This window comes from Poromitra crassiceps (assembly GCF_964638095.1).
Source record: "Poromitra crassiceps genome assembly, chromosome: 20".
Classification (NCBI taxonomy): Eukaryota; Metazoa; Chordata; class Actinopteri; order Beryciformes; family Melamphaidae; genus Poromitra; species Poromitra crassiceps.
Window position 1 is genome coordinate 18,824,830 of NC_139637.1, and position 70,000 is coordinate 18,894,829.

General features: G+C 44.2%; 2 protein-coding genes and 1 pseudogene across 4 annotated transcripts in view; all 3 read left to right on the top strand.

Moving 5' to 3' along the window:
- LOC310794403 (partitioning defective 6 homolog beta-like) overlaps positions 1-2,735 on the top strand; it is a 25,859-nt pseudogene extending 23,124 nt beyond the window's left edge. The window contains exon 3 of the transcript XR_014553960.1: positions 1,608-2,735. The product of XR_014553960.1 is annotated as a partitioning defective 6 homolog beta-like (transcript). The remainder of the gene's footprint in view (positions 1-1,607) is intronic.
- A 5,509-nt stretch (positions 2,736-8,244) lies between these two features.
- Positions 8,245-55,857, top strand: arfgef2 (ADP-ribosylation factor guanine nucleotide-exchange factor 2 (brefeldin A-inhibited); the record flags this gene model as incomplete). The annotated part of the gene is made up of 39 exons (XM_083656954.1): positions 8,245-8,428; positions 12,411-12,441; positions 13,351-13,474; positions 14,476-14,622; positions 17,073-17,252; positions 18,334-18,643; positions 19,385-19,558; positions 19,670-19,857; positions 20,471-20,604; positions 22,410-22,644; positions 23,475-23,574; positions 24,010-24,149; positions 24,647-24,755; positions 25,078-25,267; positions 33,213-33,324; positions 33,830-34,035; positions 35,255-35,339; positions 36,481-36,652; positions 36,866-37,017; positions 37,967-38,095; positions 39,673-39,831; positions 40,249-40,399; positions 41,178-41,274; positions 41,455-41,495; positions 41,605-41,774; positions 41,926-42,077; positions 42,477-42,649; positions 43,069-43,229; positions 43,847-43,977; positions 44,591-44,720; positions 45,552-45,687; positions 46,166-46,304; positions 47,034-47,091; positions 47,673-47,781; positions 48,333-48,472; positions 48,968-49,145; positions 49,762-49,900; positions 51,880-51,997; positions 54,446-55,857. The coding sequence occupies 39 exons, from the start codon at positions 8,245-8,247 to the stop codon at positions 54,608-54,610; spliced, it is 5,649 nt and encodes a 1,882-aa protein (XP_083513080.1). The 3' UTR covers positions 54,611-55,857.
- A 2,162-nt stretch (positions 55,858-58,019) lies between these two features.
- Positions 58,020-70,000, top strand: part of bcl2l1 (BCL2 like 1) — a 42,654-nt gene continuing 30,673 nt past the window's right edge. The window contains exons 1-2 of one of the 2 annotated variants that reach the window (XM_083656347.1): positions 58,020-58,139; positions 63,002-63,760. In XM_083656347.1, the coding sequence (XP_083512473.1) occupies positions 63,197-63,760 (564 nt within the window). In that variant the 5' untranslated portion in view covers positions 58,020-58,139; positions 63,002-63,196. Of the gene's footprint in view, positions 58,140-59,040; positions 59,147-63,001; positions 63,761-70,000 lie in introns of those variants that run through there. The other variant, XM_083656348.1, reaches the window with a different exon arrangement.

The following is a 70,000-nucleotide window of genomic DNA, read 5'->3' on the forward strand; positions in this document are numbered from 1 at the left end:
AAATTTTTTTCGGCGGCGACCTTCGGTCGCCGCCGAAAAGGGGCGGCGACCTTCGGTCGCCGCACTAGCTTCCTCCCCTGCTTCCAAGGTCACCAGCCACCACTGCTGTCAACACCATACACCCTCGCCCAGTAGACCCAGCCGAGGCCGATTAAGACCCCGACCCGCGTCCCAGAAGCAGCCGCTCACGGATCAGCCTTCCTACTCTGTCTGCAACGTTGCCCGCGGAAGGGTTGATCATGCCCAATCCGCTGCAATAGAGTTAGTGCTACACCACAGTAACTCCAGGCCGGGCTCCTCCTTCGTCTCACCACACCCTCTCGGGAAAAAGGCAATCCTACCCTGCCATACCATGGGCAGAGAGGATGCCTCAAGAAGGCCTGTGCGCTGCACGTCATTCGCCTGCGCCGAGCACCTCGCTCTAGCCTGAAGGACCCCAGGCCGCGCTGATCTTTGCACAGATTTTCAGGAGGCTGATCCGTAGCGTTTGTGGATTTCTCCCTCACGAGATAGCCAGGCTGGGGTGCTAAACCCATCCGTACCGGATGCCGTCTCTTCGACCGTCAACTGTCTCTCCAGCTTGTCACCAAACTATACTTGGTTGTCACCTAGTCTATTCCTAAGTGCCACTGGCCAGGGGAGCCAGGATTCTATGTTTGAAATATACATACTACAGCATGCGCTGGGACGCGTCATCATCATTCCAATAATTCATATAATATAATATAATATAAGGACAGTTTGTGCACTTTGATCCTCTTAAGTACATTTTGCTGCCTGCCAGTACTTCTTCCACCATTGCATTTGGCAACAATAGTGTCTTAGCTGAGGGGAGTAATAGTGTCTTAGCTGAGGGGAGTAATAGTGTCTAAGCTGAGGGGAGTAATAGTGTCTTAGCTGAGGGGAGTAATAGTGTCTTAGCTGAGGGGAGTAATAGTGTCTTAGCTGAGGGGAGTAATAGTGTCTTAGCTGAGGGGAGTAATAGTGTCTAAGCTGAGGGGAGTAATAGTGTCTTAGCTGAGGGGAGTAATAGTGTCTTAGCTGAGGGGAGTAATAGTGTCTTAGCTGAGGGGAGTAATAGTGTCTAAGCTGAGGGGAGTAATAGTGTCTTAGCTGAGGGGAGTAATAGTGTCTAAGCTGAGGGGAGAATAGTGTCTAAGCTGAGGGGAGTAATAGTTGTCTTAGCTGAGGGGAGTAATAGTGTCTTGCTGAGGGGAGTAATAGTGTCCTAAGCTGAGGGAGTAATAGTGTCTAAGCTGAGGGGAGTAATAGTGTCTAAGCTGAGGGGAGTAATAGTGTCTTAGCTGAGGGGAGTTGTGGGAATGTGTGTTTCAGTCGGAACACATCCTGCAGCAACGACGCCTCAGGCTCACACTTGTTATTTTGCATATCATTATTATTCGTCGGTCTGAACAGCGACATGACGCAACCGAGTGTCAGCCTGAAAAACCACTTTATGTTAACGAGCACGTCAGCGTGACGCTTATTGGAAATGAACCAGCGTTTGATCACATACTTATGTCCTCTTTCTCTCCTCACTTCCTTTCTCGCCCTCTCTACTTCCTCCCTCCCTCCCTCTCTCTCTCTCTCTCTCTCTGTGTGTGCAGAGGGAGGCCGACTACTCTGCGTTCGGCACCGACTCGCTGACCCGGAAGAAGAACACGGTGCTGTCGGCGGTGCTGCTGCGGCCCGGCGACGCCAACCGCAAGAAGCCGCCGGTGATCATCAGCCTCCCGCGGGACTTCCGGCCCGTCTCCTCCATCATCGACGTGGACATCCTGCCGGAGACGCACCGGCGCGTCCGCCTCTACAAGCACGGCCAGGAGAAGCCGCTGGGCTTCTACATCCGCGACGCTCCAGCGTGCGCGTCACGCCGCAGGGCTGGAGAAGGTGCCGGGCATCTTCATCTCGCGCATGGTGCCCGGGGGCCTGGCGGAGAGCACGGGCCTGCTGGCGGTCAACGACGAAGTGCTGGAGGTGAACGGCATCGAGGTGGCCGGCAAGTCTCTGGACCAGGTGACGGACATGATGATCGCCAACAGCACAACCTCATCGTCACCGTCAAGCCGGCCAACCAGCGGAACAACGTTGTTCGCGGCGGAGGAGGAAGGTGGCGGTGGAGGAGGAGGAGGAGGCGCGGCGTCCGCAGCTCGGGGCGCTCGTCGGACAGCGGCGCCAGCTACTACGGCTACTCGTCGCCCGGCGGGATGGGCGCCGCGGTCCCGGCGCCGTCGCACATCATCCAGAACTTCCACCCGGAGGAGCTGGAGAGCGACGAGGACGACGAGGACCTGGTGATCGAGGCGGGCGGCGAGGCGGAGACCATCCCGCGCGCCTCGGCGCCCGCGGCCCCCGTGGCCTCGGCCTACGTCAGCTACAGCACGCCCTCGCTGCCGCGCTACGAGCCGCACCTCAACCTCCGCACCGCCGCCGCGCCGCCAGCCTCCTCCACTTCCTCCTCGGCCTTCTCCGTCAACGCCAACGGGACACTACCGGCCAGCGCCAGCAGCGGGTCGCTCGGCAACGCCGCCGCCGCGTCCACCACGCCGTCGCCGGACAGGGCGATGGAGAGGCGGAGTCTGGAGGAGGACGGCACTGTTATTACGCTGTAGACTGGGCATGCGCACACACACAAAACACTGGAAACCGGAGATACTAGGCATTACGCTCAAACTTAAATATTCACAAACACACGTACATCCACACTGGATACATGGACATAGACGATTAGACGCATCCAGTTTCAACAAGCACACATCATATTATACAATGACTGTACTTAGAAAGCACAACGTGGTGTACATATTTAATCTCAACACTACACCGATTACCCAAATGGCTCTAGATGCTGTCATATATACACCTAAAACAGCCCCGCCCCCCTCCACTAGACGCCAACGGCCATGCATGCGTGCCATAGCAGCGACACGACCCTCCAACTCTGACGTGACAGACGGACACAATACGAGTCACGTCGGAGGAAGGAAGTGTCAATTTGGTAAAGCCTCTCCCCAGTTCCCCCCCCCCTCCCTCCAGTATCAAAACCACTAGAAGCACTTGTTTTTTTTTAAATCCGGAGACTGTTATTCCCCTGATCTTCCACCAGAGGGCGGCGACCAGAGTAGAAATCCTGTGAAAGCATAATCGAGTGCACATTATCCTGGGAGGCTCTTCTGTTTTCTTTTGACAATCTGCGGTTGTTTTTGCCTTGTTGTCTCCCTGCACCAGATGATGACCCCCCCCCCCCCAGGTGACCACAGCATGTGATTGGTCAACAATCGCCATGCTTTCCATATGGACGCGGTACCACAGACAAGTGCTGAGATCTGCAATAATACTGTCGTTTTTATTTAAGGAGAAACGATGTAGAAACACGTCTGGGTTCCTTTGCTCGCGGCTCGGACGCTTTCAACCGCTGTTCCTCGTCGTGTTTCTCTCCTTAACTTACAATGTTGATGATTTGCTCAATTGATTTGATTCGTTGTTGAAGCAACCGCTGGGAGCAACTGGACTTTAAAATCCCTTTAACATTAGGCCTGTGTTTTATGCTTTTTCCTTTTTTGTTGGTTTGTTTTCAGTAGATTTTTTTTTTTAAGTTTTTATCGACCTCACGCGTGACCACGTGACCTGCTTCCCATCTGACCAATGGGATGTCGTCGTCGTCGTCGTCAGCCACTGATCCAGGAGGTTGCTGTCCTTGCCTGGAAGTGGAACATTTTCAAATCTGTTCACGGGGGGACGTCTCGTCCCCACCCCACTCCCCCCCCACCCCCCCCCCCCCCCCCCCCCCCCCCCCCCCCCACCCCTTCGGCCTTCGCGCTCCGTCTCTTCCACGACAAGGGCTATTTCTCCTGCTGCATGTACAAAGGTGATCCGATGTGGATTGTAAATGTGATCTTTCTTTTTCTTTTTCTAACTTTTCTACCCTCGTCCGCCTCCGGACCGTGACTCATTATCTCATCTCAGCGCTGTGTATTCATCTCTCTCTCTCTCTCTCTCTCTCTCTCTCTCTCTCTCTCTCTCTCTCTCTCTCTCTCTCTCTCTCTCTCTCTCTCTCTCCATCTCTCTCTCTCTCTCTCTCTCTCTCTCTCTCTCTCTCTCTCTCTCTCTCTTGTTTTTCTATCCCGCCCTGAGGTCGCTCGGATGTGTCCCGGGACGTTCGCATATGAAAAGTGTCCTCCAGTATTTTCCGCACGCATTTCCCTTTTCATCCCACACCGTGTCCGTACTCGCCCCCGAATCCAACTGATAAGACGCTACAAAAGAATGTAACACGACTTGCGGTATCGAGAGTGGATATTAAATATCGACTTTGAGCCTAGATTGCACATTGAATCGTTGGACTGTGACGTCTTAAGGCCATGTTCACATTACAGGCAAATCCGATTTGCTGATAAAGTCATTAATCATCATTATCTTGATTGGTTTCTCAAATCTGATTTGGGAGCGTGTCCGCACTGCCACGAATCTGATGCTCAAGTCGGATCCGTGTGTCCAGACCTAAATAGCCTATCTGCATGGGTTGCTATGGTAACGACGTGGGCGTCAGTAAATACGTATGTTGGTGATGTGGTTTTCCTGTGCGGAAGCATTTGATGATGAGTTGCGAGTTACGACGTTCAAATCAGATTTGGTGGATCTGCGGTGCGTCCGCACTGAAGACACATCAGTCAAAAGCACATTTGAAGCAAATTGGAAACTACCTCCATATGTGGTTTGGGACAAGTGACACAAATCAGACTTGGAGCGTCCAGACTCATAAAACCAATCTGGATAAAGTCATTAATAGGTCACTAAAGTTCACAAATCAGATTTGGCCTCCTAGTCTGAACATGGTCTTAAAGGACGCGACGACTGAAGTTAAGGCCCGGAAATGAAGGAAATGAATGGTACTACAGTCACACGAGGGGCCAACTTAGCCAAGAGATGAATTAGCTGGCTAGAATGAGTCATGTTAAAACACATGATACGCAGGTACTGTACACTAGGTACATAAGTGATTCAGTTTCTATATTTGGTAAAGGCGAGGCAAAATGTACCTTATGTGTGTGACTTGGCTTAGATTGTGTGTGTTGGTATGTCCGTCATAGCTGAGCTGTTTTGTTTCAACCTTTCCCACACTGCATCAAAACCCATAGCACATCAAAAAACTGTCACATGCACATTATATGAGGCTTAGTTCTTGGCTGAAAAGTCACTCGCTGGACTCTCCCAACATCATATCTTTGCTATCCTTTGGTAGAAAGTGATCACTGTGTTCACTTCACTCAGGTCACATGAATTGTGGGTAGTGAAGTTCACATTTTTCAAACGCTTCACCGTCACTAACACACGAAGACGCCTAGTGCAGCGTTATTTTCTCTTTTATTTTTCTGGGATTTTAAGGCTCGTTTCTGTTGGGAGCTCACTGCTGCTTTGTTCTTCTCGTGCCGTGAAATCAATCTGGGCACGGTTTTTAATTCCTGGTCAATGAAGCTGCTCCATAACATTTAGTGGAAAATGTATGGCCACTGCACTAAACTGCTGCTAACGGGCCTCCGCGGGCTCCACAGTAGATGGTCTGTATCATGTCTCCTATTGATTTTAGATATGCCCTTCCGCTGAGGCGCACCAACAGAGTGGTAGGACTGACATTCACTCCCTTACACTGTACCACTCTACACGCACACACCTTTATAGTGATCTTTACCGGCTTCACCTGTACAAAATGTTCAAATATTTTCACATCAAAGTAAATATCCATCATGACAAGAAGCAACTTCCAATCCAAGTCCACTATGACCAATGCACACATTCTGTGCATCCAGCATTGTAATCCAAGCTATACGCGCTGCTCCCCTCTCAGCCTGTTTTATGGTACGTACACACTACACAGGGTGCCGAGTGGGATCCTGTCCTCCCTCATTCCCAACATTCAATGTAGTAACGCATTGCAGCATTGTGAATGGAAGACTTTAAGAAATCAATGTTAATTTATTTTCTGTATCTGTAACTGTACTACATACAGGAGGACACTGGGATTGTAACCACACAGCGACGACGTTATTTATTCTCTAATCATGTGTCAGTGTATTTACTTCCTTTGTACACATTTTATGACTTTATTTTTTTATAACTGATTTGGTTTATTCTTGATTTTTTTTTTTCTTCTTTTAGAAATCATTCATGGTAGATCTTATTGCCCATAGTGATTTTATTATTTCTGGCTGAACAACAGGGGGTATCTGTGGGACTCATCATGACATGATACACTTAGTTTTTTTCTCATACTGTGAATATATATATATATATATTTCTTTTCTTTGAGAGACACACTTTATGTATTAGCGGATCCTCTCAACAGGCTACATTTTGTTGCTGTTTTTTTTTAAATGATCGAGCAATGATTTTTGCTTGCCAGATAAATCCTTTTAAGGTATAGATTTGTACTGAAGATTGTCAGTATTTTCTTATCAACGCTATATTATATGATGTACATTTTTATCACATTTAATGAAGATGTTTTAAGATGAAACCTGAGATGTATGAATAAATAGATTGCACACGTGTAATTGTTGATTCGACGAGCTGGATAAAATAAACTAATATGTAGCAATACTCACTGTATGATATGTCCTCTTACTATAGAATCAAGGAAACGCCGTCCATCCGCCCTTCTGGCCGAGAATGCTCAGTTGACATCAGTTATCTGTGACATGATCATCAGCAACTGTCACTGATGACATTACTTGGGCTGAGCATGCTCAGTTGAGCAATTGTGTGCCGATGATGTCACACTGTCAAGAGTGACGTCACTCAAGAGTGATGTCACTCGGGCAACTCGGTGTGTGTGTGTGTGTATATGTGTGTATGACATCATCATTGATGACATAACTGCTTTGCCCAGTTAGCATGGCCACTCATTCCCAAAGATGTGAATGAAAGCCTTCAGGATGATTGGGCAGCTGAAGGGCATGAATACCCACTGCAGGAGTATCAATGGCTAGTTTTGCACATGGAGATTCTTAACCTGGTACCCGATGTTGGGGAGAATTTCAGGCATGGACAACCTCAAAGACCTCAGCATGACCCCTCCTCCCAGGATGAACCCACCAGCCACAAAGAGGTCGGACTCCCTGGGGTCCAAGATGCCAGCCAAGAGGTTTAAAGCAGAGAGTGAGAACATGCCTTCATCATCTTCTACGCGATTGCCCATTGCCGACCTGTCAGCTGTGCCTGTCCTCCCTATCAACCCCATTCCACCTCCCCTTGCCTGTTTCCCTTGTCTCCCCCATTTCATTGAGAAAAAAAAAATATATATCTTAAAATAATTTTACAGATTTTGGGGTAACTTCAGCGCTGCAACTGGAAGATAATGTTTTACAATGATGTGGTGTTGCACATGCTTTCGGGTAACAATGTATTGTAAACTATAATTCATAACAGGGAAAAAAAACAAAAGCATTCCTATTCGATGATAATTGTTTTCTGGTTCTTGGTTTTGGTTTTTTGATGAAGGGCAGAGTGAGACAATTTTTACTTAATGTTGTCCTCAAGGCAATGACAAATAAGACAGAAGTACTAACAAATGAAAACACCCTACCCTTATTTCAGGATGTTTCCTTCAGAGACTTAACAAAGCGTACCAAAATGGTCCTCTGTGGGGACAAAATAGCCAAGACTGCAGTAATCATTAATGCTGTTTGCAGTTGTATTACAATTATGATATTAAAAAACTAATAGGCAGCATTGGATACCCTAGACTGCTTATTCAATTTGATTGTGGTGTTTCAGTGCCATCTGGTGGACATCTTTGCAACAGTTTCGTTTCAACGGGAGCGCTTGATTTCTTTTCGGTGTGCTGTTGAACAGCTTGCACTAGTCATCTTTTTTTTTAACCTCGTTTGGAAAGTCCCGCGGCCTTTTATGGTGTATTTGACCATCATAAACGCAAATATGTCCGAACAGTTTTTACGCCTTTTAAATAACGGAACTATGTGACCATTGAGCCCCCTTTGGGAGGCGTCTTTGCGTTGTGGTTGTCTCGAACATCAAAACAAACCCGGACAGCTGAGAATCACGTGACGTCGTGAGTGACGTGTAACCAACATGGCGGCGCTGTGCTGAGGTAGCAGCTCCCAACCAAACTCGGTGGCTACACAGCCTGACACGGATAGCCCGGGTGTCGTTAGCTTGTCTTGTCACCTGCATATTCGCAGGGCCAGGCCGAAGATGACGGCCTGAAAGAGTGGCGCCAACCGAGAGATGCAACAAGCACAACCGCAACAACATCGGCCATCACAGCTACAGCGGCAGTCGCAGTTGAAGACCGAAAACACTAAAACCAAGAGCATGTTTCTGTCCAGGGCGCTGGAGAAAATCCTCTCGGACAAGGAGGTGAAGCGGAGCCAGCACAACCAGCTGCGTAAAGCCTGTCAGGTGGCGCTTGGTACGTGGCTTTTGTTCTGACTCTGGGTCGTGGATTTATTTAGTGTTTCTGAAACATTTTGGTCCCGTCCAGGCTGAGGGAGAAAGAGGCGAGCTACCCAATTAGCCTTAGCATTAGCATCTGAATGGCCTTCCTCAGCTGTCAACGCTGGCTAACTTTAAGCTAGCTAACTAGCCACCGTTGACGTTTAGCTACAGGTAAAACTGTGTTAGCATCACTTCAACTCTTGCTGACACGTGTGTCTCTTTATGTTGTTTCTGCCCATACTGACGTGCTGAATTCACACCGACACCATCGCTATCGCCCCGGCGGCTTCGTAAAGTGAGCGAGGTGGCCAGCGTTAGCTCGTTTGGGCCATTGGGTTAGCGTTAGCTAGCTAGCTAAACAGACCAATCGCTGTGTTGTACGTAGCGCTGTCGCCTAGCCAGAGAGCACCCAGTCAGACAAGCAGGCAGGCAATCTAACTCCAGGATACTCTGACGTCCATGCTTTTCCATTCAACACAGTACCGGATAGTGTTACACACACCCACACCAATCCAGTTCAGTGCGTTTTTGTTGTTTATATTGGGCTTAGACTGCTCTGCCCATTGGTGCACCCACCTTCCTGGCATGTTGTTACTGTGAATGGGAGTGTATGTGACAGCTGAACAATGAAGCTGCACCAGTCTGATGGCAGAGAGCGCTGCTTTGTAACTCAAATAGTGGTACAGAGTGATCCTTCCAGCCACTTGCTTCCTGTGTCTCCCTCCCATTGTTGAGAAACAAGCTTGCTGCCAGAAGTACCCGTTTGTGTTCGGATACCTGTTGGTGGATTGTTTTGCACACAGGCCATTTACCAATAGGCAAACAAGCTGGCTTTTGGTTGCTCTACAATGTTCATTATGCTGCAAAGGCAGAACACATCATCATCATAACCCTTATCGAATAAAGTTCATTGTAAACTAATACAGGTCAGATCTTTGAGCCGCGTTGCCTGTTGTCTCTCTCTCTCTCTGTCTGTTGGTGACACTCTCTCATTATTCATGACACCAGTAAGGTAGTAGACAGACAGACAGCACTCCTCTTTCCCAGACACTGACTCAACACAGTGAATTTGTGCTTATTCTCTGCTGCATGCAGACACAGGAATATAACTGTTGATTACAGTTTGGGTTGCCTGTATCATGGGTATGCCAAGGGTTTTAAACTCATCCATACCACAAGAAAACAAAGTAGCCCTTTGCCTAGACTCACCAAAACACATTGACGTCACAGAAGTTGCACACGTTTTGGGTCCAGCGTTGAAGGAACGACTGGATATCAGTAATGAAATAGGCAGTTTGTAAAGCAACTCATTGTCCTTTTGCCCATCTAGTGTTTGTGTAAAGTGAGTACACTACTGCAGCAGCTCTGCTTTCCGTTACCACACACACACACACACACACACACACACACACACACACACACACACACACACACACACACACACGCACACCAAACTCATTCCGCTGATCAAATGACCAGGTTGTTTTGCTATGGATTGCAGGCTCCACCCCTTCATTTAATGCCTCCATGATTGAAGTATAAATGCAGTAGAGAAAGAGCTTTTATTGGCTGTTTTTATTGGAACCTTGAGAGCTTATTGGCTAATAGACCTTGACTATTTATACCTATCCCAACATTGGCTACCTACTGTATCATGGAGAGAAGACAATATGTCGCAGCACACAACAAAAGGCAATATTCCAGTGTTCGGACTCTGTCATTCCATGTAACTGTTATTTTGTCCGGCACCTTCACTTTACTTGAGATATGCGTGCCGTTATTCTACCCTGGAAAGAAAACATGTCACATTTTATTCTATGATGCATCGTATACACTGTTGATAGTTATTCAAATGTAACCACATTGTAACAGTGATTGTGACATTTTAAGTGAATATTGCACAAGGCAATTTCCTTAATGTAGCCTGTTGAGTGTTGACACAGCGATTTTAATTTAATCTTGAGTTAAACTCAATAGGCTTTGCTACCACCACTGAATCAGATCAGATCAGATCACATGTCTCTAGTTCATTTGCATTTCACCTTAGACAAGACAGGACGCTGCTTTCAAGTCTGAAATTTAGCTACCTTTGCTAGAAAGATGAACAACATTTCAGCTTTTCACCAACTAGGGCGCTGCTTGATGATGTCACACTAGGTTGACAGTACAGTAGTACAGTACAGTAGAGTACAGTAGTGGAGTACAGGTTAGATAAGTGTTGGTTGGTAGTAAGGATCTTGAACTCTAACAGGATCACAGCATGCTGTTGTGCTTCTGACTTGGATTGTGGTTGTTTTGATTCATCAAAATGTTCAAAATCCTTACTACTGTACTGTACAGTCAACCGTAGTGACATCATCTAGCAGCGCATTAGTTAGTGAAAAGTTAAAATGTTGTTCATCTTTCTAGCAAACCTAGGTAAATTTGAGACTTAAAAGCGGTGTCCTGTCTTGTCTGAGGCAAAATGCATATGAACTAGAGCCAAATGGTGAATGGCCTGCATTTATATAGCGCTTTCATCCAAAGCGCTTTACAATCGGTCGGTACATTCACCCATTCACACAGACATTCATGCGCTGATGGCGGCAGGCTCGCATGCAAAATGGTGTGTCAGCAGCACGCAATTTGGGGTTCAGTATCTTACCCAAGGACACTTCGACATGCAGACTGGCGGGGCCGGGGATCGAACCGCCGACCTCTTTTTATCCAAAGCGGTTAGTGGACGACCCACTCTACCCCCTGAGCTACAGCCGCCCCGTCACATGATCAAATGTGTCATGTCCTCTGTAATGCGCAACATTGCTCAATGTGTGTAGCCAAGGCCATAGCTGGCCCCTTCATTTCACAGCACAGCAAGTAGTGTGTGACTGTATGTACAGCTTTGGACAGTGTGTGACTGTATGTACAGCCTTGGACAGTGTGTGACTGTATGTACAGCTTTGGACAGTGTGTGACTGTATGTACAGCTTTGGACAGTGTGTGACTGTATGTACAGCTTTGGACAGATCAATGTGGGATAATAAAAAAAGAACAACAGATGGAAATTGATAGAGAGGTGGATGATGGCACTGCAGAGAACAGATGAGAATACTCTATGCGGGAGAGGGGAGCAAGAGGAAGGAAGCAACAGGTTAATGTGCTCTAGGTTTTATAGCCCACTCAATATTCTTTAGGATGCTTTTCAATAGACCTTATTCGATTGACGTCACTCACGTACGGGCACGCCCACCGCCGCCATATTGTTGACATAGCGCTGCAGCTCTTAAGCGACAACCTATGTGAGAGCAGCGTTTATAGGAAGCTAGCCGCCGTTAGCGTTACCTGTATCGTTCCTGTTGTGTTCGGATGGTGACCTGCGTTAGGCATGGCTGTAGTAATGACAGCAATAAAGTCCCCGTGGTTTGTTTCTATCTCTACCGTCCACAGACGTGAAGGGAGCGAGACTGGGGATACGTCAGCAGCACAGGAGAGGTGTGTGGATAGTTGGGAGAGAGACAGGTGAAACTTTCTGACAGCTCCTCACAGCAAAGTCTGTTCACCTCGTTTTTTCTTTTGTTTATTATTACAGGCATTAACGGCAGCATACAAACAACAACTCTGGGGTTTTTATTGCTGTCATCACTATTGCTATTTTGTAATGGAACAGAAACGACAATAAGGCCGTTACTATAGTCGTCAGCTGCAGGACGGTATGTCAACAATATGGCGCCGTCCGGGGTTAGCGAATAAGATCTATATAAACATCAGTCAGCCAAGTGAAATGCAAAGGAAGCATCAAAGCTAAATAAGGGAAGAACTGGATTTACCGCAGTCAGATTTGTATTTTGGACCCGTAACCCCCCAGATCCAGACAGTCACTTAACTTTGTTTCAGATTAGACACTGCTGCTGTGGGCTGTAAGGGTCAAAGTTCACACTTCACTAACAGCTGACCTCCTGTGTCTCCCTCCTCCATAGATGAAATCAAAGCCGAGCTTGAGAAACAAAAGTAAGTATGCCTGTCCAAACTCTTTTGCAAATCCATCTCTCCCTGAGTGAATGCATAGCATAGCGGGTAGATCATGTACGCGCTTGCTCTTGTGGTGTTCAGTGAGGCCGGCCGACACTGGAGCAAAGGTTTGCCCCAAAAGTACCGCTCGTCTTTTTGGCTGCAGTGAATAAATACTAGCTGCTCACTCCGATTGGTCTGAGGTGATTTTCTGTTTCTATAACTGCTTCTTCAGTATTAGTATATTATTAGTATTGGAGTATCAGCAGCACTCAGAACAGCCACTCACTTTCAGGCAAGCCGTTATCTTAACATATGTCATTATACATTTGTAAGGTTTAGATGTAAAGCTCTGAAGTCACACTTTAAACAGTTAAAGTTGAAAAACGCATGCTTGTATTATTTTAAAATAAATATAACATTTTAGTGACTACATTGTGTGCCAGGAGGCTTACACAAAAAAAAATCCACCCAATAAAACGTCACATAGTTTTGAACGTCCCACCCCGCTGCCCTTTCCCATAAATCTTCCTAACTTGACATCTCATTCGTTTACCCTCGTCACCTGCTTTATGTCCTGCTTTAATAACCTGTGTCATCAGGAGATACTGTATATTGCAAGATGCTCTCAAAATGTGGATTCGTTTGTGACTTTAATGACCTGTAAAGTGTTATACTATAGGAAATACTATAGGTCTATTTCGCAAACACGCACAGTAAACCATCTGGCACAGTCCTTGATTTATCATCACAATGTTGTTTAGCGTTGAGTTTTGTCATGAATTGAAATCTCTTCAGGCACTATTCAGAGTTTTTTTTTTTTTTTAAATATATATTATTATTAAATCATGTTTTCATAGCAAGCTGTCCTCATTGATGGTGCGTTTGCCTCGCTCTCCTTCCCTGCAGAGATGGCACCGTGGTCCCGCCCAGAGCCAACTACATCGAGGCTGACAAATATGTGTTGCCCTTCGAGCTGGCCTGTCAGTCCAAGTCCCCCCGGATAGTCAGCACCTCCCTGGACTGTCTGCAGGTCGGTATATTCATATAATTCATCATATTTTATTAATAACACTGCAGTGTCATCCTGCCACAAACACCCAGCCGGCTCGTGCAGGATCCAACCAGGCGCGCAGGCGCTAAGCTCACTTCACTCTCTGTCTCCCTCTCGTTCACTCTCTCTCCTCCTCAGTGGTACTAGGAAGTGTTTGTGTTGTTTGTATTCTCAACCTGTGGGTGGAGGTGTTTGAAATCCTGCAGCACCTGTTACACACGCCCGTACTGCTGGGACTAGGACAACGGCTTCCACATTCCACAGATGCACACACACACGTACACACACACATACACGCGCGCGCACACACACATACACGTACGTTCATTCATTCATTCAGGAAGGCAAACTAGGGCGAGACCTGCAATGAATCCTGGAGGAACCAGGAGGAACAGGAACACACACACACACACACACACACACACACACACACACACACACACACACAGAGTCACACACACACACACACACACACACACACACACACACACACACACACAGAGTCACACACACACACACACACACACAGAGTCACACACACCACCGAAAAATGAACCTTGAGTAACACATACACACACCGAAACACACCCTGAGTAACAGACACAAAGATATAATACAGTGCACTCGTCTTATAGGGATCACTTTGGGACGGGTCAAATTGATCACTATTTGTAAGTTAAAATAAAAATACTGTAATAAAACAAAATCCATTGTTCTTAAGTGTGACAAGGCCCAAAATGATAACCGTAAGCAGAGTATTGATCACTATAAGTGAATTATTTAAACAGCATGTGTATAGGAATGATTCGGGACCAAGCTTTTCGATCAATATAAGCGGTCGATGACTATAACCATGATCACTATAAGCGGATTCCACCTGTATGTCTCTGTGTCCGTTTGTTTTGGTGTATGGCATGCTATGCGCACACTCTCTCTGCTACTCTAACCTGTGTCCGTGTCTCTCTCTCTCTCCATGTTAGAAGCTGATAGCGTATGGCCACATCACGGGGAACGCCCCGGACAGCGGAGCCCCTGGTAAGAGGCTGATCGATCGGCTGGTGGAGACCATCTGTAACTGCTTCCAGGGCCCGCAGACCGACGAGGGAGTCCAGCTACAGATCATCAAGGTGCGCCCCGCGCCTCGCCTCTCCTTACAGCTGTCAGACAGGAGGTTTGGCAGCTGTGGTTGTTGTTGTTGTTGTTTATTTGGGATCGAGGTAAATCCAGGTCAGTCAGTCAGGACGGAGATGCTTCCGTATATCTGGGTGCTGTCAAACCCCATCACAGTTTACAACATGTCTGTTCTACTTAATAACTGTTCACTACTCAATAATAAGATGCAAAAGTAGCATTATTGTGAAGATTTCAAAATGAATCTTCACACCTTATCTGCAAATTTCCACACACCTCCCGCAGGCCTCTTCTTTGTATTACAGCACTATAACACTTTTGGTGTGAACGCACCGTGGGACTGGACAGACTCTGTACTCTGTTCATCAAGACCATCTTTTTGGATTCAATACTGCAATTCTTTTGTTAATGGAGATCTCTGCTTCTCAGGCATGGTGGAGAGGGAACATAGTGCATAGCAACTTTGCAGAGGCTTTAGTTTGTAATACAAATTCCTCGTAATGTAGTTTTTAAATGGTAAATGGTCAATTTTGAGGTTTGCCTGCATTTATATAGCGCTTTTATCCAAAGCGCTTTACAATCAGTAGGTGCATTCACCCAGAGCCATGTAGATAGAAGAGTTCCGACATCTCCATTCACTCCAATGGACCAGTTTTTTTTCCAGGAAGTAAGGTCCTGGAACTCTTGAGTAAAAAAAGCAGCACTGTCGAGTTGCAGAAAAAATAGACAGTTTGTGTTGTACTTTGAAAGGGCTTTTCATCCCTTGAATCAAATTGTACATTATCAGCTTTATTTTAGCATGCAAAAGTAGCGCGAGACCCATTCCTGGCTGTTCATTGGCTAATGAGTCTCGCATTTTGGTCCTCCGCTGACGCCACTCTTCTCTCTAGAGGACACTACATTCACCCATTCACCCACCGATGGCGGCAGGCTACCACGCAGGGTGCTGGCACACCATCGGGAGCAATTTGGGGTTCAGTGTCTTGCCCAAGGACACTTCGACATGCAGACTGGAGGAGGCGGGAATCGAACCACCGACTTCTTTTATCCCAAGCGATTAGTGGACGAGCCGCTCTACCTCCTGAGCTACAGCCGGCCCCAGTTTTTAGCCTCCACTCTTGTCCATTGCATGATATTTCATCTATATCCAGTGGTTCATCAGGCTTGATAACCTGCTTTATGACTGTATAGTACGTATGATTCATAACTGCCGCTTACTGAAGTTGTCCAGCGTTCCATATGGCGTTGGAAAGGCTGCAAAGGTCAGAGTCTCCCGTTAGAACAAGCCGACAGTTTTATCAGTGTTGACTAAAGATTTATTGCACGGATGTCAACATCTGAGTGGCTTTCCCTCATTCCCACCCCACTGAAGGAGAGTTTAATCCATTCCCACACCACTGAAGGAGAGTTGAATGTCGCTGCATTGTGTGGGTCGAATGCACAAAAACACAGAAGAATCATGTTGTAAAAGAATTCACCTTGCTTACGTTCTCGTAGTGATTCACATGTTCTAGAACACATTGAAAAGGCTCAGCGTCTTTCGACTAAGATCAGAATGGGTTTAGTTTAATGGTTGCAGTCTGGGCTGAACGCAGTGCAGCCGACACATAGTGACAGTATCATGCCACACAAGTAGGGGGAAGTATCATGGTGATTCAGCACTCAGCAGGCCCGGCATCATCTGGACAGGACATCCTGCACCATTACCACAGACTGTCAAAAGATGGACGTCGTGAGTGTGATGTGGTAAATGGTAAAATGGTAAATGGCCTGCATTTATATAGCGCTTTTATCCAAAGCGCTTTACAATCAGTAGGTACATTCGCCCATTCACACACCGATTGCGGCAGGCTACCACGGGAGCAATTTGGGGTTCAGTATCTTGCCCAAGGACACTTCGATATTCAGAGTGGAGGAGGTGGGAATCGAACCACCGACCTCTTTCATCCAAAGCGATTAGTGGACGACCCGCTCTACCTCCTGAGCTATACAGCCACTGTGACGTCACTCACTGCTTTGTGGACTCCCGTTTTGAATCCTGGGCTTTGGCATTGTGGCCGCTGCCATCGTTGAGTTTTGGAGCCAGAAGTGATGTAGTTGTAGCCATATTTGGACGAGAGGGGATTTCCTAGTACCGCAGCGCCACCTGCTATTGGTCCATGATCGGCAAGCTGCACTGGACAGGCGACCTGTCAATCACGCCCAAAACATAGTATAACATAGGTTTTTTTTTAATAAATTATCTATAGAGACCTAAACGTTTTTTAAGCATCTTTATTTCTGCTGTGAAGTCTGAGCATTTTAACATGGCGGTGAATGGGACTGACTCCCTTTTGGAGCCAGCCTCAAGTGGCCCATTCGAGGAACTGCAGTTTTTCCGCCACTTCCGCATCCACCCTTGATCCCTCTCTCTATAACCCTTTTATTTCCTTGTCCGGCTGCCCAGGCCCTGCTGACGACGGTGACCTCCCCCCACATAGAGATCCATGAGGGCACGGTGCTGCTGACCGTCAGGACCTGCTACAACATCTACCTGGCCAGCCGCAACCTCATCAACCAGACCACGGCCAAGGCCACGCTCACGCAGATGCTCAATGTCATCTTCACGCGCATGGAGAGCCAGGCTGTGAGTCCACTTCCACACGTTTACCTTTCCCTCTATTTGATGAGAATTAGGCGCTCAGACAGTTTTACACAAGCAGGAAGTAGGGCTGTGCAATTAATTGGATTTTTAATCTCAATTACAATTTTGGCTTCCCACAATTATGAAAACAAGATAATCGAGATAAAACAATTATTTGTTATCTATATATATATATATATATATAGATATACTGTATATATTGATATATATATATATATATATATATATATATTGATATATATTGATTGATTGATTGATTGATTGAAAAGTGTATTTCTATAGGGACAGATACATAAACATAGAGCATTCACAGGAAACAGTCTTTGTTATATATCCTGACATTTATAGCCTAAGCTAGTTTGCAATGTTTGTCCCTAGATGTTATATATATATATATATATATATATATATATATATATATATATATATATATATATATATATATGTATGTATGTATGTATGTATGTATGTATGTATGTATGTATGTATGTATGTATATATATATATACAGTATATGACAAGACACAAGGCCTGCCCTGTGGGACCCCTGAACAAGCCAACAGTAACTTAATGTTGGCTTGTTCAGGTCTTGAAAATCCCTGAAAGTTTGCATATTTGAGAAGAAATAAAATAAGACCTTGAGAGTTTTTGAAAAGTAATGGATGGTCTTCAAAGTCCATCAGTGTCGTCTGGCCCCTAGAATCAGCAGCTCACATCCCGGGCAAACCCATGTGATGGTTTGTGTTGACGCAGCAGTTTTCAAATGGATTTCACCATTGTTTCCATGGCACAAAATGAGGAAATGGCATGTATTGCGCCAAAAAACACGCACATTTCAGGTCCTTGAATTTCAACTAACAGGACATTGAAAGTCATTGAAACGTTCTTGAATTTGATGTTCTGTTTTATAATGAACAATTCATTGCTTGAGGTTGTCAGTGTTACTATTGCAATTTCCTTCTGCCTTATTAATTGTCACACCACCAGTCTCCCCTCTATAGTGCAGTGCACCTCATATAGCATGTTCTACATGGCTCCTCTTCTTCATCTGCTGCCACCACAGGCTCTGGAGGCCCAGGAGCAGGAGAAGGACCATCTGCGTCTGCCCCAGCAGAACTCCTCCCCGGTCCCAGGCGGCCGCAGGTCCGTCTCCCCCCGGTCTGACCGGACGCCCACCCCTGACCCCCAGAGCTCGCCCTCCCCGTCCCCAGCAGCCAGCACCCCAGACCTCACCAGCCCCACACCCCCACCCTCAGCCCAGGACCAGGACCAGGACCAGGACCCAGAGACACCTTCGATCAACGGGGAGCCAGAGGACAGCGAGAGTCCACTGGATGGAGGAGCGGCGACAGAACAGGCCGCCCCATCTGCAGGTACAGGTCGCCTCGCACCTCCAGCTTTCTTTCTTCGGGTTGTTTGCTTTCAAAATAATACAAATCAAACGGACAAAAAAAAAAAAAATACATACACTGTACACTTGGAAAAGAAATGAAAACAGTGCAAAATAAGCAGGGGGGGGATAATCTGTGTGTAGTACCAGGGGGGGCTCACAATACAACAAATGTTCTTTTAGCTGAAAACTGGTCGACACGGTTTAATAAAGTCAATCCATCCTCCCCAACATGAATCAAATACATCTGTCTTGAGTCTCAAAGCAAAGGTGAATTTTTACATGACAAAAATGTCATGCATCACATTGAAATGTGGGCGGACCTTCTTCTTCTTCTTCTTCTTCTTCTTCTTCTTCTTCTTCTTCTTCTTCTTCTTCTTCTTCTTCTTCTTCTTCTTCTTCTTTTTTAAATAACTGGCGACCAACATTATTTCAAAACATCTCTTCTTTAGAAAAGCCTTGGAAGCTGTGGAGGCATCCTACCCAGATAGCAGACCTGGAAACAAAAGGACCGCCAGCTTTCAGTAGAACCATGAAAATCTTCACAGGCTTCCTTTCTTCTCCCTCTGTTCTCCACTTCAATGTGAATAATGCATTTTTGGAGGTGTCAGCTACAGCATTGTGGAATATAATTTTGGGATAACGGCGCTTCCGTCAGCTTTCATGAGATTGCTTCGCCGATCTTCATGAATTACTCTCTTGGTTCTTTTTTTGTTTCTATCAGATTCGATGTTTGACGATGAAAACGCAGAGACGCATCCTGTAGAGAGCCAGCCAGCGGAGGAAGGGGACGAACCAGAGAGCGATCCAAAGCCAGCCGAGCCGGTGGAGACTGACGGTGAGGAGGGAGAACAGACGTCACAACCACCACCAACACAGACACACACCACCAGACCAGGTCAGAGCTTGCTTGCTTACTTCTCCAGTTTGAAGCAATTCAACATCAGCAACAAAGTTTTTCCCGTTGTGAGCGTGACCTCAAAAATGTCCATGCGAACATCTCCTCCAGGAGGCGAGCACCTAGGCCACCCTGTCCCTGAGCAGACAGAGGCCCCTCCCCCTGTCCCTGAGCAGAGAGAGGCCCCTCCCCATGTCCCTGAGCAGACAGAGGCCCCTCCCCGCAGAGTCCGAGCAGAGGGCCAACAGATGAACGGCATCATCGAGGATCGAGCCTCCGTTTCCTCGACGGATATGCTGGTGAGCAGCGTAGCGGCAATAGACCCTTTTCACGGGGGCCATTTTGTGTCGTAAAGGCAGAATAAACACAGGTGCAAGCAAAACACTAATGACCAATTACCAAATATACCAGCTAATTCATCTCTTGGCTAATTTGGCCCCACTGTAGTACAATAGACCCTTCTCGCGGGGGCTGTTTTGTGTCAAAAAGGCAGGGTAAACACAGGTGCAAGCAAAACACTTATGAGCGTTTCCAACTTCCATGATTGGAATTTGGAAACCCTCGTTAGTGTTTGGCTTGCACCTGTGTTTACCCTGCTTTTTCAACACAAAATGGCCCCCACGAGAAGGGTCTGTCTGTATTATTGCTTTTCCCAGTAATCAGTAGCGTAATGAATTACAATTTAATTTCAATCGTAGTCGTAACAGCAGTAGATCGTTGAGCAGCACAGAGATGTGCGACTCTGTAACCGTGCGGAGGAGAGGAACCTCGGGATCCCGCGGTGTCAACGTCTTGAGAGTGACAAAAACACAGGAGCGTGCAGACGACACAGAGCAGTTGTTGCCTGCTCAATTTCCATGTGATGTTTTTGCTGGTTTAAAGTTGAATCTATCCTTCTCTGTCTTGTCTCAGGATGCAGAGACTCTGCACGGACCCCACGCCGCCGCGCGCTTCTCCCACATCCTGCAGAAAGACGCCTTCCTCGTGTTCCGCTCGCTCTGCAAACTCTCCATGAAGCCCCTCGCAGACGGACCTCCAGACCCAAAGTCAGTCACCAATCCCCCACTTAGCTATTTATTGCTCTTTTACACATCTCTATCCTTTTCTCCAAACTCACGATCAGTGTTGCGGGTAACGCATTACGAAAGTAACATATTACTTTTAGCAGTAACTCAGTAATATAACTTATTGGGATTTCAGTAATGTTATACCAGTTACTTTGTCAAGTAACAAGTTACAAATTGAGTTACTGTTTTTTTATTGATTATCAAAGCGCATTTAAATTAAGATACAATCATTTCCTAATCAAATTGTGTATTTGTAAGCAAATAACCACTATTGATGACAATAACAAAGGAAAAGAATAACATTTAGAATTTTGGATTGTTTACACTGACTTCAAGACGGTTGAAATTATTTTCCGGGATGGTTCCGGGGCGGCGATGTCATTCTGCTACTGCTGGTGTTATTTTGGTGAAAGTAATGCAAAAGTACTGTAATAAGCCACGAGTTACTCTACACAGAAAGTAATATTGTAAAGTAACTAGTGATATGTAGTATATTACATTTTGAAAGTAACTTGCCCAACACTGCTCACGATAACTTGGATAAACAAGTTCATTCTTCGAAAGGAAGTCGTGACTCTTCCGGGCTCGTATTCTGACAAGCTACCTGACCCGACCTTGCTCTCGAAGCTGGTAACCTGGATTTTCCTGCAGCATCGTGCGGTTTGAAAACAAATATAGCCGGCACCTGTTTATGTACAATGCTCCATCTGAGTCTCCACAGGTTAACTTGGCCTTTTCCATGGCGCCGTAGCCCCGTCATCTCTAGTTACTGTAACACTAAGCCTCGGGCCAGCCGGTGTGAATAGGCCCGGGTAAGCTGAGCCCAAGCAGAACCTCGCGGAGAGGCTGTCTGGCCTGAATACCATTAGACCCAAGTATCCTTTGTTGCCCTCAACTTAGGCCTGACCGTGGAGCGCTATTTATAGACACTGCGATTCTGTTGCTAGGGAACAGTTTTGGACTCTAGTTTATTTCCTGTCAGCTGTCGGATTAGCAAACACTGCAACAGGAAGTAAGCTAGGGTGACATAGGAGTGATTGAGAAAAGGATAAAAATATTGGTGGTTAAGACTGAATAATGACGTCACAACTGTTAATTAAAAATGAGTTATTCCTCTAAGCCTGGCTTCAAATGCCCCACAAATTTTTGGCGCTGGCGCCGTTCGGCCCTCAGCAAAATCTGGTAGCGAGGACATTTTTTTGTGGCCCTCTCTATCATCAAAGTTGCCCATCCATGGGTTACGGCATGACAATATTTGTTCGGCCCCCGGCAACAATCTGGGTTTCTCATGTGCCCCCCCCCATGAAAAATAGTTGCCCACCCCTGGTTTAGAATGTTTATGTTGTCAAGTTGAAACGGTCTATTCACCTTATCAGGAGGCTTCTGCATATGTCATTTTGTAATCCTTATTCCGTTTTAGACCCGGACATAGATTACTCCCACCTTTATCATTTTTAGACCTGCCAAAAACCTGTTTTGAAGCAAAAAAACCACACTGTTATAAAGTTTTAATATTTTTTCGGATGAGAACGTAACATCCAAATATGTGACCAGTTTATCAGAATAATGCCTATTTGGAAATATTTAACGAGAAGTGACGAGGGCTGGCTGTGACTGGTTGGACTGGTGAATAGCGCAGTGCGGTCACAAAAAAACTGAGGTACGCGGTTGTTGGTACAGAGCTTTTGTGTACACTCTCTGATGATGACATTACATCCCGCGGACCCGAGCAGACATGGAGACTATAAATTTGCCTTTACTCCTTCCCCTAATTCCCTCTCCAGGTCCCATGAGCTGCGGTCCAAAGTCGTCTCCCTACAGCTGCTGCTCTCCGTGCTGCAGGGCGCCGGGCCGGTGTTTCGCACCCACGAGATGTTCGTCAACGCCATCAAGCAGTACCTGTGCGTGGCGCTGTCCAAGAACGGCGTCTCGTCCGTGCCCGAGGTCTTCGAGCTCTCGCTGGCCATCTTCCTCACCCTGCTGTCGCACTTCAAAGTCCACCTGAAGATGCAGATCGAGGTACAGAACGTGGAGGAACGGACGGTGTCACCTGTGTTGAGTCAGTCAGGCTGTCGTACCCCAGAGTGAGCAGGGCAATGAGCATACGCTCTAGCTTCACTTCCTGGGTTGACCAATACATTTAGATTCATTTAATGTTGTCATGTGAGTCCATGGAGCCATAGATGGATTCTTTCACAGTGCACAAATATACATTTGTATAAGTCAATCATGGTAGTATTGAATGTTACATGAATTTGAGGTATTTCAGACATACAGTATGAAGTTCTAGTGCACACGATGCACATCGAACAGTTACCTCCTGCTACCATTTGGAGGCCTCAGTGTGCAAAGGTGCCTAGTAGTGTACCTCTAAAATCATTTTTTTTCCTTCTTGAAATAAAAAATTAAGAAATCTGCCACTTAGGTAAGATCTTTTCAAATGTTTCCATTGCAACTCAGCTTATTGGAAGAATGTTATTGTATATTATAGGTGACCTTATCACCTATTATTATGGGGTGGGATGATTATTATTACATTATGTGACTTTTCTTTTAACCCCATTGTCAGATTTGTTGCTCTGTTTTAATAGAGAATGCCAGATGAAATGTTAGATTTTTTTTTGGGTGGGTTAGTAGTTAGACCTTCCTGTATCTGCAAGGTCAGAGGTTTGACCCCACACCTGCCACAGCCCCTGAGCATCTATCTCTATATCTTATCAGTTAGATATGTCAAATTTATTGTACCAAACATCCATGATTCTCCGGCAGCCATGATGCAGCGCTGCTACCAGCGGTCCATTTTCACCTCTCATCTCCCCATTTCTCTTTCCTCCTCTACCTTGCCGCAGGTGTTTTTTAGGGAGATCTTTCTGACCATCCTGGAGACGTCCTCCAGTTCCTTTGAGCACAAGTGGATGGTTATCCAGACCCTCACGCGTATCTGTGCAGGTACAAACACACTGATTACGTTCTAAAGAGAAACATACATACATTTCTTGTTTAGTTTCTTTTGTATCTTCCCATGACCATTATTGTTCTTAGAGTTGTATTACTAGTAACCTTGTTTTGGTTTAATGTAGGACATATTCATCATTTACCTTTTGGGCTTTTTGTTTGTGAGATTTTTTTTGCAAATCACTTGTTTCGTTGTTTGTAAAACCATAACACTAATTCAAGAAGTGCTATAAATCATCTTCGGTCTCATCAATCTTTTACTTGCTATCATTTAAAAATGACTGCATTTTGTACTGTAGCCTTCATGCCAGTTTTCATTTTGTGAGGGTAGGTGCGACTTGGAAGGATATCTGTTTTAGGGATGAAACTCGTTCACTATATTGGGGTGGGATGAAGCTCTTTAATTGTCCTTCTCTCTGTTCTCCACAGATGCCCAGTGTGTGGTTGACATCTATGTGAACTACGACTGCGACCTAAACGCCGCCAACATCTTCGAGCGCCTTGTCAACGACCTGTCTAAGATCGCACAGGGCAGGAGCGGTCAGGAGCTGGGGATGACTCCTCTGCAGGTACACAGTCTGACATTCAGTCATTCTTCATAGTTTTTGCTTTGACACACACTGAAAACTGCAATGTTGGAGCACAGGTTTTTATGTAGAGAAAGTTATGTGGCCTCTCCCATTTCTAAATCTATCTGAACCGTTTGGTTTGAACAAGTAAAACAATTTTTATAAGCATTTTACGAAATGTCTATGGGAAAATAAACGGCGGATGAAAATCTCTGGTACAGTGCTGAAGCAGGAAGTGATGTTCCACTTTGGCTCTCTATTTACATCTTAGGTTATCGACTTACATTTAGTGCAACAGAAGAGTAAACTTTTATTTTTTAAGATTACTATCATTACAAGGATCCACTTGTAAGAAGGTCAAGGGTGAGGAGGCAGGACTCCTAAGTACAAAATAAAAGCTCAGGATAGAGGTGGAATAACTTTTTCTTCGATATTTGCATGCTCTTATACTTAACTGATTTAACTTATTAACTTGGGTGGTTGTATAATATGTGCAGGAGCTGAGTCTGCGTAAGAAGGGCCTTGAATGTCTGGTGTCCATCCTCAAATGCATGGTGGAGTGGAGCAAAGACATGTACGTCAACCCAAACCTGCAAGCAAACCTGGGTAAGTGAGCGGTGCATATACAGTACGTATGAGCATGTGAACAAAATCCAAGAGTCTTCACGATGTAAGCTCAACATTTGTGTTGAACGTTTGAACCTTATAAAATGATTATTATTATTATAAGCCACATTACCGATGATTATTTATCCGAAATCTCATTGTGTAAATATTTTTGTGAGAGCACCAATATTGTCGCAATATCGATATCAATATATTTAGTCAAAAATATTGTGATATTTGATTTTGTCCATATCAGTCCTACAAAATACTACACAAAAGTGTGATATGATAATTGTGCCATATCGTCCACCTCTATTTGCAGGCCAGGAGCGTCCGGCCGACAGCGAGGGAGCAGAGCTGAAGCTCCCGGAGCACCTGTCCGGGCGGCGGGACAGCGTCAGCTCCCTGGACTCCACCGTCTCGTCCAGCGTGCCGGGCTCCCATCCCGACCACCCGGAGCAGTACGAGGTCATCAAACAGCAGAAGGACATCATCGAACACGGCATCGAATTGTGAGCCTCTAACTCCGCCTAGTCAGGATTAGCACGCCGTCCTCTCTCTTGCCTCAGCTAACTTACATTACTTACATTACATTCAGCATTGATGTTGTTGAACTAGCGTTCAGTTGGACCTCAATGGATTTGAACTGGAATCGAAACATACTGTCTCTTCCTGTCTGGCAGAAAACGTGGATCTGAGATGAGTAGAAGGCGACACTTGCTTTGTGTCTTTTGTGGCGCAAGGAATCAATTCCCTCGAAGATCCAAATCCAAAGAAAAAAAGTCAATTTCTGCACACACGTATCACCTCTGCAGTCTGCATTGATTTATTAAAGCGACTACGAGCAACATTTTCGCTTGTTATGAAACTATGGGCTGATATATGTGCCACCTCAAATTGAATTTGAATTGCTCAACTTGAATTCGAAATTTTTCATTTTGAATTTGAATTGCTCTTTTTGAATTCGAAATTTTTCATTTTGAAATTGAATTGCTCTATTTGAATTCGAATTTTTTTATTTTGAAATTGAATTGCTCTATTTGAATTTGAATTGCTCTATTTGAATTAGAATTTTTTCATTTTGAAATTGAATTGCTTTTATATTTTGAAATTTTTATTTTTTAATGTGAGTTGAAAAACTGAATCTGAATAGCATAGTTTTAAACTGAATTTATTTGCTTTGAAATTATTCAGTTTCCACATTCCTATTTCAAAATTCAATTCAAAATTTTCAGAATCTTGTGTTCAAAAATTTCAACATGTGTGTGCGCCATCCGGGTCCTTCAAGGAGGAAGAGGGAAGGAGGAAGAGCAATCGAGCGCTGATTGACCTAACTCCTTTTTGGCCGAGGCACCACACACCCACTCCCGCTAGAACTATTTGGTCTTGTTGTATTCAGGTTCGCTACAATCATAGAAGACCACTTTGAGTTGAACAAGGATGTTTATACAGTATATATCATTGAACAGTACATGACAGCGAATCTCGTGAACCCGGAACTGATCCTCCCCCGACCCCGTGACATCATCAACAGGTCAACATCATTGAGATTACACCTTACACCACAGGTCTTTGCTCCCGCGGATCTATTAAATTAGCCGCCCGCCAGTCTTTCCATTGTCTGCTCATCATCATGGACGAGAGGACACCAACCACGGTAAATACCAACTGGTTACCATGTATTTTCACCGGCATAACGTAACGTAGCTACACCAGCTGAGCTTGTTTCTGTGGCGCTTAGCCTAGTTGGCTAGCCAACTAGGCTAACTGCCACAGAAACAAGCTACGGATTGATGTGTGATTTCCAGGTAAGAATAAACGCACAATGTTGAGCATTTACATTACATGTTATTCACAGGTATATGCCACACTATATATTATCTCAGAAACTAGCGTAATTGTGTTTGGTAAGATAAAGACATTTGATAAATGAATGAATTTTCCTTGTAGGCTGTAGCTAGAACAGTATGTTGCTATAGCTAGCGAGGTGGAGGTAACGTTAACGTTAGCTAGATTAGGCTACGGTAGCATTATCGATCTAATGAATTCTAGCCGTAAACATTTCAGAAGCTAGGTTAGCAACGCTGGCCACACATGTAACATACAGTAACTACTATGTTTTCTCTTATTAGAGATTCCAAGAAGAGAGAACATTGCCTCTGGCGATGACTAACTGTGACGGTGAGATGGGGAACAGGACAACTGCTAGCTGTGTCTATCACGGACCCAAACCTGCAGACTGCAGCAGATACCCGCAGATTTGGAGAGATGTTCTGCAACCACCATACTCTTGTGTCTCCATGCTACTACACATCATTTTGCTCCTTGTGTGGGATGAAGACCCGTCGTTGACGTTGGGGAAGACAGCTTTTATGTTGTAGCCACTTTGAGTCCAGTTTTTGTTGATGTGAGTAATGTTCAGATAGAGGGATGCTATTTACTATCTAGCTGCTGTCACTATGCATTATCAAATACCTACATAAATCAAATCCAGTCAAGAACATAGGGTCTGCATGGGAAAATATGTAATTTAAAAATGGAAAGCATGTAGGAACCCTGCCAATCATCTTGCATATTGATATTTGTGGCTGTGAAGAACAGTCTTGATCTATACAGTGATATGCAGGCTATCATTAAATTTTATAAAACATGTACAGTACTTGTTAGTAGTTTCATGTTTGGTTTTACCTGTAATAAATAAGGACATTTATATATGTGCCTTTTATTTACCATCACAGCATAAATGACAATGCATAACCCCTCCTAATGTGATGTCAGAAAATCTAAGTAATTATGCATGACATTACATTTCAGGGCATAGAATATTTTTTTATTCCAAAATAACAGATGTGGGACACAATCAATTAACTATTCATACTGTTTGCAACAGTAACATTTACAGTGCTGAATAATGGAGTTGCATGAATATGAGTGTGCACTGATGATGTGGCCTGCAAAGATGGGTTAGTGTTAATGACCGGCAGCATTTAATTTAGAAATGTTATAGTGGAACCTACATAGAAAGAAGTTTTACCTGGGCACTTCACAGACTGCCTGGAGTAAAGACATATGGAGCACTCTTTTCTGTCTGCACGTTTATTAATAGGGGCTGAGTGACATTTTGACAGGTAATCTTCTTCTAGTCTTCTTCAGAGTCAAAAATACTTCAATGTTAGACTTTTTTAAATGTTAGTTGTACAAAATCCCCCCACCAGTTCAGCCCCACCTAACCAGCCACACCTGGGGCCCTGATTGAGCTGCACATGGGCTCAATAAAGGGTGGTTGATTGGGTGAAGCTCAGTAGGCCATGTATGCTGTTGAGAGGAGGCTGCTCTGCTCTGTTCTTCCCAATTGATTGTCCATGTGCAGATGCATCGTTTGAAGTGTTAGTTTATTATAGTTAGTTCCTTTGAATATTGATTGAGTATTTGATTTGAATTAGATTTATTATATTACTTTACAGTTTAATTTGTTTTCCCTTGTTTGATCAAATCCTTTGTTAATACCTTGTTTGTCTTTTAGGCCAAATCATCTGTCCACATGATTTTCCATCATTAATCAAGGGATTTGGTTTGTAAATAAAAACCCTGGCATTAGTTCCTCTGAATCCTCCTCATTCCACCTGGATGTCTCACTTGCTGAGGCTACACCTGTAACCTCCACCTTTACAGTTTAACACAGTGTTAGTGTCAGAGGTATGCACCTTGCTGCTACAAACTGAACATTTTCTAGTTGGAAAAAATAAGATTACTATATACTATAATTAATTGGGCTATATTTCATATGCTACATTTCAAAAGACAATCTGTGACGACATGTTTCCTGTCACACCTAGCCCTCATTCGCAGCTTGACAGAAAACGTTGTTCAGGCTCTGGAGATCTGGGATGTACTGGTAGTCCTTTATCAATGCTCTCCAAAACACATCCTACAGGAGAACATAAAACTGTTATTCTTTGCAATTCTTTTAAAAATCAATGCTAAAACATTTTAGGTTAAAATATTGACACGAGTAACTGGTGAGCTGCAGATGATGTAAACGTTTGTAATAAATGTTATCTCTTCTACATCAACCTCTGTCTAGTCTGGTCAATTATAGGACAAGATACACTTAGCCTACTGTAACACAGTCTTGGGGTTTGTCTTCCTTGTCTAGAATGGACACAAGGCCACTACTGTAACAGCAGCCTTATGTGCAGGGTGAGAATCTAGCACTGCAGCTAAATGCTGGTGAAATACTAAAGTGGCTGGTAGATTTAAGACGCAAAATAATTAATTTCCCACTCTGGTAACGTCCAACATGGTGTTAGCTGTAGCCTAACACCAGCAAAGAGACAACTTGTGTGATGACAATTTAACACTAGCCGGTTGCCAATATTGACTGCATCAAAGATGTAGCAAAGTAGTATTACTATTACTATTAAAACGATTATGAATTATATTCGCTAAACATTATCTCAACAGACTTACCAGCGGCTTCGTTCTGTGATGCGTTTGTTATGGTTTGTTCACACTTCCTATACGTCCTGTTTGCGGGAATATCATTGGCTGATTCAAGTCATGTGACGCTAAAACGAGCATTTGATTGGTTTTTGCGATAGCACTGCCATAACGTTTCCCTGATCTAATAAGTTACGTTTTCATTAAACTGCGTTCGATTTGAGGCTGCCAACAAACGGAATCGTGTTCAGAAGAATTTTATTTAGTTCATATGAAAAAAGCATCTAACCTCAAAATGGGGATCGATCATCTCAAAAACGAAAGCAGATAGCAGCCTTCGGCCCCTCACCTAAAAAGGAGTTCGGTCAATCTGCGCTCGATTGCTCTTCCTCCTTCCTCCTCTTCCTCCTTGAAGGACCCGGATGGCGCACACACATGTTGAAATTTTTGAACACAAGATTCTGAAAATTTTGAATTGAATTTTGAAATAGGAATGTGGAAACTGAATAATTTCAAAGCAAATAAATTCAGTTTAAAATTATGCTATTCAGATTCAGTTTTTCAACTCACATTAAAAAAATAAAAATTTCAAAATATAAAAGCAATTCAATTTCAAAATGAAAAAATTCGAATTCAAATAGAGCAATTCAAATTCAAATAGAGCAATTCAATTTCAAAATAAAAAAATTTGAATTCAAATAGAGCAATTCAATTTCAAAATGAAAAATTTCGAATTCAAAAAGAGCAATTCAAATTCAAAATGAAAAATTTCGAATTCAAGTTGAGCAATTCGAATTCAATTTGAGGTGGCACATATATCAGCCCATATGAAACAGTCTAAATTTAATAGTGATGCCTCACATCTTACCTATAACAGCAGATGAGACCAAAGCCGAGCGAATCGGCGATTGTGCTCTCATTGTTTATAGAGTCTCTCTCCGGGACGGAAAGACGCGGAAGTGAAACAAAACGGTTTACGGCAGCATAACCACAAAATGACTTCCAAACAAACTGTTAGAATATAACGAGAGATGTTCGCGAGAGTAGAAAGCCCCTGGAAGTAGCGAGGAAAGCCGTTCTTCTTGTTTAGGGTCTGTTGCTAGTAGTGGGGCTCAAAACAGCACCTATAGGTCGCTTCCGGAAAGAAGCGCCAAAATTGGCACAAATACTCCTTGTGGACTGTTATTTTGATAAAAGTAACTGGCCACGCAGAAATTTTATTTTTTTCCAAGATGGCCGCCATTTCCAGCCTGAAAACACTATTTTGGGGGCAACTTTGGGTAGAATTTTCCAATATGAATGATCTTGTTATCAAACCATACATTTATGACCACAGAGAAGCCAGATTTATTCCATGAAAATTTCAAAATGGCTGCCATTTTAAAGATGGCTGCCATTTCAGCCATGTTTACCATAGGATTTCACTGTCCAGGGCGATTTTGATGATTCTGGTGTCAAATGACAGGTTTTTAACTATGGAAATTTCAAGATTATACATCAGAAATTATTTGTATATCTCCTTTTGCCATTTACTCTGCATATATTTTCAAAGTAATGTGAAAATATGCATAAACAACAGTATTTTAGAGATTTAGTATTTTAGAGTAAATGGTAAAAGGAGATATACAAATGATTTCTGATGTATAATTTTGAAATTTCCATAGTTAAAAACCTGTCATTTGACACCAGAATCATCAAAATCGCCCTGGACAGTGAAATCCTATGGTAAAAATAGCAGAAATGGCAGCCATCTTTAACTCATTGAGTGCCAGCCACTTTTGGAGAACGGACGCTCCCAGTGCCAGAGTTTCAGAGCGTTTTCAGTGATCTCTCGAGGCCCACAGAATATTGTGTGATATTACTATGTAAACACCGAACACGCACAAAGAACGATGAGACTCTCTTCTATCATCTGCAAAAAAAAGTTTATTGATACCATTTTCCGTTCTTTAGTTATGAGCCGGAGAAGATAGGTTGTTTTGAGCAAAAAGACACGTTTCAAATTAGAAGCTGAGTTATTCCGCCTTTTGTGAAATGAAGCATTTCAAGCACATTCACTGAGTCTGAAGCTAATATTTTCTGATGTAGTGACGTGGTGTAGTTGTGTGGTGCCCTGCGTGCCCCACCCCCCTCTCCCCCCCTCAGCTGCAAACTCCTCCCCACACTAACACACAGCCTAACACGCACCCAGTCTATTTTCGGAGCGCTCCGTTCGGCTCCCAGCGCGACACGTAAAATGCCAAACCGGACTGCAGGGAAAGGTTTGGCCCTTCGGCGTCGGGTGCTGCCTTTCTGGCGGCTAATCGTGTGGAGAAACTATGCAGACAGACAGACAGAGGCAGAGGGGCTCAGTTGTGGGCGCGGATTGACTGCTGTTCGCAGCCAACGTCAGCTGCAGACAGAGCAATCTATATGGCTCTGTCTGCAGCATGAGCGGTTTCTCTTTCATCACGGGGCTTTTTCCTGTTGTTTTCCGGACCTTTGGTAAATGGTAAATGGCCTGCATTTATATAGCGCTTTTATCCAAAGCGCTTTACAATCAGTAGGTAGTCTACATTCACCCATTCATACACCGATGGCGGCAGGCTGCCACGCAGGGTGCCTACACACCATCGGGAGCAAGGAGGGTTAAGTGTCTTGCCCAGGGACACAGCGACAGCAGCTGGGAGGGAGCGGGGATCGAGCCGCCAACCCTTGCGTCATTGGCCGACCCGCTCTACCTCCTGAGCTAAAGCCGCCCCTTTCTCTAATCCTTTCTCTAATCTGGAGAGCACTGTCGCCACCTAATGAGTCCGTAAAATAGGTTATACACCTTCAATAGCTACAATATTTGTACAGGAGATGCCTGAGGCTTTGATCCACGTCCCACCGTCAAAAAACGCAATTGACGAACATACTCGTCCTTGGCACTCAATGAGTTAAAATGGCAGCCATTTTGAAATTTTCATGGAATAAATCTGGCTTCTCTGTGGTCATAAATGTATGGTTTGATAACAAGATCATTCATATTGGACAATTCTACCCAAAGTTGCCCCCGAAATAGTGTTTTCAGGCTGGAAATGGTGGCCATCTTGGAAAAAAATAAAATTTCTGCGTGGCCAATTACTTTTCTCAAAATAACAGTCCACAAGGAGTATTTGTGCCAATTTTGGCGCTTCTTTCCGGAAGCGACCTAAAGGTGCTGTTTTGAGCCCCACTAATGGTAAAATAGCTGAAATGGCAGCCATCTTTGAAATGGCAGCCATTTAGAAATTTACATGGAACAAATCTGGCTTCTCTGTGGTCATAAATGTATGGTTTGATAACAAGATCATTCGTATTGGACAATTCTACCCAAAGTTGCCCCCAAAATAGTGTTTTTGGGGCGGGAAATGGCGGCCATCTTGGAAAGATCGAGATTTCTGCGTGGCCAGTTACTTTTATCAAAATAACAATCCACAAGGAGTATTTGTGCAAATTTTGGCGCTTCTTTCCGGAAGCGACCTACTTTACATTGAAAGTGCATTTTTTGAGCCCCACTCAGAGTGAAACGGTTTACGGTAGCTGCCATAAACCGTTTCGTTTCACTTCCACGTCTTTCCGTCCTGGAGAGAGACTCTATAAACAACAAGAGAGCACTCGCCGATTCACTCGGCTTTGGTCTCATCTGATGTTATACGTAAGATGAGGCATCACTATTAAATTTAGACTGTTTCAGAACAAGCGAAAATGTTGCTCGTAGTTGCTTTAAAAGAGTTGACTTTTCAATCACAACGACCTTTCTCAAGAGATATCAATCATCAAGAGACATAGTGCTTAAATACAGCCCATAATTGCATAATAGTCCACAGCTGTGTTTAAGGTGTGTCCATGATCCCACAGTACAGCTCACTCATTCAGGATCCCCTCACCTGTCAAAACATACAACATCTATAATCGTTACACATTCAAAATCCCTTTGATATAGTAACTAGCGAGACATTTTGATACAGGAGATGTGGATGTGTCCGAGCTTCTGTCCTTGCGTTCTCTCCCCAGCTTCAACAAGAAGCCGAAGCGAGGCATCCAGTACCTGCAGGACCAGGGCATGCTGGGTGCGACAGCCGAGGACATCGCCCAGTTCCTCCACCAGGAGGAGAGACTGGACACGGTGAGGGATTCTTATAAGACCCCTATAACTGTATCCTACAGTCATGCTAAATCAACAACACCAAAAATGCAGTCAAGTTTCCACAGGCAAGGGAAGTGCAGCTAATTTCACAGCAATGTAATAATCAGACTGTATACTGTTGAGGATCATTTTATATGATATACATATATAATATGTCGAAATAATAGGACACCCTCTCAGTCGCTGTGAAGATAGATTAATCTGATTTATTTATACACCACACAATCGTTTTATACCAAACTGAACCGAGCCTCGCACGCAAAGCCCAAGTTCACACAATGAAAGGAAACCACACCACCTAGCTAATCATCCCTCAGGGAACTTGTTGTTGACCACTTTTACCTAGAAACGCTTTCACCTATTCCATGCGTGAGTCATGCAAAAAATCCCCTACAATATTAGTAGTAAAGATGAAATACAAATGTGTCACACACACACACACACACATTCATATCGTGTCTCGGCCACCCTCCTGCATCCACAGACCCAGGTGGGCGAGTACCTGGGCGAGAACATCAAGTTCAACATCGAGGTGATGTACTGCTACGTGGACCAGTTGGACTTCTGCGGCCGGGACTTTGTCTCAGCGCTCAGAGCCTTCCTGGAGGGCTTCCGGCTGCCAGGGGAGGCCCAGAAGATCGACAGGCTTATGGAGAAGTTCGCCGCACGATACCTGGAGTGCAACCAGGGGTACGATTTATTTTCCTGATTCTTCTCCCCCCGATTGTACTTGGCCAATTCCCCCTGCTGTCCTGGTCATTGCTCCACCCCTTCTGCCGATCTGGGGAGAGCCGTAGACTACTGTAGTACCGGTAGTAGTAGTAGAAAACTTTAATGTCCTCCAAGGACGCAATTTGTTGTACAGCACAGTACATGAGGACACAGACACATTAAAATAACATACACAACTCATAAAAATCATAAAATCATCTGTAGTGGTCAGAAATACTACAAATATATGCAATAATACTGTGTATTAAAGTGCACGTGTTAGCAGCCCTGCATATTTAAAGTGCATATCTGATAACAATAAAACAACAAATAAAAACTTCAGATTCCCTGAATCTCACATCTTATTTAGCTGAATGATTGACATGGGGATAAATGAATGTTTGGCTCTGTTGGTTGTGATCTTGGGGTATGTGTACCTCCGACCAGAAGGGAGTAGCTGAAACTCTGCTGACAGTGGATGGGTTTTGTCTGAGCAGACCTTGTCTGCCTTCACGGTCAGCCTAGTCAAGTACAGGTGGTACAGGTCGGCCTGCTGTTGCCCCATGATTTTTCCTCAGATCTTAACAATCTTTCCCAATTTATTTTTGTGAGTAACTTTGGAATGTCCGTACCAGCATACAATACAATAACAAAGAATACTCTCAATAAAAGACTTATAAAAAAGAGTAAGAATTTTGTTATCAACATTAAAAAAGCTCAATTTCCTAAGGAAATACAAGCGCTGTTGGCCCTTCTTAAAGATAGCATCCACGCATTGGTCCCAAGATAATTTGTGATCTATAATAAGACCAAGATATTTATATTCTGTCACCACATGCTTCCTCCGATACGTGCTTCCTCCGATACACGTGCAGTCGGCAGCCGCTTCTTTCCACCTGACAGCGAGGGGTTATACCGGCAGGATGTAGAGAAGGAGGATCACGCTATTCCCCCTCTGAACAGACGCCCTGACCGACCAGAGGAGGCACTAGTGCGGCGACCAGGTCTCATACCGCACCGGCTCCCCACCCACAGACACGGCCAATTGTGTCTGTAGGAACGTCTGACCGAGCCGGAGGTGCCGCTGCCGGGAATTGAACCCGGGTCACCTCTACCCTCCCCAGACGCCCAGTGAAAACATGTAGTATGTCCAGACCTGCTATTAACTGTTGCTCTGATGTGTGTTTTCATTTTGCAGACAGACTCTGTTTGCCAGTGCAGACACTGCGTATGTGCTGGCCTACTCCATCATTATGCTCACCACAGACCTGCACAGCCCTCAGGTGAGAACTGTTCATGGTTTTTTATGCCTCGCCTCCATGGTTCATGTTATGCACGTCACATTTTCTCATGGTGGTGTCTGTGTCTGTGTCTGTGTCTGTGTCTGTGTGCGTCTCGTCTGTCTGACACGCTTTTGTGAACACAATAACTCAAGATCAATACATTAGAAACGTCATACTTGCACTGCAGGTTGTATAATAATAATAATAAAGTTGATTTCTATAGTGCTTATCAAAACCAACGTTACAAAGTGAACATAAAACAACAATAAAAATATACAGTGTGTGAAAAAGCCGGTAAAAAGCAGGCAGTAAAACACAATACATGAGAATAAAAATAGACTAGATAAAGAGTAAAATAACAATAGGTTTATACAAAAAGCCTTTCTGTATAAATGAGTCTTGAGAAGTGATTTAAAAGACGATACAGATTTGGCAAGCCGGAGTTCCTCGGGCAGGTCGTTCAACAACTGAGGAGCCCTAACAGCGAAAGCTCTGTCCCCTTTAGTTTGTAAGAGCGATTTGGGGACAGCGAGTAGGTTCCTTCCCGAACGCAGACTGCACACTGGATGATAGAGCGTCGGCAGCTCAGATATATAATCTGGGGCTAGGTCATGAAGGGCTTTAAAAGTAAACATTTTAAATCAATCCTAAAACGAATGGGTAGCCAATTTAACATCTTTAAAATCGGAGTAATGTTAGTAAGGGTATCCCTGTAGAGTAGATGATTAGATGAGATTTTGGAGCAGCTTGACACTAGTATAATTACAGTTAATTATTAATGGCACCCACGTGTTACATGGAGATAAGTTTGTTGACATATAAATATTTGGTAGCATGAATTAGCTTAATGAGCTCATCTACATAACTGGTTGTGTTTAATTTATCATAGTAATGATGGCAGGACATGCAGCTCAATTGCCTCTTGTATTAGAAGAGTCATTAATAGATGCTTTATTCTGTCTCTAATCTGCTTGCTTTTGCAAACATATGCAGTGCTGCTTGAATAGCTTGACAGCGCATTTATTATTATTTATTATTTATTTATTCCCACTGTGTTTTGTTCCCACATTTCCACCCGGTTTCTTCTCCCTTTAATTGATCACCCTGTCTTATCTTTTTTATCTCGTCTTCATTTCTACAGGTGAAGAACAAGATGACAAAGGAGCAGTACATCAAAATGAACCGCGGCATCAACGACAGCAAGGACCTGCCGGAGGAGTATCTGTCTTCCATATACAACGAGATCGCAGGCAAGAAGATCGCCATGAAGGAGAGCAAGGAGCATTCCATCACTCCCAAGTCCAGCAAGCAGAGTGAGTACTTTTGTCATTCCATTCATAATTCTGTCAGGAGAACTCACTCACTCACTCACTCATTTTCTATTTCTATTAAGAGTGAAATATTATATGGCCCGTCGCACTGGTTGTGAGATGAAAGAGAGCAGACTGATGATGTGCTGTCATGTGGCATCGTGCAGGCACACACGGTATTCCTCATTAAGCTGTGGTCGTCTCTCCTCCCTCCAGATGTAGCCAGTGAGAAGCAGCGGCGTCTGCTGTACAACCTGGAGATGGAGCAGATGGCGAAGACAGCCAAGGCTCTGATGGAGGCCGTGAGCCACGCTCAGTCGCCCTTCTTTAGCGCGACACACCTGGAGCACGTCCGGCCCATGTTCAAGGTACCATGTCGGATTAAGCCTTTATCTGTGTAACCCCCTCCACCCCCCCACTCAATTCTCATTAACAGCTATGTTATACAGGGTGTCCGCGGGGTCTTGAAAAATATTAAAAGTTGATCAAATCAATTTAGGGAAAATTAAGGCCCTTAAAACGTATTAAAAAGTCTTAATTGCCATTTGAGAGGTATTCAATTTTGTAGGTATTGTGCTGATGGTGTTAAATGAGCATAATGATATCGTCCCATATCGATCGCAGACCCCTGAATTGAATAAATATCGTATTGTGGCAGACTTTGTGATATCCGCAAATATCGTATCGTCGTCCAAAGAATCTATATAATATTGTATCATGATGAAACTTGTGATTTACACCGATGTGATGAAAGTGGCGTTGAGGGTCTTAAAAGCTATTGAATTTACCTTCAGGATTCCTGCATATACCCTGTTATAGTATAGCTATAAACATCTGCTATCACATGACAACATTTATAATTAGGATGTGTTTAGTTTACAGTGAATAATCAAATCAAAAGAGCATAATGACTCTTGACTAGGTTGCAACGAGGCCTGGTTAGCTAATATTACAGCTATGCTGTTTATTGTTTATTGTGGATCCCCATTAGTCTGCACCAAGGTGAGACTACTCTTCCTGGGGTCCAAACACATAACATAAAAACATAATACAGTAACATTGTTGATAATTATAACAACAAAGACAAAAAGAGAGTGAGCTCACTCTATTACATATCATACATTTCAGAAGTTTATAAATTAGTAAGTAAACTGTGATTGTGAGCTTATTGTGTTATTACTCTATAGGCTAATTGAAATAGGCTTGCACATAATATGTAAACAACAAAAATGTAATATGTCAAAAGAATGTAGTAGGGTGCTACATCTGTATTTTCAAACTTGCCTAAAGTCTACCTCTTTCATTTCCATGTTGCAGCTGGCGTGGACGCCCTTGTTGGCAGCGTTCAGCGTGGGACTGCAGGACTGTGACGACCCAGAGGTGGCCTCGCTGTGTCTGGAGGGCATTCGGTGCGCCATCAGGATCGCCTGCATCTTCAGCATGCAGGTCTGTCTGATGGCCGTTTACACACAGAACCAGCCTGGTCCTGGGCTAGTCCTAGTGTTCTGCTCGTCAACGTAAACATCTGCTAACACTTGTTTTCAGTTTAGTCTCTGAATCAGCCAATCATGGGTTTGATTGTTCTTCTCAAACCAGCCACTTGATCTAGTGAAATGTGAAAAGATACTAGGGTTGTCAAAAGTATCGATAGTATCGAAAAGTATCAATACTGAAAATGTTAATCAGATACAATACTCATTTGCAACAGGTATCGATAGTATCGAAAGTATCAATACTTAACATTTTAAATGGATACAATACTAATTTGCAACAGTTTTGATACCATCAGTGCTTTCTTTTAATGAAAAATCACTGATTTTCCCCTCCCTATCATTGGGTATCTGTTGCTTCAACAAGCTAAACGTGTTCTGATGGCTAGATCAGGGACTAATCTGTTTCATCAGTTAAGTTTTATCAGGCTTAGATTATGGAGAAGTGTGCGTCTGTCCGTCCATCTATCTAACTTAATTTTTATGCTTCTTGATGTGTCATCATCACCCTTCATCCATCATCACCCGTTCCCGTGGTATCGAAAATGGTATCGCGTATCGATATTTTCCTGGGTATCGGTATCGAAGTAGAAATTCTAGTATCGTGACATCCCTAAAAGATACGCATCACTTTTGGGGGTGCTGGGTTCAACAGAAATCACAATAGAAAGAATAGAACCCGCACACTCTTATGTTCCAACATTGAATATTTGAATATTTTACTGAGACAACGTTTCGAGCCTCTGCTCTTCATCAGGTAATATTACGATGGTAAGTGCACGTTCACACCATACGCCGAAGCAACGCCGAAGCAACGCTGAAGCCACAAGTTTCATTTCGGCGTCCTTGTTAACACTTGTTAACAGGCGAGGCCGTTCACACCACCCGCGTGCATGCCATGCTCAAGCCATGCTGAAGCTGTTGAGGATTCAGTTCAATTTTTTAAGCGTGAAGCTGCCAGGCATGAAGTCAATGGAAGTTGTGTGCGGGGTCAAGGCGCGCTGAGGAAAAGAGTGCTTCTGGTGTGACCGGTTTAGCGTGAGCTCAGCTTCAGCGTGAGCTCTGCTTATGTTAAGCACCTAGTGTGAACTAGAGCTGTGCATCTTCACTGATCTCACGATTCGATACGATTCGATTATACAAGTCTACGATTCGATTCGATTCGATTAAACGATGCATCGCGATGCATCTTAAATCGATGCATCACTTTTTCCGCAATACATGATTTATTTTTTCTCACTTTCTTTTTTCTCACTGTGTGGCTACTTTTAAAATAAAAGTGCATTTGGAATTGCATTGTATTATGATCCATAATTAAAATAAGCAACTGCATGTACTTACATTCTATTTTATTTGATTATAAATAATATATATATATATATATATATATTTTTTTATAATCGATTTTTGATATTTGTTAATCGATGCAGAATCGTGCACGTCCGCATCGCGATGCATCTCTGAATCGATTATTTTCGACAGCTCTAGTGTGAACAAAGGCTAAGATGAGGTTTGTCACCTGTCTCTCTGTAGCTGGAGCGTGATGCGTACGTCCAGGCCCTGGCCAGGTTCACGCTGCTGACGGCCAGTTCCAGCATCACAGAGATGAAGCAGAAAAACATTGACACCATCAAGACCCTCATCACTGTGGCCCACACGGACGGAAACTACCTGGGCAACTCCTGGCACGAGGTGAGTCCCTGCTCTCGCGGCTTACGCCAGCTTTATAGAGACGGAACAAAATCCAGTTTCTTCTCCCACCACCAAAATACATGTATGTTGGGGTTAATACTCCTGTCCGGGCCCCTGACCCACTGGCAAAAGAACTGGAGTTGGTCCCCACTGCTCCTACTCTAGTAGTTCTAGGAAGGTTCCTAAAGGATGAGTCAAATGCAGGAGAATAATTTCCCTATGGGGACAATAAGGGACTTAACTAAATAACTGACATACAATTATTATTTAAATGTCTTAGTCTGTCACAATGTCAAATACAATAGACATCAGGTTCTGTGTATCTTGTGTATTTAAAGACCAGTGACGGTGACCTCTGAGCCCCTACAGGACTGCAGTATTGAGTGGGACTGAGTGAGCCTGTTTTGTGTGTGGTAGATCCTGAGGTGTATCAGTCAGCTGGAGCTCGCCCAGCTGATCGGCACGGGGGTGAAGACGCGCTACATCTCCGGGGTGGTCCGAGACAACCAGGCCGGCGGCATCAAGGGCTTCCCCGCCGGAACAGAGGAGTTCATGCCCCTGGGACTGGGTAGGCGATGCACGCACGCTCGCACACTTGTATTCAATCAACTTTATTGTCAGACACAAGGTCCATAGGAAAAACAGACGTAACATTTAAAAGAACACACAAAAAACTCAGTACAACTATAAAAGGCACTTATACCAAAAATTCCACATCTGTGATTGGTATCTCACAGCACTGATACCAGGATTGGTCAGCAGCATAACAATGGAATTCTGAGAAACGTTCAGACGACAAATACATTTATACATCAAATTTCTTAATTAAGAGTGCCTGAAAAGTGCTGCTGACACCTGCATTACAAAACATTTCACTTGCACTACTCCACCTGGGTTTTCACAGCAACATCCTCATACAGTCATTGTTAACGACCTGAAGTTTGAGGAGGCTAGCTTTATTATACTTAACCCACAAGGGGGCAGTGTACATAGGGGGTACAGTAGTTCCTAAAGAGATTCATCTTTACAACATCAGAACAAGAGTGGAATTTCCTTGCCGTACGTATTATTTCTACTTGAGTGGACATTTAATTATCTCATATGCACACTCAAATCCCTATCCCACGCTTATCCCCAAGCACTACACTCGTCCTAACCTTAACCAAAAATGGCAAAATGTCCCAATTTGTAGCTTGTCCCTCCCCCATACCCCGCTCCTTTTCTAGCTTTCTGAGGACATTTTGGTCCTCTCACTTGGTGCTTTTTAAGAGTAACAGGTTTGTTGTTTGTGTGCTGCATGCTTGACTGCATCCATTACCTGGTGTTAAATGTGTCCGGTGCTTCAGGGACCCTGGTGGGAAGCCAGGACAAGAGACAGATGGCGCACATCCAGGAGTCCGTAGGAGAGACCAGCTCTCAGAGTGTAGTGGTGGCTGTAGACAGGTGAGATAATATACCACGACACACTCGGGCACAAAACACACATAATACTGTAGTGGTCCATGTCTGTTTTATGTCATTTAAATCCATTCAACTTTCGCTTGAAGTTGCCGATGAACGTCTGTTAAAATGTCTCTGCTGCTCACAAATACTAAAGGGACTAAATCTTTTTTTTATTTGCAGAATCTTCACTGGTTCCACCAGGCTAGATGGAAATGCAGTTGGTGAGTGTGTCGCTCTCGGTTTTCGTGGATCCCTCTGGGTGTCATCGCTTCGCTGTCCGCGTGTCTTAGTGAGTTGAATGTGACAGAACGTCTGTTTCCGTATTCCCAGTGGACTTTGTGCGGTGGCTATGTGCGGTGTCCATGGATGAGCTGGCCTCGGCCCACCAGCCCAGGATGTTCAGCCTGCAGAAGATTGTGGAGATCTCCTACTACAACATGAACCGCATCAGGCTACAGTGGTCTCGAATCTGGCAGGTCATCGGCGACCACTTCAACAAGGTCAGTCGTCCAAATGGGGAAACCAAGCTTAAAGCACACGTTCTAACTCCTCCAAAACTCTCTTGGATGAATGGATCTCGACATGATTACAATGAGGGTGAAATGAATTGTGTAGCTGAGCTGGGATGACGAGCGGTCTGTCTCCTGCTAGGTGGGCTGTAACCCGAATGAGGATGTAGCCATCTTTGCGGTGGACTCTCTGAGGCAGCTGTCCATGAAGTTCCTGGAGAAAGGAGAGCTGGCCAACTTCCGCTTCCAGAAGGACTTCCTCAGGCCCTTTGAACACATCATGAAGAAGAACAGGTAGAGATGCACACGGAGAGGCACAGGTCAAAAGAAGAAGAAGCCAGGAACATGCATGCTAGTAGGGTACACACCTACCCCAAACTGCCTATTGTTAGATCGCCAGTGGTCCTTATTTTTTTTGTTTTTTTTTCTGTATCACTTTATTTTCGCTGCCATCGTCTTAGCCAATATCGCGTGGCATATTTCATTGTCTTTGTTGTCAAGAGACTGTCAAATTGTAACAATAACTTTGTAATGTGGGCAGGTATAAAGAGAGTGTGCTAATATCTAGCTGACCCATGGGTATTTGTAGAGACAAGGCTACGGGGAAAAGGAGGAAATATCATTTGAAGTTATATTAACCCTCACACGGCAAATACACACACACCATTATAACCCCATCCTCTTCCTCCCCAGATCGCCCACCATCAGAGACATGGTGATCAGGTGCGTGGCCCAGATGGTAAACTCCCAGGCAGCCAACATCCGTTCAGGCTGGAAGAACATCTTCTCTGTGTTTCACCAGGCAGCCTCTGACCACGATGAGACCATAGTGGAGCTGGCCTTCCAGACCACTGGGCACATTGTCAGTGAGTACGACTCCGGCCGTTTCCCCCGGGGCGGCCATTTTGGCTCAAATGGTGAAGCCATTGAAGCGGCTGAACGGATGCAGCCAAGTGGAATAGTGTTTATCTAAATACCTGATCTGGACTGCGTTTTGGAGGCCATGTTGGCTTTATGGGTACAGCTGGGGATTGTGGGAATGGTAGTTCTCTAAAGTGTTCGCGGGGCCTGGGTTATTGTTGGCAGGTTGTCATATCCCTTCAGCTGTTGCTCCCCCTGGCAATGTTGTCTTTTCCATTAGGGGGATAATATCTGTCCATTTATTTGATATGGGGAATGATTTGCAAATTAATTTATTCCATTATAAAATGGAAATAAAGTAATTAAAGAATGTTAATAAATTGTTATTTAATATTTGATATTTGTCTTTCCCTCCATCCCTCAGTGAACACCTTCAAGCAGCACTTTGCCGCAGCCATCGACTCGTTCCAGGACGCGGTGAAGTGCCTGTCAGAGTTCGTGTGCAACGCTGCCTTCCCCGACACCAGCATGGAGGCCATCCGGCTCATACGGCACTGTGCTAAATACGTCTCTGAGAGGCCACAGGTAGGAACCATCTTCATCACATCTCACTCCCGTGTTCAAACAGCAGGAGTCACACAATCAGGAGGTCGACCGCTCTTTAATAGGAGATTCAAGTCCTTGTGTTGGCAAGCATCATTTATACTCTGCATCGTTTATACTCTGTTAATACTGTTTATATCTGTTCATATCTGAATCCTTTTATAATATTTTATAAGTTTGGTATGTTTCCACTCACACAATATTTGTACAAGTCTGTTTATACTCTGTTAATACTGTTTATATATCTGTTAATACTATCTATATCTGTTCAAATCTGAATCCCTTATCGTATTTTATAATCTCTTTAGATCCTTTATATTTTATTTGTTTATGTCTTGTATATTTGTTCTTACCAATGTTAATGAGCACCAACCACACCGAGACAAATTCCTACTATGTAAATCATACCTTGGCAAATAAAAGAATTCTGATTCTGATTCTGATCTGATGCCGGTGGTCCGTAAGAGAAGCCCTTGGTTGTAGAGTGTAATGGTGTCAACATCATAAACAATACTCTAGATTTATAACTGTTCTGTGATGTTATGACTTGATTCATTGCTCTCCCACCAACCTCCTCCCCTGTCCCTGTCCCTGTCCAGGCCCTGAGGGAATACACCAGTGATGACATGAACGTGGCCCCTGGGGATCGGGTGTGGGTTCGCGGCTGGTTTCCCATCCTGTTTGAGCTTTCCTGTATCATCAACCGCTGCAAGCTGGACGTCCGGACCAGGTAGGACAACACCTCTTAGCGTAGGGTTCAGCCTAAACTGATGTTTTTCACTGGTGCAAGTTTCAATTTTCAATATGCTTTTAGCTACTGTTTACAGCTCCAAAATCACCTGCCTGTCTCTTCTAGTGCCGTTTCACTGCCGGTATTATGATGATTATTTTGACAATTGCAATTGCAAATTGACAAAACTACTTACAAAATGAAAGTATTATTTATGGATTAAAATGTCCGTTTGAGTTAGTGCATTATTAAGTATGATTTTTAGACTACTCAAAAGTGGGGAAAACCTTAGAGATTACTCCTGATTACGAAGTCAGCCAATGCTGACGATAACTGCTCAGGAACTCCTATGTCAAATATTGTTACTGAAGACCAACAATGTTATACCGAAGCGTAGTATTACTTGAACACAGATTATTTCAGTACACTCTAGGTGGAACGTGACCCTATATTTCAGTTGGAACACTGAACACCTATGACTTCATAATATATAGAATCAGGAATAGAGCATCGTGTTCATATTTTGCATTAGCGATCACCATTTTGTTCCTGCTTTGACCTGGCTGCCTGTCGAGAGCCTGATGCCTGAACTGTTGGTCTTTGCTTCTGCCAGAGGTCTGACGGTGATGTTTGAGATCATGAAGAGTTACGGCCACACCTTCGAGAAGCACTGGTGGCATGACCTCTTCAGAATCGTCTTCCGCATCTTCGACAACATGAAGCTGCCTGAGCAACAGACAGAGGTCAGAGGTCACCCGAGTCCTCTGGTTGTTTATGCTTTCACCAGTGTCACGGCCTCCACATACATAAATAAAACAAGGCTCAAGTGGAGAACACAACATAAAAAGGATGCCACACAATAATCAAAATAAGACCCCCCCCCTCCCCATAATATTTAAGAAAAAGAGCCCAAAACCATAAAACAAAATAACCTGGCAGTTTGGCCAAAATAAGCAAAAGGGAGAGGGGTCTGGGCTGACCCATATAGGGCCGTCGAAGCCAGCCCTCTCTCCTTAAACTAACAATTGAAAACGTTGAAAGAATAATTTAGGGTAAACTAAACTAAAACTAAGAACGAGAACATAACTACCAAAACTGCCAGGTTAAACTAAAACAATAAAGCCTGGCACCTATTGTGCCAAGACCTAATAAAGAAAAGAAATGGGCAAATAGTACCAAACCAAAAATGCAGGTGCTGCTGGGCTGGATTCAGGTGAAGACTACCTGTGTGCCAGCAGCAAGCCGGCTTAATACCTGCAGGCAGGAGCTGCAGCAGCAATTAGCTCATTGGCTGCAGGTGTTTCAGCCTGATGCAAGGAGGAGCAGAGGAGATCAATTAAGAAACGGCACAAACATACAGAAGGTAAACACATGAATGTGCAACATGATGCATACCATGCGAGAAGTGTATATGCACTGTCCATGGCCACACGCAACACCTGTCACTCGCATATCGGGAGGCGGCCCCTCCTCCTGTGAGCTAGGAGCGGCAGAAAAGCTTCAACAATGCCAATAATAGGAGAGATGTCAGAAACGTCACTTTGATTCATGTGTTTGTTGTTTGTCTCTGTCAGAAAACGGAGTGGATGACGACGACGTGTAACCACGCACTGTACGCCATCTGTGATGTGTTCACTCAGTTCTATGAGCCCCTCAGTGAAGTCCTGCTGGCAGACATTTTCACACAGCTACAGTGGTGCGTCAGGCAAGGTGGGTGCAAATAAGCTTATACTTTAAGATGGAGAGTTGATACCAACTATGCTGTCCCAATAGGCGTATTGTTTTGATTTTGCCATTATTTAATTGAAGGCATTGAGAAATAATAGGTCGGCAAAAAAATCTAAATTCTTACAAAGGTGTTTCTACATTATATATTTTATTTTGGTATTTTGGTGATTTGCAGAATCCATAGCCTACAGTAATGATCTATCAATAGATCTAATGTAATAGATCTAGTAATGCACCCACGATTATAATTCTATTATTAGATTATAATAAATGTCAAAAAATCTGTCCATACCGTATGCCTCACAGTCCATATATCACAATGACAGTATTCAGCAATTGTAGTGTCATTGTTTTGTCAGTAGAGGGCGGTCCCTGATTGTGGACTTGAGTACACAGAGACACTAGCAGATTTGCATATTTACAGCAGCAGTTTTCTGAAGTGCTGAAGTTTCCCCTACAGACAACGAGCAGCTGGCTCGGTCGGGTACCAACTGTCTGGAGAACCTGGTGATTCTGAACGGGGAGAAGTTCAGCCCCGACGTCTGGAACGTCACCTGCTCCTGTATGCTGGAGATCTTCCAGACCACAAGCCCCCACGCGTACGTCCTGAACACCTGCACTTACAGCCAGGGTTGAAGCTCAATTCACTTTCTATTCAGCCAAAATTGCAAATAAACCTGCATGTTTATGTGTTAATGATGGCATTCATTCACTCAATTATTTCGTTCAAAATATGAGACGACATAAATACATTTACGGTAATAAATGTAATTATTTTTGGGCGTTTTAAAGAAAATCCACTTTGAAAGCTGATTGGCCCCAGCTTACAGCAGCAGGTCAAGGCTCAATTCAGTTTGAGTTCGGATCAAACTGCTAATTGTCTAGTTAGTAATATGGCATTCATTCTCAATTATTTCTATCAAGATAACCTTTTTAAGATAAAAGTTTGACAACTTTTAAAGCAAATCCACTTCCTGATTGAGATAAATTGAAAGTCGACCCACCAGCACTGCTATTCATTTTGTCGTTAATCAACACTGTAGTCTCGATTCAAAATCATTTTCTCGACTTTAGTGCACTGTTGATATTCAAATTGGGATTTAAGGTGATGTTAACTACATGGTGATGTAACACCGATGATAAATGTACATTGTGACAATCATTTAGTCCAGAAAATATACCAACAACGCTACAGAGGGTGTACTATTAGGAAGAGTTACTATAGGAATTAAACACGACATGTGCTTTAGAGCTCTTGACAGGACGTTATTCTTTCACAACACATGACTGCTGATGTTGATCTGACGACTGTTTGTATTTCACATCAGCTTGTTGACATGGCGACCGGCTGGACAGGAAGAGGAATCTTGTGACGGCAAGCATACAGTAAGAAAATAAACAAACAATCACACCGACTTAACGACTTAGAACAACAGCGCAGCACAAGCTTCACACTTGGCCTAATAAGCTACATTTTCCAATAAATGAAGAGCTGTTTTTCATATCCACCGAAGATATCATCCCATGGGAATTAAGCCACTATATGATATTTGACAACACAAAGATAATACTTTATTATTCAAAAGTTTATTGCCATATCAAGAAACATTGATTGGAAATTGTCTTGGCGTGTGCAGGGTTTGTCTGTCCCCACAAAAGTAGACCAATCACAGCACGGAAGTCAAAGGAACCACACACACTTCTCAGCTCACCAGAAATATTAATCTGCGCAAATAAGCACAGATTTTTTTTGAAGCCATGCCGTTATTAGATTCTGTCTCTTGTTTAAATACAGTAAATCACTGCTCCATGCCGTTATTAGATTCTGTCTCTTGTTTAAATACAGTAAAACACTGCTCCAAAACGGCAAACAATTTGTTTTGGAATAAAACTCTTGTGATGATTGTGAATGTGTCTGTCACGCTGACCTGTGAACGTCCATGGCGTTTGTCTCTGTGACTCTCCAGGATGCTGACTTTGACAGCCAGTCCCAGAGCAGCTATGACAGAGCGCTGTCTGAGCGGGGACACAGCCAGATGTCCAGCGATGACACCTGGAAGGGCAGGTCCAATGCCAGTGAGTACGCAGCATGCACGAGAACGTACACGTACACGTACGTCTACCTATTGCAAATTCCTGGTCACCTTACAAACAGCCTTCAAATATATCTATAAACTCCCCAAAACATATTCAATAAGGATCAGACTTCATCTCAGTTACGTATATATGTGGCAGTTAATAAAGTGGTATATTTGAGGTTAAGTCTTTTCCTGTTCTTTAATATATATATGTAGCCATGTTGTTGTGTTTGTTTTTGTTTTGTTTGTTTTTTTGTCACGGGTTTGTTGGAGTCCGTTTGTTGTTTTTTGGCGGAACTCCCATCTAGACGTTTATGCGAAGAGACGCACCTGCAATACATTTCTCACCCTACAAATGTATTCCAAGCACAAGTGCATAAAATGCAACTCCGCTAGCTAGTGTTTCAAACAGTCAAAATCATTCAAAACAGAACATAAAACCTATTTAAAACCCTGTGTTTTACACCTAATAAATACCCACAGCTCTCATTCTACAGAATTCCGGCTAATAGCCAGTCTTACTCTGCGTGTATTTCGGTGTGTTTGCAGGAGTGTCAGACCAGAAGCTGTTTGCAGGGCTGCTCATTAAATGTGTGGTGCAGCTGGAGCTCATCCAGACCATAGACAACATCGTCTTCTACCCAGCCACCAGCAAGAAGGAGGACGCTGAGAACATGGCGGCCGCGCAGGTCAGTCACAGCAGCTAGCATATACAGTATATGGGTTGACTGTGGATGTCATTCCACCGTTGGCCTTAAATTCCTTTGTGATTTGTGGAGACGTTATTACAGCTGAAACTGTTGAAAAGGGGAACAAAGTGTTATGAAAGATATTAAACTCTGATATATTGCTTTTCGCACCTTGGAGAAATGCTCTGCTGTAGTCTGAATTAAGTGTGGTTCAGTATTTTTTATCAAAGCATGAGCAAGTACTGAATCTAGCTTTTGATGGGATGTCGCAACAATTTTATATCATAATTTAAGTCGTCGTTGGAAGTGGTAGCATTTGTTTGATCTGTGTTGGGTCTAATTCAGTGCGGCGTCCATGATGGCAAGTGCCTGTTTTGATCATCGGAAAGAGCTCATTGGCTGCGATTATTTGGGTGTAATATTTGCAAGTCCTGTCTTAATTTCCGGTCGATGGATCTAACTAAACGTTGCTCTGCGTCTCTCCCCTCCTCTCAGAGAGATGCTCTGGAGGAGTCGGAGGCTGAGGGAGGCGAGGCGGTACCCGAACAGGGCATGTACAGACACATGACCTCCCAGCATCTCTTCAAGCTGCTGGACTGTCTGCTGGAGTCGCACACCTTCGCCAAGAACTTCAACTCCAACAACGAGCAGCGGACGGCACTCTGGAGGGCAGGTAAATATCAATTAGAGGGGGGAAAGTCCTCTATCCTTTTATAGTTCTGAATAACTAAATGCCGGAATGGAATACTAAATAGTACTCTGTTTGGTTGTGGTCCAAAAATCAGTTTATTGTGTCTGTGTGTGATAACATAAGAGCTTAAAATGTCTGAAATTATATTGTCTAAATTTGAGGCCTTAAAAAGATCTTCAATACAGTTACATACAAAATTCTAAGTGTTCAATTCAGTTTTAGAGGCCTTGTTGCAAATGTTGTTGTTTACATTTTATACTTTATCTTATCTTCATTATTGATATTTATATCTTCTGAATATCGATATGACCGCCACGTTGCATACTTACACGAAGACACGAATTCCTCTTATGTAATCTTTACATATTGTGGCAATAAAAGTGATTCTGATTCTGATTTGACCGATTTAAATGACGCTCGTATCCACAGCAATGTAGGATTACGCAGGTACGGGTTCTGGGAATGAAACTGAAGCCTCCTGGTTGTGGGATGGTCGAGAGACCACTGACAGAATGGATGATGAAGCTATGAAGCGCTCTCTCTCTCCTCGTTCTGCATGTATCTCTATGAAGCTCTGTCTCTCCTCCTCCTTCCTCAGGCTTCAAAGGCAAATCCAAGCCCAACCTGTTGAAGCAGGAGACCAGCAGTCTGGCCTGTAGTCTGAGGATCCTGTTCAGGATGTACTCTGACCCGCAGCTGCACAGCTCCTGGCCCGACATCCAGATACGCCTGCTGCTGTGAGTGACCCACAGCTGCTGCTCTGATGCCACGCTGACCGCTGGTTACAAAGTAGGAAGAAGTAGTAAGATCATAGAAGAAGAAAGAAAATCATAGTGCGATAAAAGGCAAAAAATACTACAATGCAACAACTGAGATAATAATTTAGTAAGAAAAATATTTAAAAATTAAATTAAAATAATAAATAATAAATGAATAAATAAATAAGACATTACAACAATATACAATAATTATTAAATATAAGTAAATTAATTAAAAGCTGTTTCTAGGTGAGATGCTGCAGATGAGCAGTGTTGCCCTAAGCACCTCAGTGGGTACAAACTGAATGGAGAAAGACTGGACAAAAACACCGTGTGTTATCACAGTTGCTCCTCTCCAGCACCTCAACATGTTGCCAATGTGTCATGTGCTGGTTAAACGTTAAGCCTTAGATAAATAAGCAGCAGCCAGGTCATTTGCGTAAAGTGCAGTAGTGGTGTTTGCTGCACAGTGAGGGATCTTTGTGTGTTGATACTAGGGCTGTCAAAATTGGCCCAAAATCATATTCGAATATTCCCTCTAAACAAAACATATTTGTTCGAATATATTCTAATACTTTTTTCCTTTTTTTTTTTTTTGCGTCCGTGTCAAGGCAAACTAATACAAGCAGAGAGCTTATATAACTACTTGGTATATTTATTTGAACATAATAATTATTTTTTTCAACATAAACATAGTTTTTTTCATATTTATTCAGTCAGTACTAATACAGTAGCCTACACTTTTGTTATGTTTTTAAATAACCAGGCAAACAATGTATGTTTTTATGTTGCCCTCTTGGCCAGGTTTCTTTACCTGGTTAAATGTAATAATAATAATAATAATAATATTAATAATTTCAAATATTAATTTTCATATTCGAATATTCTTTTAATTTGATAGAATATTCTTTGACAGCCCTATTTGATACATGGCTATACTTTCATACTTTATATTTACCGTACTGCAGACTGTGCAGTGTGCATGTAGTGTATATGATATGCCATGCGTTTCTATGATGGTAGTGCCTGGTACAGACAGATGTGTTGTTAGTCATTCAGCGGCTGCACTGGAGCAGTTGACTCATGCATTAGGCTGCATGTAGCATGTGCACGTGTGTGGGGTGTTGATGGTCAAATGATGGGTGTTGGTTCTTTATTCCAGGGCGTGTAGACTTGTCTGGCCCAATCCATCTAGTCACAAATCTACTTTGAAACCGCTTTATAAAGTGTGTCTGCTATGTGTGTGTGTGTGTGTGTTCATTATTTATTTTTAGCCTCCTTAACAGAATTCAAACCACTTGACATCAAAATTAGCCAATTAAAACCTCCACAAAGTTCCTTCTTTTACGTAGTATGGCAGCTCAACCCTACTCAGTGTCTGCGACACATCAGCTCTGTGTGTTGTGTTGGCAGCCTGGCCAAAGCATCCTGATGATGAGATGAACTCGCGTTCTGTTTCACTCCACACGGATCAGGCTGGACCGCCCACAGCGATGTCCAGAAATGTACAATGTCACCGGGCCAATCAGGGACCTATGCCATAGTTGACAATGTAACCAGCCAATCAGGGACATCGCGGGCAAAACTTCTTCCTGATGCAATGAGCCTTATCGTTAACCTTGGTAGAGTAAACAGAGCCGTAAGTGCAGGAATTGCAGAAATAATTTTGACGCGATAACATGGATGCACCAGCAGAGTTTCTCTGCAGAAAATACTTTTTCGCCGTTCTTCTGACTGGATTTGGATTGGATTTGGTGACACTGATTGGCTGAAGGACTTGTCTGTCAAGGCAAGTACTCCCGCCCACTGAAAGCGCTGTGGGCGGCTGGAAGTCTAGACTGATAATACATAGAGAGCGAAACAGAAAGCGAGGTCATGTGATCAGGATGGTTTTTACCAGGCTATTGTGTTGGTAGTAGTAGTGTAACTTGAGTGTGCTGTGTGGGTCTCTCTCTCAGGGTCTGCAGTGAAGCTCTGGCCTACTTCATCAGCCTGACCTCCGAGAGCCACCGGGAGGCTTGGACCAGCCTGCTGATGCTGCTGCTCACCAGAACGCTACGGCTGCCTGACAACAAGGTAGGACCACACGCACGCACACACACACACACACACACACACACACACACACTTACTGTATGTCAGTTACACTGACACGCAAAAATACGTAGGTGCTAGGGATGTCAATTTTCGGTTAATTTCACTTTCGATTAACCGACGCTAATAATCGATTAACCTATCGGTTAATTCATAATTTTTTAATATTAAAAAAAAATTTTTTTTTTTTTTTTTTTTTTTTTTTTTTTTTGTGTGTGTGTCTATTTACTCAATGAACTCATGCCCAAACAAGGCGTGTCTATTTAGATGCTGAAATGTTAATGCTTTTTGTGTTAGAATTTCTAACACAAAAAGCATTAACAAGCATTAACAAAGAGCATCAACATTTCAACACAAATTCTTTTTGTGTTAGAATTTCTAACACAAAAAGCATTAACATTTCAGCATCTAAATAGACACGCCTTGTTTGGGCATGAGCTCATTGAGTAAATAGACCAAAAAAAAAAAAAAAAAAAATTTTTTTTTTTAAATATTAACTGATAGACCGACAGCAATAACCGAACAACGACGTTAGCGACGGTTAATCGATTAACGGTTAACCGTTGACATCCCTAGTAGGTGCACACGAGCATTAGCTGACCTCAACTCCACCCTCATGTCGGATGTTCTATTATTCTGAAAGACCAGTTCAACCCTGTACACCCTCGTCAATTTACAAAGATGTTATTTTGACGGAGTGAGCCACCACTCTCTCTCTCTGTTGTCGTAACCAGCATTGCAAACTATCTGACTAACGAGCAGAGGGCAGTCCTGCCTTTCCCTCTACTGTCCTCACCCTAAGGCTGCACATTTGACCTCAATAGAGGAACAAGACGGAGGGCCAAGAGTTTTATGCAGGCAGGGCAGGGACGGCTCTGGGGACCCCAGGCCTGTAGTTGCAAATATAACGGAGCTCCGGATTGTGATTAAGCCCCCACTGTGATCGACTGTGAGCCAGCATCAGAAATGAACGGGGGCTCGGGGGCAAAGAAGGCTGTTGAAAGTTCATCAAAATGCCTTTGAGTTGAAAAAAGAGGGGTGGGGGCGCTCGAGGTAATTTGTGCAAGCCTTATGCCTTTGGGGATTGTTTCCAGTGGGTTATGGGCCAGAATAACGGAGCGGTGTTTTGATCATAAAATAACTTGAGTATGCAGCCTGAAGCAGTAAAGCCTTTTTGCACCACACAGCCAGCAGTGGAAGAAAGCAGACGCCATGCAAACCACAGCGTCAACAAAAAAACAAAACCAATATCAATTGTGGGGGGTGGACGATGGACAGAGTGGGGGGAACAGCACATATCCTCCTCTACAAGACCTGCTGCAAATTTCCATCAGTGGGAAATAAGTTAAAACAAATACTGTATTGGTGAGACAAATTTAATGTTTATTTGCCAATATGAATGGAAATGTATATTACGGTAGCTCAGTGGTTAGCACTGTTGCCTCACAGCACAAAGCTCCCGGGTTCGATCCCCGGTCCATCCCGGGTCCTTTCTGTGTGGAGTTTGCATGTTCTCCCCGTGTTTGTGTGGGTTTTCTCCGGGTGCTCCGGTTTCCTCCCACCATCAAAGACGGGTATGTTAGGGTTAATAATCCTGTCAGTGCCCCTGACCAAGGCACTGGCAAAAAGAACTGGAGTTGGTCCTCCGGGCGCTGCACTGCGGCTGCCCACTGCTCCTAGTTCTAGGAAGGTTCCTAGTAGAGGAGAGGATGGGTCAAAGGCAGAGCATGGATTTCCCCAATGGGGATAAATAAAGGACAACTTAACTTAACTTAATAACTTAATAATAAAACCGATCAATTGGGTAAACAAATCACCATTAATACCCATGCATCCTAGTGGTACAGCCCTGTCTATATATGTTGTATACAGTACGTTATAAATATTTCACAATACATAGGACCTAGGGGTGCACCGATCACGTTTTTTGCCACCGATCACCGATTGCCTATGGGAAATATCTGCCCAACCGATCATCGACCGATTACCGATTACCGATTACCGATCACGATATATAAACTCCTCAAAAAAGGTTTGGAAACGTTATTTCGGTCGATTATTTCTCCCCTTTAATAATACCAATTGGCATTGTATTTTATATCGTTGGAAAGCCTGATTAGTGATGGGGCTTTTTTTTTTATAAAAAAATAATAATAATAATATAAAAAAATATCGGCAATCAGCCGATCGCATATTTGAGGTCAAAATCCGCCGATACAGATTGCTTGCGAATCGATCGGTGCACCCCTAATAGGACCCGTTCATCTTATGGAAACACTTAGAGGGTGACACGGGTGACTGCAGGTATGTCAGTGTGTTGAGTCATCTTATGGACACACTTCAAGGGGTGACTGCAGGTACTGTATGTCAGTGGGTTGAGTCGTCCTTTCGGGGCTAATCCAGGTGTTTTCTTGCTTTGCTGTCCTCCAGTTCAAGCCCCACGCGTCCTGCTATTACCCCCACCTGTGTGAGATGATGCAGTTTGACCTGATCCCCGAGCTGCGGGCCGTCCTCAGGCGTTTCTTCCTGCGCATCGGCTCCGTCTTCCACATCGCCGCTCCAGAGGGGGCGCCCTCGCGGACGTCCACATGCTAGGACGGGACGATGTGTCAGCGGGACGGACGAACGGATGGACGGATGGATGGATGGAGAAGTGCAAATGACAGACTGATTTGTGGACTGTACGTGGGCATAACGCGTTGAAAGACTTTTCCCCCCCCTCTTCTGGACAGACGGACTGAGGCAGTTTACAGGAGGGGGTCAAAGGTCAAGAGGAAGACGACGTAGACTGTAGCTCTTCTCTCTCAGATCAGGACTCTTTTGAAGTGCAATGTTCTGCTCTTGTCTCGGATAACGTGTGTGGTTTTTTTTCCCTCCTGCGTTCCACTGATAGAAACTCTCCTCTCCTGTCCTTCCTCCCCTGCTTTTTCTTGGGGATGAACAGCACTGTGACCAGGAGAGGCCTCTCTGCTGACTGTTGTGTGTCGTCATCCCCCCTCCCCCCCGGCTCTCATCTCAAATGACTAGGACAGAACTGTAAACAGATAATTTATTGATATTGTTGCAAACCGTGTACCTGATTTTGTTTTTGTTTTTGTTTTGTTTTTGTTTTTTTGTATGAACAAAAAAATGTATATCTCAACGCTGAAATCAAATGAAAGATACCATTGAACTTGGCGAATCTTACAACTCCCCTGTCCGAAAAGCTCCTTTTGGCCACCTGTGCCTATTAGAATAGGATGACACCACGAGTGTCGCCCTCATTGTGAGTTTGGTGATCTGATCAAAATATATTGTGGCAATTGAACCCTCGCCTCTCAATGGCCATTCCAAATCTGACATGTTTATGTCTTACTCTAAGTCACTGCTACTAGATAGTTTGCTATTCGCAAAGAGACTGAAGACTCGGGAGCTGCGTGTGACAATAATCTGCGTCCCTCCCTGACAACACTATCAAAGACCACCACACCATCATGTCATAATGTTAATCACTATTGCCTGTCAACGAGATTTTACTTATTTATTCATTTTTCTCTCTTGCTTTAATTTGTTCTGTGATTATTTTTTCATGTTTGTCGCCAGTTTACCATGAGCGGCTGGTTGAAAGACTTCCCTACGTCAAGCATTCCCTCTTGTGACGCAGCAAGCAAGCAAGCCCAACAGCCCGAACACACCGTACGCCGAAGCAACGCTGCGCGGAGGCAGTTGCGTTTCGGCGTCCTTGTTAACAGGCGAGACCGATCACACCAGCCGCACGCCACGCTGAAGCTACGCTGCAGCGATAGTTTCAGCTTCTGTTCTATTTTTCCAAGCGTGCAGCCAGGCATGAAGTCAATGCAAGTTGTGAGCGCGGGGTGGGGGGGGGGGGGGGGGCAACGCCGCGCAAGGCGCTGAGAAAAACAGAGTGCTTCTGGTGTGAATGGCAAGGCTCCTGCTCGAAGCTTCTGTGAAGCGCTGCTTCTGAGATGCCTATGGTGTGTGAACCAGGCCTTAGACTGTTCCATAACACTTTATTTGAAGGGGTGTGCATAAGACTGACATGTCACTGTCATAACCATGACATGATCACCTGTCATGAACATCATTCGGTAAATTATGTTAAAAACAAATAAAATAAACAAAGACATTGACTTGTTATGTTGTCTTGGTTGATGTCAAGTTGTCATAACGAAGACATGTCAAACAATGTCAACATTGCATTAACAATGACAATTTACTGGACACTTAATGACAACAGTCATACACATTAATAAAACCTCTATGTTCATGACAGGTGTCATGGTTATTATAATAATAATACATATGCCTTATATAGCGCTTTTCTAGGTACTCAAAGACGGTGTCATGTCAGTCTTATGCACACACCCCTTCAAAGAAAGTGTTATCGACTCTTCTGAGGTCCGAGAACTAAACCTAGAATCTACTCCTCTAGGACCTAGAGGAGTTGCACCTAGAGTCTAGGTTGTAGAATTACATTTGGCTCTTGGCTCCTTCGAATGAGTCAACTAATCGATGAATGGGCTGCGTACAGCGAGACATTGTTTGTATTTTCATGCTCATGGACAGAGAAGGTATTGACCCTCCCTCTACTCAAGTGGTTTTGTATTTCCCCACATTGTTTTTGCACACGTGTGTTGGTGTCCGTGTTGGAGAGTTTGCTCGTGTATTAGCGCCGCTCAGTGTAGCATCTTGCTCTGGATGCTTGGGAGTACCCGTCAGTGTTTTTGTCACGTTCAGCAGCAGAATGCAACCACAGACGGGTTCAGGAACGAAGCGACACCAAACGTCTCTTCCATTGTAATACCGGAACCCCCCTGTAGTAATCCTTTGTAGTTTATTCTGTGCCCCTTTTTTTCTTTTTCTTTTTTCTTAAAGAAGGATGTATGTAATTATTTAAAGTGCATTTAAATATTTTTTGAGAAGCATTCCTTCCCTCGCAACTATGGATGTCTACTTTTCTTCCCTAAAAGCTAGGGAATATATAAATATATATACAGTATATGGAGAAATACAGACTGTAAAGTTTTCAATGTAAGATACATAGAAATGAAAGTGCTATACTGTTCTATACATAATAATGTGATGTAATCTTCTGAGCATTTGGTGAAGTAATCAATAAACCCTGAATTCTGATCCAGTCCTATGCCTTTTGATTCAGCTCTTTAGATAATTATTGATCATCATACGGATTAGTTTTGTTTTATTTCAGTTAATAAATTATTGTTTTAACTTTGACTTTGGTGTATGACTGACTCTGCTCATGTTACAACCAGGAAGTAACAAATCAAATGCAGGGATCATACACCACCAAAGTAAGAGTTAAAACAATAATTTATTAACTAAAACTAATGGAAAAGAACTAGACAACACAAACTACATTGGACAAAAGAACAGAACAGATGGGGGTCCGTGGTCTTATTTGTGTCCGTTTAGGAGTCCTTCATGTGGAAAGGTTTGACAACCACTGTTATGACCACAAGGTGCCGCTCTGATCAAATTGAACAAACTCGAGAGGCACAAGATTTTGGGGTAACAAAGGTTACCATGGAGACGCGTCGCATCCTTTGTTTTCGGAAGTAAAGAGGAAAGCTGTCTAACAGCAGCTGCTAGGTGGACATCTATCAAAGACAACGCCATGTGTACATCCATAATAAACACACAGGCAAACGATGAGGTATGGGACAGTTCCACCAAACTAACCTATCACGGTAAACAATTCATTTACGGGGCAGAACCATTGACAAGTGATGCAAACTAGCTGGCTACTTAGCTACCAATTAACTAACTTTAGCAAGTTAGCTAGCACTTCCTCGCTGCTAGCTGGCTAGTTAGCTCACATGCTAAGTCAGACTCAGACTGTATAAAACAGACTGACACTCCTAAATGGCATTCTCCAGAATCGCCGAGAAGAGCCTGGTGACGCGAGGTTACTCCAGAAGCGACTAGCTAGTTCTGGTATGATACGTATTTAGTTGTGGGCGGATCTATGTGGGAGCCTCTAGCTAGCTAATGTGCAGCTTAGCCACTGGCAGGCTAGCAATGACGGATATTGCTCCTACCACCGATGTCTGGATTGTGTGCCGCCTGAGCCGCCAGACATGACTTTATGGGGACTACCCTACAAGTAAGAGTTTCTGATTAGTTTTGCGAATTACAATCGGATGCATGCATTTGTATTGTTGGCTACTTAGTGAGAGAATCAGTGAGAGAGAGAGAGGGGGCGGCTTTGCCATTCCAGCTAACATTTACAGCAGGATTTTCCGGGGGCAGTTGGGCAGCTCGGAAGAAATTATGCGCAGCCAACCATAATTTTGTGGCCAGCTGGGCTTCTTCGTCCTATCTATCTCATTCTATTTGATGAACAAAATGTCTGTGTAATTGCACTAAAACAAGTTAAATACGCATTCGTCTTCTTTCAGGCAGCGAATTTGCGAACGCAATATGACACTGACAGCCATATTCATTACATTTTCAATGGCCATCTACAGTAGTGCAGGCGGAGCTGTTTCTGTCTGTAATACTTTTGTGATTAATTAGTTGTGGTATGCTGATTAAAGAGTGTTGAGGTATTTTGATAGTTTGAGCTTGGTCAGTTTCAACAGTGGGTGGTGGCGCAGAGGAGCATTTTTAGGCGTGATGTGATAAAAGGTCCTACCCAGCGTTCGGTTTATAATAGGAAAATGGAAATCTTTGCTGCCTTCAGGTGCTCCTCCTAAACCTGGGCTTCCGTTTAGTAGTATTGGATTTGCTTTGCGCTTTTGGTTGGAATCAGTCATTTTAATTATTTTCTAAACTTTTCACACAAATTTGCTATGTGACAACTAAATATTAAAAGGTGATAATAAATAGAATAGAAAGTAATCACTAGTGGTGATTACGATATTTCGGACGGCACTTGAAAGCAGCATGTTACGTAATGGGAGGGTTTGTCGAACAAGGGGAGGGACAGACAGGCAGACAGACACGCACTCTTGCATACGTAGCAAAGTGGTGTTGCCTTCTCCATTCTTAGATTTTGACAGTTCTTGGGACGGGCAGACAGACATTATTCAGGACATTGGATTGTACACTGAAAAAACAACCGTGAACCATCAGAGGATAACTCCGCCAGTTTTTTATTCCCCATTGCTGGTAAGGCGTCAGTCTGCTCTATTTCTGTAACAGATAGCCTACGGAGATCAAAAGGAAATATGAATTATTGTTTTGTCTAGACTAGAGATTTGTAATTGATATGCCGATCATAAATACAGGTTACAGCCCACACAGCCCGTCTATTTTGTGGCGAGAAACAAAACAGTATCGCAATGACAGTCCGTCATTGCAACATAATCAACATCAAACTACAACTTACTTTATGTGAGTTAATATTTGAGCCATCGTCAGCATTACAATGTTGCATTCAGGTACCAAATTCCGCGGTCAGATGCCACTTTGACAGTCTCTAGGGACGCTGCATGTGTGATGTTTACATCAGTGTTGGGCAACGTGACGACCCGAGCTCCATATAGACTGTGTATAAGAAAGACCACGTGCTGGTGGCTTGGGACCATGTGGCCATTGTAAACACCACTGGCTCTCTTGGTCTTTATGCGCTGCTGTCGGCCATGTAATGAGGACCATATTATCCCGAAGTAGTTTGCTAAACGTATAGATCAGAATGATACTTTTTGTGGGCACTTTTTTTGGTGCGCGACAAAGCAACAGTGACTCGCGTGGTTGGCCAGGAGCCAAGAGAGATCTCCCTCTGACTCTATTATAGGGCTTCTATTGTGCTGCGAGGAGATGCGATGTTATCCTATTATGTAATAATAACACACCCGCGATTTACATGGAGTTTTCCAGCCGGTTGTCCCCCTGCAGCCGCTTATTAGGGACAGTTGTCAAATATCTTAAATGTCGACATTAGCATAATAAAGGTCAGGTTCTTCCCATATGATAACTTTCGGGATGATCAGGTCATGTTCCTCCCACACCTTTTTGTGTGGGCGCAGTGCACACAGAGCAGTGATGGGGACCATGACAGCAGCGAGATGAGGCAGTATGGCTTTGATGTCAAGATGATGTCTGTAGCCAACAAGTAGAGCTAAATGTGCTCTGTTAGTGTGGGGTCTTTTGTTTCACGGATGGTATGGAGAGAGGGTAAGACCACCTTAACTAAATTGATCAGACTTTTTATGTTGACATAAGTCGTTATGAGGTAAATGCATAATAAGTAATGATATTCTGAAAGTAGAATTGATTTTGGTTTCGATGGTTGTTGTTTTTTGCCTTATGGTTATCACCAGATGGAGGTCACCGGTTTACCCACTTTTATATTTACAGCTATACATCACTGGGTTCCACACAGTAATATTTGGGACAATGAGAGCAGCCCGATGGGGGAATGGCTGCGGCACGATTATTTATCCACTATAGCCAATAATTATTAACTGCATTGCTCTCCTCAAATTTTCCATCTCTGCTTTCTTAGCTAATAAATAATATTAGCTATTTATTAGCCTAATGTGTTCTGTTAGTGTTGGGGTTGCCTTTTTATGCTTTTATCATATGAAATTGAATATATCTATTTTTTGTAAAAAAAAAATTTTGTCATGTCGTAGACTTTCTGTTTCCTGGGCAATTAGTAGGCTCTTTGTTATACTGACAGCATTTTGGAACAATAATGGTTTTACTGTGATTGTATGTTATCAATATCCTGCAGAGTCCAGAGTCCTTTTAACTTAGTAAACAGCTGACGTGTAAAAAAAAAAAAGTTTAAAACCAATGATGATGAAGTGTAAGTTGCCAAAAAAACGACCTGGGGAAAACCAGACAGGTTTGTATGGAGATGCGAGGGTTTGCTGCCTCGTTGATGCTGTGCAGATCAGTGTCAGCAGCAACAAAGAGAGCCTGCTGTTGAGAAGACCAAGGTGTCTCCATGCTCGGACTAGAGGTCAGAGGTCAGCGATAAGGAGACGCTGGCTGTCTGTGTGGGTCCCTTTTGATCTGTCCTAACCTAAAGCCTCACATCCTCCTCTCTCTCTCTCTCTCTCTCTCTCTCTCTCTCTCTCTCTCCCTCACACACACACACACTCGCTCCACCACTGTCTCATGAATATCATCCTCGCCATCTGTTCCCATGTAATAACCCAATTAGAGCGCTGCCCTTTGACCCCATCTGTCCAACTTTAATGTGAAAGTCTACAGCCACCACTGCAAACTCTCAGCCCAAACACAGCATCCCCGTGCTGTAGTAGGTATACAAATTATACCCGTTTATTTTTCAGTCAGCATTGAGTATACTCATCAAAAAGGTTCCAAGGCACTCTTCTTCATTAAAAAGCTTCCCTTCCATATATTGAGTATACCCACTTCTAAATCCCCTCTATAGCCTATATAGTGTAAAATTGTTTACCTTGCAGGGCGAGGAGACTGAAGGAAGCTTTGCATCGTCATTTATATGTCTGAAGAACTTGTTGATATTCCCCAACGGTCTCATCTTTTTTCCTCTGTCTTTATGCCTTTGCATTTCCTGCATGAACGTAGTTAGCCACTCGCTAGCTAGCGTTAGCTAAATTGTTAGCCTCGGTGGCTTCTAGTCAACTGCGCATGCTCACGACGTGACCACGACTTGAATGTCAAGCATGCCGTGTGTACACTACACACACGCGCGACTTCCAGTCTCGTAAACACGAGTTCACGACTTCAAAATAAAGGCCGTACTATTTTACGCCTTCATAGTGACATCACTGATGATGACATCATCACTGATAGGCTCCGCCCACACTGATTGACACTTGATGTGTGGAAAGAGGCTCCGCCCACACAGTGTGATTGAAAGGCTGTGTGAAGCTGTCACTCGAGCAGTTGTGATGTCATCAGTGATGTCATACATCGATACATACCACTGTTTATAACACAGGGCGTTTATTGCTGGACAGGCTGCTTAAAGAAAAAAGGTCATAATCAGCATTGCCAGGTGTACAATAATTATCGTATTTGTACGATAATTTCGCCCTCTGTTTGATGTACGATCAATAATGCCAAAATTCCCATAATGTACAATAATTTGATAATTTTGTGACACTTAGTTGTAATAATCAATATACCGCAGCTGCTGTGTGGCCAATGAGACCAGCATCACGTCAGATTTATGACATCACTGATGATGTCACAGTGGGATTTATGACATCACTGATGATGTCACAGTGGGATTTATGACATCACTGGGATTTATGACATCACTGATGATGTCAGTCGGATTTATGACATCACAGTGGGACAGAGAAACAGAAACAGACAGACAGACAGAGCCCTAGCTCCCATTTCTGATGATGATGAGATTATCATCATCATTATCATCAAAATTGCCTAAGTGGACGGGTGGCGGTTAGTCATGATTTTGCAGGCTGTGTGTTTGTGACATCATCAGTGATGTCATAAATCAGGAATTGTGATGTCATCGGTGATGTCACTTGAGCAGTTGTGATGTCACTCGAGCAGTTGTGATGTCATCAATGATGAATTTGTTTTCTTTTCTTATAAAGATTCGCACTTGTTTTTCTTTCTTTGTCATGTGCTGTATGTGAATAGGGTGGGCAAAATAAGCTTTTAGCTTCAGCCCATACCTTTTTTTGGTCAAGATCCATGTAAAATGTGTTATGTCTATTGTTTTGATTATATGAAAAAGAGGTATTGTACATGGTGTTTGGATGACCAAAAATAAAAAATCTGCAAATCAAATCAAATGTCACTCTAGCAATTGTGATGTCATCAGTGATGTCATAAATCCTTGCTGGCTGAGGCTATATAAGTGATGGAAGACACAAGTCTGCCGGAAAGCCGCGTACGATAATTTCCCTCTAAAAGCGATAATTTTGACCCTCAGGTACGAGAACTCAACATTTCCCACCTGGCAGCACTGGTCATAGAAGCCACTTCTCCAGGCACCACTGCAGCTTCCTATAAGCTGAGACACACTTTGACCTTTCTTTGTTGTCTCCACAGGGCCTGAGGCAATTCGTCAGCCTTGTGTAGGTTTGGTTCGAACTGACCTCTGGATATCAGCTGACCATGGTGGTCTGAACAGAGGAAAGCGAGGGAGAAAGCCTGGCACGTGTATTTCCTCTTAACACAGGAACGAAGGGAGGAGCCGGGACGGATCGGAGCGACGAGAAGGAAAAAGGACCCTGACAATTCACAATGTCACAAAACCGAGAACTGGTGGTTTTCTACATAAACTATAAACTCTCCCAGAGGAACTATCCGTTCAACCACATCGGGCTCATAGAGTCGCCGAACAGGACCGACGGGGGCGGGGGGCCGGCGGGGGCGGCCGAGGAGCAGCGGGTAGCGACACACGCCAACGGGACCCCCAACGGCACGAGTCCCGGGACCCCGCCGCCGTCCCCGCTGCGGCGGGAGCGGTCGGCGTCGACGGCGGCCAGCCTGGACGCGGTGAAGGAGGCCCTCCGCGACTCGGCCAACGAGTTCGAGCTGCGCTACGCCCGCGCCTTCAGCGACCTGCACGACCAGCTGCACATCACGCCCGCCACCGCCTACCAGAGCTTCGAGAGCGTGATGGACGAGGTGTTCCGCGACGGCGTCAACTGGGGCCGCGTGGTGGGCCTGTTCGCCTTTGGCGGCGCGCTGTGCGTGGAGTGCGTGGAGAAGGAGATGAGTCCGCTGGTGGCCCGCATCGCCGAGTGGATGACGGTCTACCTGGACAACCACATCCAGCCCTGGATCCAGAGCCAAGGAGGATGGGTGAGTCTCACACACGATACACACGCACTTGGGTGGGTGTTTGTCTGGGTGGTGTTATAGGTAATTGCTTGGCCCGATTTGGGTGTTATCGTAGGTGTGGCTGCTGCCAGCAGCCTGCTGGTGCTGGCTGTTTGAAGAGGAGATCTGTAAGATCTGCTCGCCTACCAGATCAGCTCGCGCACGCATTGTGATTGGCTGTACGTCGGGTACGTGGAATTAACAAAATGTTCGACAGCTTTACATTAGCTAACAAGCTAAGCTACTGATGTTATCAGACATTTGGGAACATTAATACATAAAACAAAAATCAATGATCGTGATTCAAGTGCCAGGACAGTTTCTCATCAACATGAGCGTTTTTGAAAATAAATGTTGCGAGAGTTTAACTTCATCTGTAGTTGTGGAGCCCGAGCCGAGCACATCCGGTACGGCGAGGCAGATCCGGTACTCATACCGGACTGAGTTCTGGAGTAAAGTTTATCGTGTTAAGCAGCACAGTAGATTGGCCCAAAGGACCCCACCCAGCCAGGGAACTAGAGGCAGTTTCACGAAGCTACACCACGTTTTACTTGGCTGAGTGTGACTGTAGCACGAAGTGAATTCGGCATGTGTTGCAAGGACTGTTTTCGGTATTAGAGATGGAACAATATGAAAATTTCATATCACGATTATCCGTGACCAAAATGATCACGGTTATCGGTATTATCACGGTTTGTTAAAATGTGCTGAAAATGTTCAAAAAGTAACTAATACACTCACAGAAATCATTTCACCCAAGTTTGATATTGAAAACTCAGACCCAAAAAGGATTGATAACACTCACTGAAATCATTTCTCCAAGGCTGCGCGTTTGCATCTGGGAGACGGTTGCCAACTTTGGTTGATGATGGACAGTATTTACCATGCTTTTCAAAGCACTGTAATCACGGTACCACGGTTTTAATGATAATGAAAATTTTAAACGGTACGGTTATCATAAGGAATTTGATCGCCGTTATATCATTCAAACCGGTTATCGTTACATCCCTATTCGGTATGCCCGACCACCGTGTAACACCGGTAACACCGACCACCGTGTAACACCGGTAACACCGACTACCGCGGCAAGCCTAGTGTGTTGTTGTGTTGTTGTGCTGTTGGTGCAATATCTGAAGAACACAGTTTGTTGATGTCTTGCACACATCATGTCCATTGTCCAGTGGGGCTTGACTATCTACCTTGGTGTGTAGCTGGCCTGCCCTCCAGAGATACTGTGTAGTTGGGGCCGGGGGTGTGGGCTGGTGGTGCTGGTGGTGCTGGTGGTATTATGTATTGTGAGTTGGCTTCCACAGATGGGCCCAGCTATAAGGCAACACCTCCAGGTTTCTGGTGTAGAAGAAGCCTTCAGCAGACTGTGAGTGGAGCTGGATCTCTCTTGAGACCAGTGGAGGAGCAAACACTTCAGATGAGATAGAAGGGAGAAGAGAGAGTAACACAGAGAGCAATATCAATATAAAACACAGGGTTAGAGGCTTATAATAACCTAAAAGAAGGAGAAGGTTTGCCTGTGGTCAGCAGCTGGCTCAGCTGTTCTGGCATTGATCAGCAGCACGGAGCTGATTGAGCTGAATGGAAGTGGGGAGATTAACAGGCTAGACCAGGAGCTTAGGAGCTGTCTCCAGCTCGCCTGCCCGGGGATCGAAGTTCTCTCATCACACTGGGGGAGGATGAAGTCCAGGGCTTTTTACAGATAGCCCTTTGTTTTACTCTGCTCGCCTGATTGGCCCCATCCTCCTCCCTCTCTCTCTCTCTCTTTCTTTCTTTTTCCACTATCTGTCCATTTTCCTCTGGCTCTGTCCTGTCCTCTCTTCTGTTCTGTTGTGCTGTTCTTCTCTGATGAAAGCTCGCTTTTCTCTGGGGTCAGCTTGGGAGTGGGCTGTCCAGCTCCTGACTCTCCCTGTGTGTGTGTGTGTGTGTGTGTGTGTGTGTGTGTGTGTGTGTGTGTACAGACAGACACACACAAGCGTTCCAGGACGGTTAAGGTCAGCTCTTTCCTTTGTGATGTCGTGCTGCCTGCCAGTTGATGGTTATACCGCAGGAGAGCGGCGAGGGGAGGGGCTGTTTACAGTCGTGGCTTCCAGAGTCGTATAGGGCCGGGGTCAGAGGTCGATCCTATGGAAACCGACATCCGATTGGCTGCACAGCGTCGCCAGGGGACAATCCCATTGGGCCAGACCCGTAGCTTTTGCTGTTGTTTGCACAGCTCCAACGTGTTTTTGCTTTCTTTATTTCAAGGTTGTTTTGAGACCTGGAGATAAGCGATTAGGAGGATGAAGTCATGGAGGCAGGTCAGGTGACACGGTGTCATGGCCGCAGGCAGAGAATTGAAGCCAAGGCTTCAGAAGAACCGGACGGACAACGGCTTATTCAACGTAATTGATGTTAGTCGCTCATTTGTTTCAATCAAGCTATGTCAACCTGTCCTCACCAATTCTCAGAGATCTGCCCATGCTGCTACTGTCTCATGAGTTACTTCCACTTCAGTTAGTTTTGTTTCTCATGAATTGAGAATTAGAGTTACCCTGAAACCCTTGTGCTGCTGACAATGTGTTTTAGCACGACCGCAATGGAAATGGATCATGTGACGTTATGGCAATATCCTGATCAATTTGAGTACTGTGTAGCCTAGGGGTGTAACAATACGCGTATACCGAACCGTTTAGGTATACAAAGCTTTAGGTTCAATAATACGCACGGCAAATCGGATAAATCTTCTACTGGACTAGAAATATTGTGCGCTCATTTCGAGCGCCGTGCTTCGGTAAAAGAATCAAATAAAAAATAAATTAAATTTCTGTGGCTTTTCTACTGTATCGAAAACATAGCGAACTGTGACATCATTGTATTGAACCCAACCGCAAATGGTGAACTGTTACACCCCTAGTATGCACATTTGTGTATTGTATTTTAATTTATCGGATACAATGAATCCGACTCAAGTAAGCAAGAACGCCCCATGTCCATGGAAACCCACTGTATAGCTTAAAAAAATACATGTGAGTCAATGTGAAAGTCAAACCTCGTTGTTGGGGGAGTATACATTTACCATTTGACTTCGTGGCTATAACCTAAACCTGATTTCCGATACTCCCTGACCACAAATGAATATTTTTTACCGTTACTGTCACCACCACGTGTAGGTCACAAATCTTTGATCTCATATAGGCTAAACAATGGTCTCGGCACGCACATCACCTATTTCCAGTGTAACGACGTGAATGGTCGTCGGTTATGAATGGCTTATTGTCAGCGGCTGGCAGCATGTCACCGTAACCCCCCCGTCCAGTTGCAGAAGTTCAATGAGTTGATTTGAAATGTTGAATGGATCTGCGTGTGGAGAGTAGATCCTCCGGTCAGGTTTCACTTCTCCTGCTCACAGAGAGAGAAGGGAAAGGTTTGCTTCACTCATGTGGAAACCACTTCCCCACTTTGTGTGTGCTTTGTCTGATTCTTTACTCTTCAACTACTGGTCCAATTATTGCCTGGTCCTCCAGAGCCGTGTAGATAGGAGAGTCCCGACTAAGCAGCACTGTCGAGTTGCCGCAAAATGGACAGTTTGTGTTGTACTCTGAAAGTGTTTTTTTTTTTTTTTTTTAGAATCAAATTGTACATCATCAGCTTTATTTTAGCATTTCAAAAGTAGCGCGAGACCCCTTCCTGGCTGTTCATTGGCTAATGAGTCACGCATTTTGGTCCTCCGCTGACGCCACTCTCTCTCTAAATTGCTCTGGCCTGGTCCAATTGCCTGGTTATTGTATTGGAGCAAAGAGTATCAGATTGATTTGATATGCCTCCCTTTGAGTTATCCAGAATTTAGGTTAGCCCATTCACTTTCACAACTCTTGCCACAGGGCGGGCAGGGGCAATCCCAAACCTGCAATCGTCTGTAATGTACCCGGTGTTTTATCGTTTCTCCACATCTCTCTCACTCCCTCTCTCTCTCTCTCCCTCTCTCTCTCTCTCTCTCTGTCTCTCTGCGGTGTGTCTCTGTTTGCCTTTTCTCCCCCCTGAAACTTACCATATGTGCTCAGGTACTCTTTTCTCTGTCTGAGAGTGAAGCCACATGTGAATTCCTTCTCTCTGTGTTTCTGTTCTTCCCCCTCTCCCCCCCCGGTTCCCCCCCTCTCTCCCCCCCCTCTCTCGGTACTCCACTTCCTCACATGGACAAAGCACAGAGCCGTTGGCAGATGTGAGAACCAGAGGATAGCTGCGAGGCAGGTGTGCCCCTAGTGTTAGCTGATGAAATATTGGTTTGCTCTAAGCAGTACCAAGGTCACTTTCATCTCTCACTCTCTCTCTCTCTCTCTCTCTCTCTCTGTTTCACTCCCGTGCTCGATCTCCCCGTGCCTCATGGTCTTATTGCTGCTTCCTACATTTCATAAATGTTGGCCGTCTATAAGCGTTGCGACATAAAGAAGGAAGTGAGAGGAAAGGGATGGCGGGTATGTTTACATCATGTGATCTTAACCCGATATAGGTCATACTACTGTATAGGCAATAGTAAATATAATGTAAATGCCTTCATCGGATTGTTTTAATCAGTTTAAGCAGAGGTTCTCAAATGTTTTTCAGCCAAGGAGCCCTTACAAGATAGAAAATCTACCGGGGACCCCCCCTCATTCTGATTTGTGATTTTGGGCTGAGCTTAATTGTTTCCACGGTAACGTGCTTGACTTTTAAATTGATAGGTTTGTTAGATTAGAATGTAATCCATGAACCATTTTAGATATAAAGCATACAATATTTTCGTTGAACTATGAAGCTTTTGCAAAAAAAAAGTTTTTAGTTTTATTTTCCTGAAAACTTTTCGCAAAGTGCCACAGATTCCTGGGGGTCCCCGGACCCCCATTTGAGAACCACTAGTTTAAATGTCATAATTTGTGTAAACAGACACACCTTGATTTTTCTCTAGTAGGGATGTTAACGATTAACCGTTAGTCGCTTAATTGCCGTTAAGAATGTAACAGATTTAAAGATGTATTTACCCGAGTAACCAGACTGTGTATATCATTTCTCCGGAACTCACACACAGTATATTAACTTTTATATCAGCAGGGGGCGTACGTCTCTACTTCACTACTGTACTGGCGCAACAGGAAGTGAAAGTGAGGCGAGAAAGTGAGGCAAGATGATGAAGCGTCCAAACGTAGTGCAGCGTGGGAGCATTGCACAGTGTAGTGATGTGCGGGCAGAGACCTCACTCCGAGGATTGTCTTTATGGCGGAAAAAGGACACGATGCCGATAAACCTGGTGGACGGGGAGGGATTTCGTGAGCCACTGAACTACATTGAACCAGGCTATCGCGTCCCCTCAAGAGGTACAATTAGCTACTACCATGCTACTACCGCGCATTGAGAAGCCATGCATTTTTTTGTATTTTTTGGTTAACCAACTATTGGTTGTTAGCGTGTTTAACTAACGGCGAAGGAAAATGCAGGAAATTTGCAACCCTAACTTTTAGTCAGTATTTGGATTCATGTGACCCACGCAAAACTCCTGATTTCATCCACGTTTTAAAATGTGCGCAATGTGCTTGTGTCAGAAGTTGACGCAGCCTCGGTAAATCCAGGTATATAAAACCCGGATTATTGGGGTTATTGCTTTCACCGTAATCTTATCATTCGCTGTAGCCAAAATAGTTGAGGAGAGAATTGAAGGATTTTACTTCACCAGCACCAACCTCGCTCAAAAAAAACGATAGTGTCGAGATGAAGTTAGGCTCTAAGCCATCCCAGACCAGTGGATTTGATTTCGCAGAATGCTGAATTGCTCGAAAACTTGGTTGGCGGCATGCGATAAAGTTCCCGGGTGCCAGATCCTCTCTCTCTCTCCACAGCCTGCGATTGTCTCGAGCTAGAAAAGCCATAGGATGATAATAAAGTGCCTTGGCAGGCAGAGGTGGAGACAGTAGCATCGAGCTAATAACGGCGCTTCCAGCAGAGCGGCGGCGATAGCAGTGATTACTCAGTGGAGATTGAGCTGCCCCGGGGGCGGTGGGGGTACGGGGGTTATTACCAATTATAGATGAGTAATATCTCCACCTGCTACTGGGGGGAAACAATGTTTCCCCCCCCCCCCCTTGACAGACTAATAAAGGCGGAACTCATTTGGAACGGCGCTGCTGCCGCGGAGCGTTGGGAAGCGCGCGGGCCGGAGCGCCGCAGCACGGCGGGGGATCGCCTGGGAATTCCCGGAGAAAG